The following is a 70,585-nucleotide window of genomic DNA, read 5'->3' on the forward strand; positions in this document are numbered from 1 at the left end:
AAGATGCCCCAAGGACTCCTCGTTGTTTTTGCTGAGACAGACGAATGCAGCTACCACTCTGAAACCAGAAAGAAAAGAGAGTACACTGGGTCTCATTTATAGCCAGAGGGCTCAGATCAGCCAAACCCTGATCCCCTCCCATTCCCACCCCCTGCACCTACTGCCATGTACGCATTTATTAGCCTTCCCCACGCTACATTCCCTGGCCGTCCCGGGACCTGCAGCAGCCCTGAAAGGGGATTCTGCACACACTGTCCAGAACACAAGGACTCCCAGAGCTCAGCACAATAGGGCTGTTTCAGCACCGCGCCTGTAGAGACTCCAGCCTGAGACGCACACAACCTGCTCTCTCTCCCCTTCCCTTTTGTGTTCCTCTCCACCCCCGGCTCTTTGCCTCCTGTCGCCTCTCCCTCTCGCAGCTTGTCCCCGGATTCTGAGACCAGCTACGCCACACCAGCCCAGCGGCAAGATGAGCTGGCCCATCCAGCTCTGTCCAGCTGGAGAAAGACCAGCCAGGGAGAGGGATCAGACCAGCCAGGTGACACCGAGCCAGAGCCCAGAGAAGAGCCGCCCTGAGGGACTCAGCACCATCTGGGACTGAGCAGCCAGCCCAGATCTTCAGAATGGCCACAAAGGCTGGTTTCAGAGTAACAGCCGTGTTAGTCTGTATTCACAAAAAGAAAAGGAGGACTTGTGGCACCTTAGAGACTAACCAATTTATTTGAGCATAAGCTTTCGTGAGCTACAGCTCACTTCATCGGATGCACCACTTTTACGCCCCTGCCACTTCTCCCCCTTGCGTCTGTTTGTCCAAAGCAGGGAGAGTGACCGTCCATCACATCAACCCTTTCCTCCCCCAACATCCTCCCAAGAAAGGCTGTCTGACAAAAATAAGAGACACTGACCAACACCCTCTCTCGGAAAAGGGGACTCTGGTAGGGTTTGGCTAAGTTAGGTCTGTACAATCGCTCTGTTTCCCTTCCAAAAAGGGCTTTATGTCTCGGGCCACTTCTTTTTCTTTTATGCAGCCTGCTCAAGACATTTGCAAACTTTGGCATGAATTGTGCTGCCACGGAGCTAAGCAGGCCGAGGTCTCTGACCTCCAGACTTGTTTAACTCTTTACTATTGTACAGTGACAGGGTCACGTTAACACTCTGGAGGCTCTGGGCCCCCTTATTCCATCAAACTTAACACAACAGGCCCCAACTCTTAATACACCGAGTTAGAGTCTCAGCCAGTGGAAATGGACGTAACCCCAAAGAGCTGATTTGCACCAGCAGAGGATCTGTCTTGTTCTCACTGCCCTGGCAGGACACGATTTTTAACTGTTGGTGACAAACTGATCAACACAGAAGAATCGGCTCTAACAGCAGGAAGTGGGCCGGGAGGGCTTGGTGTAAACACAGTCCTGAGATGAATACAAGGTGAAGGTAGCACTTCCTGCCCCCCAACGGAAGGGCTGTGCCTGCAGCCGAAAAACCCCACAGAGTTGTTTGTGTCTTTTGATGAGGCACACCTCTCTGTGGTTAGAGTTTCTCCTCCCAACTGAAGCAGAAGATGCTTGCTGTTCTAGTAGGTAAGACACTGGTCTAGGGTCTAGGTGCTCTGGGTTTTATCCCTGGCTCAGGTCTCAGGTGGTGCGTGGCCTCGGTCAAGTCACTTCACCTCGCTCCATGCCTCAGTTTCCCCTCCTGTAAATTGGTTGGGGCAGGGCATCTCTCTTACTGCAAGTTCAGACAGCACTCAGCACAATATGGTCCTCTAGATGCTACTAACGGTGATTTTTCCACTCTCCACTTCACCAGAGAGATTTGGCAACCCCCTTAGTACATGAGACCATTGTCTGCTCAGAGCACAGATCTTAAGGTTAACGACTCGGCCTTGTCCCTGGCCCAGTAAGTACCTGCTGCAGCTGCTGGTGGGTTCCACATCCACGCAGAGGCATTCCCCACTCCAACAATTCCATAACAAGAAGTTCATGGCATCCACCAGAATCCAGACATGGTGAACAGAGAGATTCCCACCCCAATTGTCACAAGAGCGGAGCAGGCAGGGGGCAGTGGGTCAGGAGGGCTGAGGTGCATTACCAGAGCCATGTGTGGGGGGAGCCCAGGAGCAGAGTCAGAGGACCGGTGTGGGGCGGGATCGGGGTGTGCCAGCCCAGGACTGGGCTACCAGGCGTTGCTGTAGCGAAGGATTGACACTTAACTGAGCTTCCCGTTTGGATTTCCATGGTCACCCATAGGGCTGTGCAGTACCCTGACCGTTTACTGCCTCGTGAGCACCTCCCCCTGGCCAGAAGCCACTCTACAGCACTCTGCCTCAATGGCCATCCCACCTCTTCAGGGCTCCTCTAAGAACCCTCCAGGCCCCAGCCCCTCCACAAACCCACGCAGCCTGGACCCCAGGTCAGCTGAGCCCAGCCCCCTCCTCCCTGACAGCCTGTCTGTCTGCTTCCCAGTACCTTCTGTCTGAAGTTTGGCCTTCGCCACAGAGCCTTTCCCATCTTTCCCCTGCTTCCTGGGCACAGTCGCTCCCCAGCCTGGAGAGCGTTCTCTCAGCACTGTCGCCATTCCCGCCAGGCTCAATCATGCTCCCTCAACGACCGCCCCGCTTCCTGCTGCCTCACCCACCTTAAAACAGACTCTTCCTCCCAGTCCCTACAGATGGGCTCCGCCAGCCGCCCTCCAGTTCCTGAGTCTCTGATCTTCCTCCCACATCAAATCCCCACATCTCCTACCTGCTGCTCCGCCTCTGTCCGTTCCCTGATTTGGGGGGAAACTCTCCAAGTCTGAAGCCCAGACCCTGCCTAAATCCAGCCCTGGCAACGTGTGTGTTCCCTTAGGGATCTAGGCTTATGAACAGGATGGGTCAGACCCAACAACCTCCACTTCTGCTGTGAAACCACCAGCTACTGACCGCTGTGGTTATGAGTAGCAATCAGGGGCAGCCGTCAGCAATCCCCGTGGCAAGCGGGCGATCAGCACACGTGGAGGAACCGCGCTGAGTGGCCAGCACTTTGCAGCAGGCTGAGTTCTTATCTCCAAAATGCAGCCGGAGTTTTATCTAAGGGCTCCCCTTGTATCTCTGTTGTGGGTCAGATACGGCCTCTCGGCACAAACCTCACTCTCAGTCCCTTCTCTTGAAGCTGTTCTACTCTCCCTAAATAGTTAGTCATTGGAACAGGGACTTGAACGTGGGTCTCCCCTGTTTTAACGGCGGGCTGTAACCACTAGGCTATAGAGTCATCTGTGCTCTTTTTCCCTGGCCCAACAGAACAGCTTCAACCAGCGAGATTGAGCCAACCTGTAGTCCAGTGGCTAGGACATGCTCCTACAACATGGAAGACCCCACATCAGACAGAGAGAAGAATTGAACCAGGGTCTCCCTCAGCCCCGGTGAGTTCCCTACCTGCTGGGCTAAAGGCTATAAAAAGGCAGTGCCCTCCCCACTAGGATATTTGGTCAAAATGCCCAAAATCCAAACAAACCATTTTGCGTCTGCACAAAACGCTCTGTTTCAGCCTGACATGGCATTTCTCCAACTTTGCGATTCACTGAAAAATTTGTTTTCGGTTCAACCCAAAACAAAAACTTTTATGTTATTTTTCAGAGTTGCCAGCGAACCAAAAAATCCATTATTCCCCCAGTCCTAGCCAAGACCCGTCTCAGGATCAGGATGACAAAGGCCTAACGGTGTCACAGTGAGTCCCAGGAGATGGTGAGAATAGCAGCCATGAGGGTTTCATTTGCTCCTTCCATTCTCCTGTCTCCCAGCCAGCCAGCTCTCTCAGTCTCCAAAGTTTTTTTTTAAAGGACCCCAGAAGGGAGTGAGGGGTGGAACAACCAATCGCCTCGTTATTTCGTCCACCATTTAGGCCTAATTTCCAACACACCAATTGTGGTTCATTGATTGGTCCCACATACCTCTTGTTCCCCAGCCATGGTCTTAGCCCAGTCCTTCAGTTAGACCAGTCGGCCTTTTTGTTTGGTCTAACTTAGTCTTTCTGTCACCCTTCTCCCATCAACTCTTGCAACCGTGGATTGGAACACTTTATAACCTTCTCCCAACTTTCCCAGGCCAGCTCCCAATCGGGGTGAGTCTGCTCGGCCCCAATTATTACAACACTCCCCAGCCCCAACTCACGCCACAGCCAGAGCCTCCCAGGCCCTTGCCTCAGGACACAGCTGTGTTCTTGAAATGCCAAACAGAAGCAGTTCCTCTGACCACCCTGAGTTACAGCTCCTACAAGCTTCTGCCATGGCCTCTCAGTGCTGAAAGAAGGATGCTCCATGAGCTCCTCTCCCACCTATAACTCTCTGAGCCCTTCATAGAAAGCCCCTGACCCCCCTTCTCAGCAGGGTCTGATAATGGAAGAAGGCTGGCTGGCTCCAGGCATTGAAAGGGGCAGATCAGCCTGTTAGAGGGCCCTATATAATGGCTGGACCATGTGCACAGACACAGCGGTGTGTATAGTTCCCTATACTTTCCAATTGACTTACATTCCCTTCCAGGCCATGGGATAGAAGACAGGAAAGAAAGGTGCCAATTTCCTACATCATCTGCTACCTTGGAGACCTGTGCTGCTTTCCTGATGTTGCCTCTGCTCTGTGTGTGTGCGCCCCCCTTAGGGGTGTTGTATGAAGCTACAGGGATAAAACAAGGCCCCTAATTCCTCCCCAGGGCAAGGAACTAACAGGCTTTCCGCTCTTAAATATCATCATTAGAGGAAGAGGCTCTTCTCCCTGGGGACAAACACACCCTTGTGTGAGCAGAGATTAGGGGGGGCATCATTAGCCTGCCAAGAGATATGCAAAATGTGCTCTTTAAAGATTTAAATCCTCTGAGTTAAGAGTCCCCTGACTGGTCCCCTGGAGGACATGAGGGTCTCTAGCAGGGGGGTTCAGGATTCTGTCTGTACCTGTGGATGTGAGAATGGCCATACTGGGTCACACCAATGGCCCAAGTAGCCCAGAATTCTGTCTCCAAGAGTGGCCACTGCCAGAGGCTTCAGAGGGAATGAGCAGGACAGGGCAATTACTGAGTTAGCCATCCCCAGCCATCCGGTCCCAGCTTCTGGCAATCAGAGGTTTAGTGACCTCCCAGAGCGTAGGGTTGCCTCCCTGACCATCTTGGCAACAAAACTGAGTCCCTGAGCCACACACTCAGCTGATGTCAAATGCCGCTATGGCCCCATTGACCCCCCACAGAGAATACGGCACAAAACCGAACCAGGGATAATTCCAGAGACCCTTCCCTCAAAGGGTCTGACACTGAACCTAGAGCAGAGCTCTAGGCAAGTGGGCTCTTTAGACAACTTCCCTGTCTGCTAAGACTTGAGGTCCTCTTCTTACCTAGGGTCTGAGCCAGCTCCTGTTGGGATCTATGGGTATGGGCTGAATCAAGCCCCTGCAGACCAGGCACTGAGCAAGCAGCGCCAGCTAACTGTTCTCCTGCTGAAGGTGTTTGCAGTGGGAAGGAGGTAACAGAGCCTCTTCTGGTAGCTCCTGCTTCGGATTGCTGCTCTTGTTGGGCAGATGCCAGGGATGGACTCAGCGGCGTCCGGGGTGGAGCGCAGAGGGGAGAAGCATCTTCTCTTCCTCCATGTCCCACTGACGCCATCAACCTCGGGACATTAAGGCCAAGATTTCCAAGGAAGATTAATGACTTTGGGAGCCCAGTTGGAAGGGTCTGATTTTCACAGACTGCCGAGCAGTTACCTGCTGAAAATCGGGCCCCTTCACGGCGTCTCCACAGAAACTCTCGGCCTAAGCGAGGCCTTAAGTCTCTCCTCTTCCAATACCGCGCTTGTGACGATAGCATCCGAGCCAAGCGGTGCACGAGCTTTATGTGGGCTCTCCGCAGAGAGAGAAGTATCCCCCCCCCTCCCCCCACCCCCGACGAAATGGCAAAGGCCTGTGTGGTTTTCGGTTACAGACTGGGCAGCCGTTAGCGCCTTCTGCCCAATGGAAAAATGTATGACAGCAGAAAGGACACTCTCAGGCGGCTGGTGTTCTTGACCGTTATCTCCAGGAAGGCACAGAACCCGTCACAACTGAAAGGAGATACAGATCCTCTCCCACACCACCCGCCACCTTCTCGTGCTCTTCACATGAATGGTTACGGCTATTGCTGGCTCCAGCCGTCACGCGAGGTCCGTGACACGAACAGATGGTTCTCAGAGGGAGAGGAGCGGAGCGGGGTTTCCCACGACGCAGGACTTTGCAGTGGTGCAGGCCACATCGTTTATTAACAGCCTGCACCAGAGGGTTAATAATGAGATGGCCACACCGGGTGTTGCCACAGAACGAGTGAGATTAACCCAGAGTAAGGGGGAGCATGAGGAATTCCTTCAGGACTTGGCTACCTGACGGGAGATGAAACTCAACATAGACACACGCAAGGGAACAATTTAAACTACTCAGTCATAGGTCTTAATAAATAATAATAATAATAATAATAATAATGCCACCTCCTAGCTCTTGTCTAGCACATCCCAGCCATAAATCTCCAAGTGCTTTACAAAGGAGGTGAATATTATTATCCCCATTGTACAGATGGGGAAACTGAGGCACAGAGCAGGGCTGTGACTTGCCCAAAGTCACCCAGCCAGGTCAGTGGCAGAGCCACGAACAGAACCAGGGTCTCCTGGGTCCCAGACCAGTGCTGCACCCACTGCAAGTTCCAAATGGGTTACAACAGTGACAACCACCCTCTTGGTCAACGCGTTAGGCTTGAACTCGGCACCTACAGTGCTAAACACACAAGCTGCTACAGCGTGAGCTGAAGACCCCACATGCAGCAAATGGGGGCTGACAGGGCATGAGACTCACACTTAACCCCATGTCTCTGCCCATATCCAGCCCATTTTTAATCCCCTGCTCCTGGGAATAGAGGACACGGCCGGCCCAGCGTTTGGGAACGACTCCTGCTCACTGCAGAGGGCTGGTCCCAGTGCGTAGCCTTTACTTGCACCCACATGTAATCTCTGCTGACACCAGCACTGCATCATCCCAGGGCGACCTTGGGGAAGTAACGTCCGCTTCCCAGGCCTCAGTTTCTCCATCTGTAAGATGGGGATAACGGTACTGGCCTGCCTTTTTAAGTGCCTTGATCTGTGCATGTGAGACGTGCTATAGACATAGGATAGGAATGGTACAGAAGGACCGAGGCCTCTCCACTCCAATCTAACCAGCCTACTGGGGCCTGTTCTACAGAGCACATTTCCATCTGTCCATTGCTAGCCCCAGAAGATGCCCTGCTGGCCGGGTGACAGCCACCCTCTTCGCCAGCACACCACAGACCTCCGGAGCTAAAAGCACCAGCTGCCGCAGCTTGAGCTAGAAAGCCACGGCTCCGCCAGTGGATCGGGCACCATATGACACCTATAACACACTCACTGGGGAGGTTACACCTGCACCCAATCACTGGGCAGTTTGCAAACGTTGTCTTCCTTGTCTCACACTGTGTAGGCCCCATGCTTTCCATGCCCCACAGGAAAACCCCATGCCCAGTGTTGAGCGATGGGGGGGCATTTATCATGAGCACAGTGCATGCTGGGGCATCAGCTCTGAGATCCTGGGGAAGGTGCTTTATGGAGCCAGGTTTGTGTTTGTTTTAAGCAGGGCCCTTTAACACAGCGACTGCTCTCTCCTCACTGGCTGCCCCACTGGGAACAGGAGATGCATTGTCCTGCACCCCCCCAGAAGTGGTCAACTTGGTGATCGGGCCAGCTTCCGAGCATCTGAAGCAAGTGACCAGAGGCCAGTGGAGAGGAGATAGCAGATAGACGCACAAGGATCTGATTGTGCCCGGATCATTTAGATCAGCCCAGCACAGGCGGTTTCCTGGTTTCCGAGTTTCATTGGTCTGAGGCTATAAAACCAGCCATGGGACAGCAGGAGGCTCAGATTGGCGCCCAGCCTGGAAGAGGACCCAAGGAGCTGTGAACTCAGAGATGGAGCAGCCCCAATGTCTCCTGCTCCTGCTTTCCCTGTCCTACCCCTTGGCCCATGCTGGTGAGTAGAGGAAGCCATGGGCTAGGGTGACTATCCAGGGTCTATGCACAAGGTGAGGAAGGAGCCATCCCCTCACCTCCTGATCAGGAGTCCGTGTGTCTTTCAGGTGCTTTGTGGAATCAGATTGTTGGGGGGCATGAAGCCAAGCCCCATTCCAGACCCTACATGGCAGCCCTGAAGGTTTCGGGTGATTTCGGCTGCGGGGGGTTTCTGGTGGCCCCGGATTGGGTGATGACTGCCGCTCACTGCATGGGGTAGGTACCGTCGCCGGGTTTGTCCTTCTCACACTGATTGACAGAATAAATTTTAAAGCAGGATTCGTCTGCAGTCTGTGTGAAGCCAGATGTCTCTGCATCCTTGCCCCCATTGCTCGGGGAGGGGAGAGGGGCTGTGCCAGGGAAAGTGACCCACGCTGTCTCCTGCCCATTTCAGGGATATCACCGTGATCCTGGGAGCTCACGATATCCATAAGCCAGAGGAGTCTCAGCAGGTGCTGGGGGTTGAGACTTACTACAACCACCCTGAATACAACGACATCTTGATAGCTAATGACATCTTGCCGCTAAAGGTAAGTGACTTGTCTGCAGCGGGGGGAGGTCCCCCTGACAGCTGCTTCGGGGGAGCGGGGGGGCTGAGGGGCTAAGTGCGGATGGCTCAGAACAGAGAGAGAATTTTACGTCTTGCGCTGTGGGGAGAAGTCAAAGCTCACTTTTCAAACTGGGCTTTATTATTTTGAGATGGTCCAGCCAGAGAAAGGAAACCGTGGGCAGATCCTGCAACCTCAACTTTCCTGGAGTTCCCTGGGGGTCAGGAGCACTCAGCCCTGCTCAGAATAGATCACCCAGTGTCAGCCTCACTGTCCCACATCCCCTGCAAGCTGCTTGTTCTCCAGTATTGCCTCCCTCCTGTCCCCTAGGCTGCTTAGCGTAAGTGCTCAGGGCCTGATGCTGTAGGTTGCTGAACACTGGCTCTGAGGATGCTCAGTCTCTCCCATCACCTGGCCAGGTGGGGCCACTGGACATCTTCTCCCTGAACCATTTTCACCCCTGCCTCCAGATTCCATTGACTACTGCTTGGGGCTTAATACTTCTTCTCTTCCTCCCACCCAGCTGACGGCGAAGGCCAAGCTGAATAAATACGTCCAGGTCATCCCTCTGCCCAAGACCAGCAGCGACGTCCCCACCAACACCAAGTGCAGCATGGCAGGATGGGGCTACATTGACAAAGAGAGGGTCACCAACCGGCTCTTTGAGACCAACGTCACCATCTACAGCCGCAGGAAATGCCTCAGCATCTACCCCAACCTCAACGATGGCATGCTATGTGCCGGCAGCTTCCACCACCTCAAGGACTCCAGCCAGGTCAGTACTGGAATCACCAGCAACCGGGCGGAAGTGCAGGCACCAGGACCTCAGCTCCTGGGCTGGGACTGCCAGGCAAGCTACTTAGGTTCCACTCTACGAGGAAAAAGAACAGGAGGACTTGTGGCACCTTAGAGACTAACCAATTTATCTGAGCATAAGCTTTCGTGAGCTACAGCTCACTTCATCGGATGCATACTGATGAAGTGAGCTGTAGCTCACGAAAGCTTATGCTCAAATAAATTGGTTAGTCTCTAAGGTGCTACAAGTCCTCCTTTTCTTTTTGAGAATACAGACTAACACGGCTGTTACTCTGAACTCTAAGAGGAGGGACTTTCATGGATGCAAATCTCCTGCCAGCTCATGTGTCTCCTGTAAGGGTTTCCCCCATGTGGTTTCTTGCTAGGGTGATCAGCTGTCCCGATTTTATAAGGACAGTCCCGATTTTTGGGTAGCTCTCTTATATAGGCTCCTATTACCCCCCACCCCCATCCCGATTTTTCACATTTGCTGTCTGGTCACCCTATTTCTTGCTACCCAGGCTGACACAAACCCTGCATTCAGCTCCTGGAGGAGGGTTTGCTGCTGAGCCCGGAGATCTGTGGAAGCATATGGCCCAACACCGACGGGTTCCTTCGTGAGTCCCATCTACAGGAAAGCTGGGCAAAATTTTTCAACCCCCATTTTTATTTTTTTTTTTTTTGGCAAAATCATGCAGATTTAGGTCAACCGAAACATTGCACAAAATTGTATTAAATTCACGCAATGGTTTCGGTGAAAAAAACAACTCCCTCCCTGCCCCCCCAAATTTCTGAACAAAATTGAAACACCTTTTCAAAACAGAACGTTTTGATTTTTCGATTCAAAACGCCTCGCCCTTCAGAAATTCCTCTCCGTTTTCCTTGAAAAAGCTCGACACCCCAAGGACATGGTTCATTTCGCCAAGACCCTTTTCCCCCTTGCTGCTGTTTGGAACTGGCGCGAGCTGAAAACGCCATCATTTGCCCAGACCGCTTTGGGCCGTGCTGGCGGGTACGGTCACAGGGGGGGCGATCGCCGCCAGGTGTACATGTAGCCGAACTGGCTTTAATTTAGCTGACTCGGGTACCACAGCGGTGAAGCCGCGGCAGGACGGGCTAGCCCTGGGAGCACTGACCCAGGGTTCTGGGTGGGTTTGGACACCCTACACTGGTGCAACTGCAATGTCGCAGTAATGCTGACTTGGGAACATCATTCGTGAGCCTCAGTCTTACCCAGTGATTGCAGTACCTGTGACATGGGGCTACCACTTGGGTTTGCACAGAGCACCCAACCCAACCCTGGATTAAGTTGGCCCTGTGTCTGGAGGGCCTCTGAAGTCTCTCCTCTTCTCTGTTTGGCAGGGGGATTCCGGGGGGCCTCTGAACTGCAACGGGGTGGCACAGGGAATCGTTTCCTTTGGCTACAGCTTCCCTCCTGCCGTCTACACCCGTATTGCCAACTACCTTCCGTGGATCAGAAAGATCATGGACTAGAGGACCGGAGAGGGAGATGCTCCAGCTTCTCCTCCAGCATCTTCTGCCTTGGAGACCCGTGCTGCTTTCCCTTATACTGCATCCGCTAGCTTTTTCTCCCTTCCTGGTGTTGTATGAAACCGTAGGGGACAAGACTCTCTCTGGGTGCCTCTATGGCCTTGTTACTGTAGCTCTGAAGGCCTGCATGCCCAGCAGGTCCCTTGTCACCTGGGTTCTGTTGGTTCAGGAGAGGAATGTCAAGTTTTCAGCCCCCTGAGTGAATATTCTCTTGACTGGTCCCCTGAAGAAGCAGAGGCTCAATAGGAGCCAGGGGCTTTGCTGTTCTGAGGGTCTTCAGGATTCCTTCTGTCCCAGTTGACTTAAATAGGGCACAGCTGCCCAGTCTCCGGCATGTGCCTAGACCATCAGAGCAGAGCCAGAGATAATTCTAGAGCAGGGGGCACTGAAGAGGGTTGAAATCGACCCAAGGAGGTGGTTTTGGACCACCTGGAGGGGAAGGCTCTGATCTGTGCTCGCTCCCTCCTGGGCGTTCCCTGGTTTGTTTCCCTGGTTCAGTCCCAGGCTGAGGTTGGGCTTCACTTGGGTTTACAGAGGAGTTTCTCTCCCTGGCAATTTCAGCTGGTGCCACATTGTCAGAGCCGAAGCAGAGAGAAATCCGGAGGCTGGAAAGGGTCCAGCAAAAGCATGCAGCAGCAGGAATCTGAATCCTGGCCAGTCCCCAACTCCCCAACGCTATGTTCTCACACCCCCTTCACCCCGGTCACTGCTCCATTCCTCCTCTGTCGCTCGCTGCGATGCTGGGCATGTAACAAGCCTGAAAAAATAAACGCCAATCTGCATTTCACAGCGTCTCATTCTCCAGCTTCACAACGTCCCTTTTCAGTGGGTTTCTGATCATTCTCCAGATAAACACAAAGGGCCAAATTCTGCTCCCAGTTGCAATGGGGTAGGCCCTTTGATTTCAGTGGGTTGCATGGGTGTAAATGAGCACTTCAGCCCAAAGGAGAACAGCCCTCTTTCCACTTCCCAGGCCACAGGGGGAAGTGCCCCAGGAGAACTGAAAAAGACCCATGTGGTTTTCTGGTTCCGGACTATGCAGCCTTTAATATCTCCTGTCTAGAGGGAACTTTGCAAATGAGAAGGGCACAGTCTGTAAGTGTTCCTGGTCCTTATTGCTGGGAATGTGTAACCCCCCGATTATGTGATATATGCCATCATGTGCCAGCAATGCTCCTCTGCCATGTACATTGGCCAAACCGGACAGTCTCTATGCAAAAGAATAAATGGACACAAATCTGACATCAGGAATTATAACATTCAAAACCCAGTAGGAGAACACTTCAATCTCCCTGGTCACTCGATAACAGACCGAAAAGTGGCAATTTTTCAACAAAAAAACTTCAAAAACAGACTCCAACGTGAAACTGAAGAACTGGAATTAATTTGCAAACTGGACACCACCAAATTAGGCCTGAATAAAGACTGGGAGTGGTTGGGTCATTACAAAACCTAATTTCGCCCATACTAATTTCCCCCTACTGTTACTCACACCTTCTTGTCAACTGTTTGAAATGGGCCACTCTCATTACCACTACAAAAGTGATTTTTCCTCCCTTGGTATCCTACTGTTAATTGAATTGTCTCGTTAGACTGACCTCCCATTTGGTAAGACAACTCCCATCTTTTCATGTGCTGTGATTTCATGTGCTGCTACTGGATTTCCCGCTCCCTGCATCTGATGAAGTGGCTTTTAGCCCACGAAAGCTTATGCCCAAATAAATTTGTTAGTCTCTAAGGTGCCACAAGGACTCCACATTGTTTTTGCTGATACAGACTAACACGGCTACCACTCTGAAACCTGCCGCCTGATTAGCTTTGCCATTCAGTTTAGATACAGACCCTCTCACATACTGCCCGCTGCCTCCTTGTGCTTTTCTTGTGGCCCTGGGTTTGTCACTGATCGCTGCTAGAAAAAGCTCGAGAGGAGGAAAACTCCCACTGCCGGAGCAGAGTTAGGCCAGTGCTGAGCAGGTCCAGCTTTACCAACTTGCATGATTTCATTGCATATCATGACATCTTTGTGTTTTCCTTTCTCAGCTTCCATTTCGTAAAAAAGTTTCTAGCCCAGCGCTAACCATGGGGGATAGGAAGAAGCTTCACTGGGGAAATTTATCTAAAAACTGGGTTTCTTACGCTTTATTCTGAAGCAGCTGGTTCTAGCCACAGTTAGAGACAAGACAGTGGACTAGGAACTTGGGGTATGATCTGGACCCCGTTACCCACCCCCACCCCCATCTGAGCCCCTCACTATCTACCACATGGTCAGTTAGAGGCACTCGTGTGCCACAGAGTGAAACTCATCCCTTTCTAACTGGGTTTAAAGCTGTCAGTCAAACATAGGAGTGGCGAGAAGGCACATGGCTTCTGATCACAGTCTAAATAGCAGATTTCAGAGGGGTAGCCGTGTTAGTCTGTATCAGCAAAAACAATGAGACACCATGGAAAAATCAACATGTAGACATGACAACTTTATCACAACCATCGCTGATAACTTTATCTCCAAACCCCAACGTTTAAGACTCTCAGGCTCCACCCAAGTCACCCATCTCCGTCACAATCATCAGCAAAATCCACAGCTAGTGTAGATCAGCCTAGGTCCCTTGGCTTCAGTAAAGCTAAGCAGACTTATACCAGCTGGGGATCTGGCTCCCTGTGTCTCCAGAACCCTAATGGAAGTAGGTTGATAAAGGAGGGAGATTTGGTAAAGAAAGCTTTGAAGGGGAGCAGGGAAAGTTGCTTTTAAGATTTTAAACCCCCCCTGCACAGATGCCGTGTGGATGGTTTGAGATGCTATATAAATTTAGTGGGGAACAATGCTTAAGGATGGTCTTTCTGTTTTTTTCGTGTAAAACAAACAAGTTACACTGACAAACAACAGCCAACCATTCAGAAACGATGAGCCAGGCTCCAAAAAATATTCACAAGATTGAATTAAAAATCCACGTGTTTGCATTTGCTGGATCAGGGAGGAGTCATTTCGGGTCAACCTGAATGATTTTTTAAGAATTTTTCTCAAAAAAAAATTGGGTCAAACAAAACGTTTTGATGTTGAGAGGTATTTTCAGGTGTTTGCATATTGTGATAAAATTGAAATAAAACTCTAACAGTCATTTTGACTTCCCCCCAAATCGAAAAAACGTGTTTTGACATTTTCGAACTGAAGAACACTTGGACTTTTTCGGGCTTCTGTTGGCCAAAACAATTCACTGAAATGGGCACACATTTGCAAAAATCTTTCAGTGTCACCAAATCAATCTTGTTTGGGGGAAAAAGAAAACACAAAACCAAACCAATCTGAAACCTTCTGTCTGAAACATTCTACTGTAGAGCATCATCCTTCAAAGGCTTGTAACTCATCTCTGCCCTCCCTTACTTCCTCCACATTAGGAGCACAGTGCACCCACAAAGTGGTCCCACTTTGACTTAAAGAGCTGGGAGTGGCAGGGAGATTCTCTCTGGTGGGAGATCACCAGACCAAGGCCAGGTGTTGGAGGAAGGATTTGCCTTTTCATCTGGTTTTATCTGAAAACGCTTTATAGTGCTTAACTCCAGAATTATTAAAGTATTTATAACTATTGATTCATAGTTCCTAAGGCCAGAAGGGATCACTGTGATCATCTAGTCTGACCTCCTGTATGGCACAGACCCAAGAACTGCCCCAAAATAAGCCCTAGAGCAGATCTGTTTGAAGCAGATTTAAAAGTTGTCTGTGAAGGAGAATCCACTTCCCACCCCGACACTAGGTAAATTGTTCCAGTGGCTAATTGCTCTCACTGTGAAAAAATTATTCCTTATTTCCAGTCTGAATGTGTCTAGCTTCACCTTCCTGCCACTGGATTGTGTTGGACCTCTCCCTGCTAGACTGAAGAGCCCATGATTAAATATTTGTTCCCTGTGTAGGCACTGATAAACTGTGATCCAGTCACCCCTTACTCTTCCCTTGGTTGAGCTAAATAGATGGAGCTCCTTGAGTCTATCACTATCAGGCATGTTTTCCAATCCTTTAATCATTCTTGTGGCTCTTCTCTGAACCCTCTCCAATGCATCAACACCCTTCTTCAATTATGGGCACAAGAACCAAATACAAGATTCCAGCAGCAGTCGCAGCAGTGCCAAATTCAGAGGTAAAATAACCCCTGAACTCCTACTCGAGAATCCCCTGTCCATGCATCCTACGGTTGCATTAGCCCTTCTGGACACAGGCTGACTGGGAGCTCATGTTCAGCACGCCCCAACGTAGTCTTTTGCAGAGCCATTGCTTTCCAGGCTAGAGCTCCCCCCTCCTGTAAGTATGGCCGACAGTCTTTGCTCCCAGATGGACACATTTAGCCATATTAAAAACCACATTGGTTGCTTGCACCCAGTTTACCAGCCAACCTAGATCACTCTGAATCAGCCACCTGTCCCTCCTGGGCCTTTACAACTCCCCCAATTTTTGTGCCGTCTGCAAACGTTATCAGTGATCGTTTTATGCTGGCTTCCATGTCACTGATGTTAAATAGCACAGGGCCAAGAACCAATCCCTGCGGGACTCCAGTGGAAACAGACCCAGGTCAATGACACACCCAGCACAGGTTAATTACAGCAGCATAGTGCTTTGCCTGTTGTAGCCTGCAAGGGTTTTACAAATGCTAATTAACCCTCAGATGAATACCCTTAACTCTCATTTTGCAGCCAGGGAAACTGAGGCACGGAGGGGCTGTGATGTGTCCAAAGCCACACAGTGAGTCAGCAGCAGAGTCAGGAATAAAACCCAGGCGTTCTGATGCCCAAACTCTCAGACGCAGGCCCGATTCCCAAGTGCATTAAGGACCCGTTAGTTACTCTGGCAGTGTAAGGGGAACATGTGCTCACTTTAAGGCCCTTTGCAATCAGCTCACAGACGTTCATTATCTATAAATCCCTAGGCTGGTTAATAGGTTTCCTTTGGTTTATGGCTGCAGCAGTTTTTCTAGGCAGCTAGCAGGTGGGTGTCAGGACCAGCTGCCACACGGTTACAGAGCAGGCCAGAAAAGGAAAAGCAATTGCGGATTGATTTGCTTTTGCCAATTTCAGGAACCTGACAGTCACCTTAGGAGCCCACAATATCCACAAGCAAGAGGACTGCCAGCAAACGTTTGTGGTTCAAAGCTATCACCCGCACCCCGACTACAAAGAATGCCCTCGAGCCAATGACATCCTTTTGCTGAAGGTAACAGATTTGTTGGGCTAATATTCACTTCCAGGTTCATACCTCTGGGCACCATGTGAGGATTGGCGCTTGGCCGTGGTCAGGGGTAATTTATGCCAGAAGGGAGCTGAAGACACAATGTGCAGAGCTGGTTCTGCCCTTTCCCCAGAGTTTGGATCAGGGGTGCCAGTTTAGGTCCATCATCTGGGCTCTGCTGTTGGGATGGAGGGCACAGACCCCCGCCCTGTAGAGCATGACTTGGATGAAGATTTGTATTGTGGTAGTACCTACCGGCCCAAGACACAGACCCCCAACCCAGTTGCGCTAGGCCCTGTACAATAACCGAACAAAAAGATGGGCCCTGGCCCAAAGAGCTTAGTCCAAGACAAGAGACAGATGAACAGGGGAGGACAAGAAAACAAAGAAGACGGTATTTACTCGGTCAGCATTCTGGGCAGCTGTATTGTCGAGGTTTGTGTAAGCATCATGCCAAAGGAGAGTTTGAGGAGGTGTTGGAAGGGGAGCGATGAGGTGGCTTTGGGGAAGCTTATGGGGCACTCCTCCCATGCGAGATGGGCAGCAGGGGAGAAAGCACAAAGGGGCTTATCTGAGAGCATAACAAATGGGCAATGGAGGCTGGTCTCATGGATGGTCGGAGGCGGGAGTCAAGCTCTTGATTGCGCGAGAGAGGATAGGGCGCCGGGTGGGAACAGGCCAGGAGGGGCCTGGAAAGTAGTTTGGTTTGATGTGATGGAGAAGGGAGAAGCAGGAGAGGCAGTCTGGCCTTCGGCTCTCTTAGAAACATGCAGTGACAGAGCCTTTGGTGGGCAATATTTAAAACCATTAACACATTTCTGGATCTCCCCCACCTCCACCCCCACAGCTGAAGGGGAAAGCCAGACTAAACAAATATGTCAATGTCATTCGCCTGCCCAAAGCCAGCAGAGATGTCACCCCACGGAGCCAGTGCAGCGTAGCTGGATGGGGCCATATCGACCATGGAAAAACCACCGACAAGCTCTTTGAGACCGACGTCACCATCCGGCCAGCAAAGGAATGCCGCTCTTTGAACCCCGGGAAAACTAATCATATAATCTGCGCAGGGAGCAAACACTGGATCAAGGACTGCAGCCAGGTCAGTAGCAGCCACGTCTAGGGGAGGATGGCATGGGAGGCAGGCCAGAGGGCTACAAAGAGGTACATGGTAGCAGCCTAACCTTGGAAGATCATGATCTGTAAATTATCTGAGTTACTATTGCTAGTTTAAAACAACATTCTGGCCAGGACAGATGCCTGTCCCTTTGTCTTGGTTATTTTGTCTCTCCTACCAACTTCTGTTCTCCTCCTCTGTCTCTCTGTAACCTCTTCTTCTGTAGGTCCCTCTCCATTTCTTCCTGGCCCTACCTAGCCCGTTATTCCCCATTTTGCAGTTAATTTCTACTTCCTAAGTGAAGTCCTTTGTCTTTATTACATCTAATTGTGTTGACTTCAGGCCAGTTCTCCAATTTATCAAGATTATTTTGAATTCTAATGTTCTCCAGAGTGTTGGAAGCCCTCCCAGCTTGATGTCATCTGCAAATCTTATAAACATCCGCTCCACTCCAAGTCATTAATGAAATGCTTGACTAGTGACAGATCCCACTAGATACATCCTCCCAGTTTGACTGCAAACCATTGATCACTACTCTCTGAATAGGTTTCAGAGTAACAGCCGTGTTAGTCTGTATTTGCAAAAAGAAAAGGAGGACTTGTGGCACCTTAGAGACTAACCAATTTATTTGAGCATAAGCTTTCGTGAGCTACAGCTCACTTCATCAGATGCATACTGTGGAAAATACAGAAGATGTTTGTTTTTATACACACAAATCATGAAAAAATGGGTGTTTATCACTACAAAAGGTTTTCTCTCCCCCCAGCCCACTCTCCTGCTGGTAATAGCTTATGGAAAGTGATCACTCTCCTTACAATGTGTATGATAATCAAGGTGGGCCATTTCCAACACAAATCCAGGTTTTCTTCCCCCCCCCCACAAACAAACCCACTCTCCTGTCTATCCCCCAGTTGTGCACCCACCTTTTAGTAATTTCATCTAGACTACATTTCCCTAGTTTGCTTATAAGAACGTCACGTGGGACTGTGTCAAAAGCCTTACTAAAATTAAGATTTCTCCTCTACTGAGCTTCTCCCCATCCACTAGGCCAGTAACTTCATCAAAGAAGGAAATTTGACTGGTTTGACATGATGTCTTCTTTACAATTTCATGGGGGCTAATACTTATAATGCTTACAAACTAATTGTTTAAAAGTTTGTTCTCATATCAGAGTTAGGCTGACTGGTCTATAATTCCCCAGGTCCTCTTTGTTCCCCTTTTTGAAGAGAGGTACTATGTTTGCTTTTCTCCAGTCCTCTGGGACCTCACCCACCCTCCATAAGTTTTTGAAGATAATTGCTTCAACTAGTTCCTTAAGAACCCAATCATGAATTTTGTCAGGCCCTGCTAACTTTAATACATCTAATGTATCTAAATATTTCTTAACCTGGCTTTCCCCTTTTCTGGCTTGTGTTCCTTCCCCCTTGTTAATATTAATTGTGTTAAGTATCTGGCCACAATTAACCTTTTTTATGTAGACTGTAGTAAAGTAGGCATTATACCCCTTCTTGATGATGTCTGTTTTTAGCTCTCCTTCCTTACTAAGCAGTGGGCCTGCACTTACTTTCATCTTTCTCTTGCTCCTAATATATTTATAGAACCTCTTCTTATTGCCTTTTATGACTCTTGCCCCATCTGTAACTCATTCTGAGCCTTAACCTTTCTGATTTTATCCCTACAAGCTTGTGCTGTTCTTTTATTCTCATGCTGATTCCATCCGTGGCATCAATATTGGGAGTGCTAATGTAGACATGGTTGCCCATGGCCATCAGCATTCTTAACCCCATGGGCCTGATTCTCCCTTGTCCTGCACCTGCTGTCTCAGGTACTTTGGCTCTCATGACTATGGTATCCGAGTACCTTGCACTCTTTGTGTTTATTCTCAACCCCTGGGAAGATGGCGGCATTGTATGGCAGATCCCCATCGTATGGAAGGGGAACTGAGCACAGAGAGGTTAAAAGTCTTGCCCAAGGTCACACAGATGGAGCAAGGACTTGAAGCCAGGTCTCTCAGTTGCTAGGCCAGTGACTGAGCCACTGAGCCAGCCCTCCTGCCTGCCACCACTTTACTCTAACTTTGGGCTGGTGTCAATGACACCACAAGGTGCAGGGCATGGGAGACAATAGGGCCTCCCTCCACCCGCTCTCCCCGCCCCCTCCCCCCCTCGTAAGCCAGCTCTGAGCAGATCTATATGACAAAGGTTAAACAAACGGCATTGGCCTGTCTACACTAGTGCTCCCAGTGGGACAGCTGCATTGGCAGTTGCAGTATATGTGGTGGGTGGGGAATATTAGCATAGAGGACCAGACCAGTGGGTATAAGGGAGTTTATGCCGTCACGCACATTTCTGAATTTGGGCTGATGTTCCCAGTTCTGGAAGGAGTTCGTGCCCCGCCCCAGTGAGCCAGGATTGATGCCGGCACTCATGCATAGCCCCTGCTCTGATCGCTGCTTCATTCCTTCCTTGTTCCTGCATTGCCGGATTGTCACGAGCATGAAAAATAAACTCTTCCCTGTATTTCAGAGAGTCCCTCTCTGCTACGAGCCTTATTGCCTGGGGCTTTCCGGACATCGCTCTGAGAACGTGAGACTGAGAAAAGCTGAGGGGTTATTTCCAGAACCGTGAATCACTTGGGGTCTCCTTTACAGCTAGAAAGTTTGGGGCTTAGTCCACACTGCCAGCATCTGTAAGTGGGCTAGGAGCACGAAAAGAATGACACTGCCAATGGGCAGTGAGGTTGGCACAACGGTGTAGATGTAACTATGCCAACAGCTGAATGCTTCTGGTGCCAGAGCTAATGTGGTTCAAAGAGGCGGAGGCAGAAAGTTTCTTCGCCAGCATAACACAGCATCTACACTAGGGGGCTCTGCCAGCTTAGCTAGACCGGCAAAGCAGGGACAGTGTAGACAAGCCCTGGCTCAGGGAAACCCTAATCCTCTCCCTCCTTCCCCCATAATCTGTCTCTCCTCCTGTTCCCCAAACCCATGCAGAACTTAGGCTTCTCGGGTCAGGGATTTGGTTTTTATCTCCGGATCTCATTCAGCAGCGAGGACGTAGGTGATGCTGAAAAAATAGTAACCTGACCTCTTCCGGCAGAAGCCAGGCGTTAGGGGTAAGAGACTGCGTCTTCCCCTAAGAACTTACGTAAGGAATGTTACAGATGTCGGGAGGAGGCACAGAGGGGCTGGTCCAATGTGAAAGGGGGAGAATGTGACAGAACTGGAAATTGAACCCAGTTCGAGTGCCAGTCCAGGGCTTTCCCCACAAGATCAGCCTTCTTCTGTGTCTGAGACACACCCCCTCCCATTCAGGCAGAGTTCGGGACCACACACTTGGGGTGAAACCCTTTTCCTATTGAATTCAAAGGGAGTTTTGTTATTGACGTCTGGAGCCCTGCAAATCTGCGGACATCCGCGGCCCATTTGTGCAAATTGGATGCAGATAAAAATTTGGTATCCGCTCAGGGCTCTATTGATGTCAGTGGAGCCAGGATGCCCTTATAAGCTTTTTCTGTCCTCAAAACACCGCTCGTTGCATCAGTGATTCAGTGCCTCACTTATTACCTGGCCAATAATGATCCAGGCCCCAGCTCGTCTCCAGGCCAGGCTGACAGTGTAGAACTCGGAGCAAGGGCAGCTCTGTTGACAAAGAAGTGTCCCCGCCCAGTTAGCTAAATATCCCTGATAAAAGAAGCCGGGGTTTCCCCACTCGCAAGTGCAAACAGACACCACCACAGAAAACTGCACCCGGGTTCATATGCACCTTCGCTGAAGGTTCTTCCAAACTGGCTTCTCATTTTGGGTGCCCAGGTTAGGACACGTTGGGCCTGGTTTTCAAGCAGGCTGGTCACTCAACTCTCGGGGGAGAAGCAGCTGCTCAGCCCCAGGGGTCCAACACAGATGGCCATTCCCCAAATCCAAGGACCAAAAGTCAGTGGGGCTCTTTTTGGAAATGACAGCCACGTGAATCAACAGCACCCGCACTTTTAACTCCAAGTCGGAAAAGCAATGGAAAGGCATTTTCCAGCTGTCCCGGTTACCCAGTATACGGTCTCCCAGGTGTCCCCATTAAAGGGACTGGAAAAATCTAGTAAACACATGACATGAAATCAATTCCTGACTGCCTGTGTAAGAGGTGCAAGGCTGTAGTTAAGTTCCAAAACTAGAAGGGGAGGCATATGCCCAGGGATCAAACCCTCTGATCCCAAGTTATTTTAGCACTTGCGAACTTTGATTGGGAATCCCTAGCTCTTATCTAGCATTTTGCAACAGAAGATTTGAAAGCACTTTACAAAGGAGGGATGCACCATTATCCCCATTGTACAGACAGGGAAACTGAGGCATGGGGAGGTGCCATAATTTGCCCAGGTTCACCCAGCAGGCCAGAGGCAGAACCAGAAACAGAACTCTGGTTTCTTTAATCCCAGTTCAGTATTTATCCACCAGGCCACACGGCCTCTTTTCAATCACAGATCACTTCACTGCACTTAGTCGGGGCACTAAGAAACAACCAGAATAAATTTATCTCAACATGATCCACCAACTAGCTGCTTCATAGATTTTAAGACCAGAACAAACTATAATAAGATCATTTAGTCTGATCTCACCACCACAGAGTTTCACCCAGTTACCCCTGTATTGAGCCAGACATATGTTGGACTAAAGAATAACTTCCAAGAAGGCATCCAGTCTTGATCTGTAGACATCCAGGGATGGAGAATCCACCACTGCCCTGTGGAGTTTGGTTTGATGGTTAAATGCCCTCACCGGTAGAAGTAAGCCACCACATTGTTAACTACAGTCACCAATTGCCAAATGCTCCATATGTCCCCATCATTTTGCAAATGGGGAAACTGAGGCCCAGACAACATGACGTATGAACTAGACAGTGGTTCTCAAACCAGGGGTCATGTCCCCTCCAGGGGTTGTGAGGTTATTACATGGCGGGGTCACGAGCTGTCCACCTCCACCCCCAAACCCCGCTTTGCCTCCAGCATTTAGAATAGTGTTTAATATTTAAAAACGTGGTTTTAATGTATAAAGGGGGGGTCACACTCAGAGGCTTGCTGTCTGAACGGGGTCACCAATACAAATCTTTGAGAACCTCTGAACTAGGAGGCTCTTTAAGGAGGTGCTGTAGTGTGGTTTGCAGATACCAGAAGGAAGAGAACTGCAGACAAACATAAGAGAATTGATGGGGGGGGGTTACATAATTTCCCCCCACCTCCATGAAGATTGTTTCATAAATTGGCCTTCACAACAGTTCCTGTTCAGTTCACCCCTCCGCTCTGGCTGAATGCCCATGAGCAGAGGCTCACGCTGGGTCTCCTGTCTGGGGAGATGGTTTTGCGGACGGTGGGACCGGACACCTGCCCCAGCTCCCTCTGGAGAAGTTCCCACTCCTTCTCCAGGAGGTGGTTGTCCTCCCGCCAGAAGAGAGACTCGCTCACGTCGCCACTCATGCCTTCCTCTGAACATCAGAACACGAGGTGCCGTTCACCACGATGCCTTGGTAGGCTAGAGACTCCTGGGAGCAAGAGAGATTCCACACACACACACACACACGGCAGCTCCCTGGCAGAGTCCAACCCGGCAGCTGTGGCTTCTCTTCTCCCGCTGAACTGGAGTTGCTACCTATTTCCCCTGCAGAAAAGCAGAGGAGGCCAACGACTGAATGAGCCACGGTGGTCTAACTCCCCTCTCATCCTTATAGGTGACCCCGTAGGTCAGAGGGGCAGGACTTTGGCTGGACAGTGCTGGGGAAGGCTACCCCAGGGCTGTGGATAAACAGGGAAGTTTGGTCTCTGGGACTCTCAATCCAGCACATATTCCTAGGGCCAAATCCCCATGAAAAAACCCCTGACAATAAAAACAAAGCTGGGCCCAGCGTCCCGGCAAGAAGCAGCCCCACCACCAGCACGAAGGGATGGAGAAAATAGCCCTTGAAGAAGCCACAAGCCATCATAGGAGCCAATCCCCCGTCAGTGCTGGGCTTTGGGCCCATCTCCCACAGAAAGGGGTAAAACTGACCCCTAGAGAAAGCCCGAGAGGATGCTCTGCAGGCAGCTCGGCAGGGATTCTGGCAGGATGCCGTGAGAAAGGCGGCTCCACAGACCTCTGAGCCGAGGCAGAACCAAGGGAGACCGTTCCCCACACGCGCTCCCAGCCCCAGGCCTGCGCCCGTCCAAACACAGCATCAGGGGAACGTTCCAAGTGTGCTTTACGAGCAGCAGCCGCCAACGTCCGTTGTCCCGACCCCCAGCTGGTTCGTCCCCTTGTGACCTGGCAACGCCAAGCACCGTGATGTCGCTGCCGGGCGCGGACCTGGCCTGAGCCCTTCCCATCACAGCAGGTTGATGTCGTCCAAATAGCCAACCAAGACCACATCCCTGACGTCCTTGAAGACCTTGCGGATGTTCTGCGTATCCGTGGCACAGGTGTAGTGGCGGTAGAGGCATCTGGATTTGGAGGCCAACTTGGAGGGTCTCTGCCCTGCGTCACGGTGGACAGCTGAGCATCGCTTGTACGTGTCCACGTACATCTCCAGAATGAACTTCTTCGCCGCCTCCGCATCCCGCTTGGGTCCTGACGTAGAACAAGAACAGACCTCAGCAGGGCTTTGGCACTGAAAGCCAGGCTGGCTCCAGCACACGGGGCAGAACGGGAAGTCACGGTCGTGGCGGTCACGGCATTCTCTGTACGAGTGACTGTGGACGGGGCAGTCCCCCTTTGGTCTATGGCAACAAAACCTTGATTATTCATTTTAAGCCAGTGCCGGGCAACCCCCCCAGTCAAAGAGCAGCATCCCATTGTGCTAGTTGCTGAGCCAATAAATAGCAAAGACAACAGCCTGTGCCCCAGAGAGCCTACAGAGCTGTCCCTGATTGGGAACCCTCCCCACACATGCAGAGTTAGTGAGAGAGGTTTACGTGTTACCAGCTGGAGCCTGGGCTATTTTGGACCAGAGTAAGGGCAGAGGATACACGCAGGGTCATCCCCCCCGACCCTGCCCCGTTTCTCTGCATGCCAATAAAGCAAGTAACCCAGTAACAAAGCAGCGGTGGATGGAATTATGGTCTCTGCGATGGCTTGAGTGCGGGAGGACCACTGGGGAGAAGTTCGCTTGTGGCTCTTTCTGTAACAGACAATGGGAGCGATCTGCTCCAGAGCTGCTCTCTACGAGCACGTGCTCTGCTTCTGGAGAGCCCCCAGGTGTCGGTCTTCATGCGGCACGGCACCTCGAGGCGGGAGTTACCTGGGAAGCTGGGGAAGTAAGCAGCCAGGTCCGAGTGGGTGATCTTGTCCTCCAGGAGGTCAGTTTTGTTTAAGAAGAGGATCACGGAGGCGCTCTGGAACCAGGGCAGCTCCAGGATGGTTCTGAACAGGGCCAGGCTCTCCCTCATCCGATTCTGCACCCGGGGGTGGGAGACACAGATGACACCCATCAGCCCTCTCCTCAGCCCCCTTTGCTCCCAGAATGCCCTATGTGAGTCAAAGAGGACTCAGGCAAGGAACACAGTAGCCCAGATGCAGGGAAGGAGGCAGTCCCTTGAGCCAGACATCTGAGTAGAGAACGGAGCCCCTCCAGACATGCTTGCTAGTGAGATATATACCCCCAGGTCTTGTGGCAGGGAAGGTTACTGGTTTAATCGCCCCCCCACCCCGGCACATCTCCTTAGGACTCCTTACCTCCTCGCTATTCTCCTCCAGGCACTGGTCGTACTCACTGAGGGAAGCCAGGTAAATCAGGGCAATAACGTTTTCGAAACAGTGTATCCACTTCTTGCGCTCCGACTTCTGCCCACCCACATCCACGATCCTACAGGGAGCCGGGAGTACAGGGGCGTCAGAGAGGCACTGACTCCTAGTATGTATGCAGCATTTACAGGACTCCCTTTGCCCCAGAAGGCGTGTCAAAGCTGGGTGTAGCAACAGCGACAAGCAGCCAGCTCTGGGGTGGAGGATAGCAACTCCACAGCACACAGCAACACCAGGGGTGGGATTCACCTGCCTGAAGCTGGAGTGGGTAGGAGGCATGACTGTGAGGAAGGCAGACTAGAGATACATCCCGGGCTCTTGGTCTTGGACTATCAGGTTCTGTTACCATCCAGCTCGATTGGAACCAGGAGCTCCTAACCTAGCTGCTTACATGACGCCTCACTTGCACATAGAGGACATGGCCTGGATTGGATCCGTGCTGGAACAGCAGCAAAGACAGGGCAGGGAACCCCATGCAGGTCTGACTGCTTTGCAGCAGCTTCACCTTAAGATCATCTTCTGCATCGAGAAGCGGTATTCACTGATGCCGGTCGTCGGCATGCGGCTCCTCAGGACATCCTGCGCTGTTGGGACATAACAGTCGTCCGCGATACGCTCCAGGCTGGACAGAAAACTGCAAAACAGCCAGGAAACGAGGAGGAAGTCAGTCCCTTGGGCATCTCATCCGAGAGGACCTCAAAGCACTTTACAGAACACTCAGCCCTACAGTAAGGCAGCGATCGTGTCCCCATTTCCGCAGATGGGAGGGGAAGCGAAGACAGACGTGGAGAGAGGCAGGGCAGGGAAGAGAACACCCGCGTCCTGACTCCCAGCCCTGTGCTCTAACCACACAACCATTACCCCGTCCTATTAAGGCGTAACAGTCTGGGCAGAGCTTGCGGCAGCCTGGAGCCATTTATCACTGATGGGCAAAACCCAGAGAATGTCAGTTCAGAGAAGCACCCTAACATTTCAGGTGCTTTGGTCAAGGAGTTAGGCTGGAAGACACCTGGGAGGATCCGGCATCTGGGTGGACTCAGGAGACTTATGATTCGTTGCTACTTCAGGCCATGGACCAAGCACAAAACCAAAAACGAGTGTGTTTAAATATCTAAAGAAAAATTTAAAATACATTAACATATAATAGGGTTTATTGAGTGTATTACCACAGCATCCAGAGCGCCCAGCAGACACGAAGACCCTGCTGCGCAAGGTGCTGTACATACACATCGTAAGAGACAGCCTCTGCCCTGAATATCTTACAGGCTAAAATAGACAGGATAGGTGGAAGAGGAGACAGACACAGAGAGGAGCAGTAAATTGCTCAAGGTCATAGAGCAGGTCAGGCTGAGAATAACCCAGGTCTCCTGACTCCCAGCCCAGTGCCCTACGCAGCAGGTCACACCGCCTCTCCCACAAAACCCCTTTTCGTCCCAGAAACCTCGACCGCAAGGCAAATTGAAACCCTGGGAAAGCTGTTTGATGTGTCACCCAGCAGGAGCAGCAGTGGTCTCACACGCTCGTTACAGCCTGCAGGGGTGACTCACTACAGGGCTGAGTCCAGTAAGTGATATTCCCTCCGTCTCTCGTAGCAGGTCCGGATCCCCGCGTCCCTCCATAGGCTTTCAATGGCGTTTGTGTATGGCCTGTTCAAGGCCGCCACCTTCGAAGCATCTACCCCCATGACCAGCTTGGCGTTTTCCTAGAAGCAGGAGAAATGGGGGGGATGGGGAGGGGGGAAAGTTACATAAAGGGGGAGCAGCTGCTTTCTTGGAAACTTCCAGAAAAAACTTCTCTCCCCTCTCTGCAAGGACAAATCAGAACAGCGCAGGCCTGGGGGTTATATTAACAAAGGGAGTACAGCCTAGTGCACTGACCAGGAGACAAGGGGCCAGGACTCCTGGGTTCTAGTCAGGGCCCTGCCTCTGATTCGCTTTCTAGCCCTAGCCACGTAACCTAGGGCTCAGTTTTCCATCCACACGCACAGACTGCATTACTGTAGGATCTGAGCATCTCCCGGTCCTTAATGCATTTATCCTCACCGGTCCCCTGGGGAGGGAAGGCAGTGCTAGTATTCCCATTTCACAGAGGAGAAACTGAGGCACGGGGCAGCCAAGTGACCTGCTCCGGCTCGCGCAGGAAGTCAGTAAGCAGAAAAATTCCTTTCTAGTCTCCTCAGCCTTGGGGGACCATGCATCTCTCTTCCCTGGACAAGGAGCCATTGCTCCTGCCATGGAGTGAAGAGGGGCCGCTCGCTCAACCTCCAGCTCTTGACAGAACCACTCTGGAATACACTGGCCTGTTGTGACACCTCCCTTTGCTTTGCACCAACTGCCCTTGGCTCTCCTGTGCGGACTGGCCGGGCTCCTCCCTGGACAAAAACAGGGGGGTGTTGCTGCATTCTACTAGGCTCCAGCTTTCCAGGTAGGTGGGGCTCAGATCCTCAGCTGATGTCAATCAGCACCACTCCATTATCTGCAACGGCGCTAAGTCGATTTACACCCAGGCTGGCTCGGGGCATCCCGCTGCTTCCAATCCCCATCCAGCAGCTGACTGGCAGGGTTCTCCCTGTCTGGGCCGCCCTCCGTACTTACCACGTTCTCTGGCCGGGCGTAAGGGATCTGCAGAGTCTCCATGGCTCCAATCATGGCCTGCATGGAGGCAAAGACGTTCTGATACACCAGCTTGGCAAAGTCTTTGCGATCCTCTTCTGAATAGCCCGCCCCGTGGATTATCCGCAGCTGTTTGATGAATGTGCTCTTCCCGCTTTCCCCAGTGCCTGTTGGCCTCAGACAGGAGAGAGACCTTAGACTTCCTCGGGGAGATGGGGTCATGAACCTGGTGGGGAACCTGAGGGTCACCCACAATCAAGAGTCAAGGGGCAAGTACTTCATAGCCACTCCCTGGCCCCACAGACAGACTGTTTGACCATGCCGAATCTGGGAGGTTGCAACAGGAAATGGTCTGCGACATAGAATATCAAGGTTGGAAGGGACCTCAGGAGGTCATCTAGTCCAACCCCCTGCTCAAAGCAGGATCAATCCCCAATTTTTGCCCCAGATCCCGAAATGGCCCCCTCAAGGATTGAACTCACAACTCTGGGTTTAGCAGGCCAATGCTCACACCACCGAGCTATTCCTCCCCCTGGGATATGCCTCCATCAAGGAGGGGGAGAGGGAGATCACATGTCCTCCCCCTCCCCCCCAATTTTAACTATCCTATTGCTGTCTCTCCATGAGGCTGCAGGAGAAGTGCATTTCCTGTCGGGTGAGCCTCTCAATTCTTTTCCACGTGGAAAAGCCACAGCAGAGAGGACACGGGTTGAAGGGGTTCTGAAGCCTGAGCTCTCCTACCAGCCCTGGAGATGCCTGGAGACTTCAGATTCTGGGACTGTCGGGTCAATTCTTCCTTTCGCCAGCACTAAAGAGCGCACCACCTGGGAATGCCAGCTGACTCTGTCCCATTAACAAGGGATCTGAGACCAAGGCTAGTATATCTAGCCCTTGGTTCCATAGGCTGGAAGGGGCCTCCTGGCCACCAGTCCAGTCCCCTGCTAATCCCAGGTCACCCCATCATAGAATCTCATTCAGAGACCCATCAAGCTCTGTCTTGAAGCTAATTAGGTTGTTTGCCCCCACTACTCCCCTGGGGAGGTTGTTGCAGAACCTTCCTCCCCCGATGGTTAGAAACCTTCTTCTCATCGCCAGCCTAAGTTGATTCATGGCCAGTTTACCCCATTTGTCCTTCTGCTAATATTCTCCTTTAGCTGAAATATCTCCCTGGCTTTTACACACACATACCCGCCCACGACGTATTTAGGGAGAGCAATCAGATCCCCACTCAGCCTTTGTTTTGCTGGTTAAACGAGCCAAGCTCTCATCTCCTCTCATAAGACAGGGCATCCAGTCTCCTGACCATCCTGGTAGCCTTCCTCTGAACCTGTTCCAGTTTGAACTCCTCTTTCCTGAGCAGCAGGGACTGGTGGAGGCCGTACGCTCCCCTTGGAGCAAGCCTGGTATTCATCTGCAACAACTCTCCCATACAACGGCAAAAGCAGTTTCTCCAATGCAGGCTGGATGAGGGTTGGAGAGTAGGAGTGAAGGAAACCTTTGGACAACAGAGATTTGGGGGAGACCCGCCGTCCTTCCTCCCCTTTGGCTACAATGCATAAATCCCTCATTATGGCTCCCCTCCCCCATGTTCTCCGCCAAACTGTCATCCTGTGTAAACAAAGCTGCGTGGGCCACAGAGTAACTCACCTAGTAAAAGTAGCTTCAGCTCCATCCTGTCTCGCTTTTTCTGGTCTCTCAGTATTTTGTTGATTTCTTTATCTAACACAACAGCAGCTTTATCTTCTTCCGACAGGAAATAAGGGCACTTCTGACAACAGCAGAAACACCAAGCCATGGTGTGGGAAAGATCTGATCCCGATGGGGAAAGCAGAGAGAAATGCCACACTTTATAGCACAGAGAAGTAACGCTGCCTCCCAATATAGAGGAATCCTGGTGGGAGCAAGGCAGAATGTACCCACCACGGTGCCCTTTTAAACTGGGCTCGGGAATGCTTGGTGAGCCCTTAATCACACATGCTCCAACCTCTGGGGCTGGGGTCTCTGCACTCAGCTTCTCTGAGAACTGCGGTAGCAAAGGTTTCTGGTGGGGGGATTACTTATCCCCCGAGACCGGACATTAATTCAATTCATGCACGCCTCTTTTCCTGCCATTTCTGGCAAAGATACATCTCTACACCGCTTCGTCCCCCCCCACCCCGAAGAAAACCATAATGTTCGACAGCTCTGCAAAAGTTAGCTGCAGAGTGGCTGGTTTCTGGTGACAAAGGGAAAGCAGAACGTCTCGTCGTGGCAGGTGTTTCAAATTTCATCAGAAAAACAAACCCAACCAGAAAGGACGGGGTCGGGGGGGTGGAATCTCTGTTCCAAGAAGCGTTCAAATGATCTTGATTTAAAATTCCCCCAGGATGAGGATTAAAATATCCTTCTCAAACCGAAATTCAGCCTCTCTGAAACATGCCTTGGCTCGTCAGTCCTTAGACAAATCCAGTTTCCAAGACAGAGATATTTAGGTTGCCTCTTGCTTAAACCATAAGGGAGCTCTCTGTGTCAGGAACAGCGATGCATAAGAAACCCTCCCATTCTGAGAAACTCACCACCTACCCCACCCTCCTTCTCAGGCCTGGGCAACAGGTCTGGACTAACCCAGAGAAGTACTGAAACTCCCACACCCTGCTCACATAAGACAGCTGGGGGGGGGGGGGGAATCCCCTATGCGCAAACAGCTCTCTCCTTCCCCCCTGTACATCACAGATCCTCCTGCCCAAAGAGGGGAGCGGAACGGAATCTCAGACATCTAAAGCGTTGAGTTCTTCAGATGACAGGCCACCCCGCCCATGTGGTGAGCATTCTCTTCTGCACTGTGACAACCGCCTTTCAATTTCTACCACATGTTCCATCCCCACTCATTGGCGGATAGAGCACAAACATTTTGCAGAAAGATCATTCTTTGCATTGCACAGCACCTTACACCTAAGGCTCTCAGAGTGCTGCTGAAACATCAGCAAATTAAGCCTCTCAACTGCCCTGTTTGAAGTGGTTGAGGGTAAGTGACTTGCCCATAAATCCCACAGGCAGTCCACGGCAGAACCAGCAACAGAACTAGGAATCCAGTCACTGTCCCTCACTCTAGGCACTTAGGGCTAATTGCGTTACCCTTACACATGCTGAGAACTATCGGACGCTGCAAGTATCCCTAACAGAATCAATGGGACTAGAGACAGAGTAAGGTACCACTTGATTTGAGTAAGAATGGTAACAGCAGCCCATAAAACAGCCATCCCTTGGCTTCTACTAGCTGCGAGAGCCCATGAAATCACTGGTGATGATTCATGCATGCCTGTGGAGGGCCAGACTAGTTTGGGTTCTACTTGTTCACAATGGAAGTGAAACACACTCGGTGGGGAATTAAATGAGAAGCGAGTCAAGAAACTGTTGAAAACTTGAAATGAAAAAAATACAAAATGCAAGCGTCTTGAAGTTACAAGTTCAGATTATACGCGTGGGAACTTCCTGCCTGTAAACAGGACTGGTTTGACTGGTCTGCCTTCTACATAACCCCAAGACAAGCACGGGCAGTCAGAGGGAGAGCTTTCAATCCCCCCTTGCACACCAGTGAGGTTCTTCAACACTGAACCAGAGAAGTGAGAAGGGATTAAGTCTGCATTAACCCATGAGAGTGAACATTCAGTGCTGATAGTTTGCAGGAGGTTTGTAACTGGGGACACCTGCCCGCTTGGAATCGACACGCTCAGTTTGGGTTTTATTTTTCCAGGCGCACGTCTAAGCATCCTGGATTTGCTGAGAACCGGAAAGAAGATTCATTACAAAAGCCTGTCCTATTTCCAATACCAGTGGAAATATTTTTTTTTTTTTAAAGGAAGAAATCAGACCCATATTGGGACCCTCCGTTGAAGGACTTGTCGTCATGGGATCTCCAGGCCAAAATTTTGGCAAAGATTCAAACAAGCATCCACAGAAGGAGTGTTTCTCTTATTCAGCCCCTATCACAATTAAAACTCCTCTTTACTCTGCACTGCATCAGCCTATAACTGACAGTTGCAGTGATTTGTGAGAAAAACCAGCTGCCCAGAAGGAAAGGATTAAAGTTTCGGCCTTCAGGGATGCCAGAAATGTGACAGGATGTCTGGACTGCTGATGCACCAAGCATGATTCATGCCCAAGCAACGAGGATGGGCTGGAGGCAGTCAGGCAGGTGAGGAAACAAGGGTATGGCTACAAGACGGTGCTACGCTGCCAAGTGGAGGCTTCCTGCAGGGGTGCAAACCCTTCCGTAAATGTAAGAGGTGGTGGCTGGGTCAGTGGAAAAATTTGTCTGTTAAGGTAGCTGTGGCTGGGGAGGGGACACGGGCTGGGGGGTGTTAGGTTGACCTAAGTACATTGCACAGGGTGCAAAAAATGTTCACAGCTAGGTTGTGATGTAGCTAGGTCGTGATGTAGCTAGGTCGACCTGAATTGTAGGTATAGGGCAGAGTAAGAGGAGTCTCTATAGAAACAAAAGGATGACCATAAGAACTGTCTCTCTCTTATCCATTTGGTTTCATAGCTTGTTAATTCTTGAATTTTACCACACTAGTGTTCTGTCAGCATATAGAGAGAGGAGACCGTCAAGTTTACAACAGGGAAAATCCAGCACAAGTAGATTGTTATGAAACACTAGAATTATCGAAGGACAGTTACAGAAAAGGGGCCAGATTTACAAAGATGGTGAAAAAGACCACCAGGTGCTAAGGGAGTTGGGTGTCTATAAACCTTTGTAAATCGGACCCACAGCTGCAACCCGCTTCCCTTCTGAAGCCTCATTTTAACGCCTCTCTGTTATTTTGGGTGTGGAACATTCATTTGAGCTGAAAGGTGCCAGATTTCAAGGGAAAAAAAAACCCACAACATTCTCCTTCGTCTTCAGAGTTAAAGTTTCAAAGAGTATTTGTCAATTGACTTTTTCAAGTTACAAGGTAGTGATAATGAATCCGATCTGAAATTTTACTTTTGTCTACCGTTCATCTCCCCATCGTGTAAGAACAGCCTTTACGATCCTTATTATGTGTGTCGTAGTGGCGATTAGGAGCCCCAACCAGGGACCAGGACCTCACGGTGCGAGACACTGTATGCATGCCCAATGGAAATGTAGTCCCTGCCTCAAGACATTTACCATCTAAAGTAATTTCAAGTTTTTCACATGTTTCAAACTCCTTAGAGAGCATTGGGAGCCAGCCTGATGGGCAGAAAATAGGCTGTAATCAAAGTGATTAGTGGGTTTTGCCGAGGACAGTGCTGGGCCCAATCCTGCTTTCACAGACTTCAACAAGGATATTTTTTTGAAATTGGCTTCAATGGGAGCAGGATTGGGCTGGAGAGTTTGTGAGCACCTGCTGCCCTCTTTTGGCCAGTAGCAGCTTCTGTTCTTCCAAACAGTCTTTCTAAAACGGACACTTCAATTAGTATACATGTGTCTGAAGTGCTTTCCTAATGGAAGACTGAGTAAGGGAGCTGCTCAGTTGAGACAGGCACTCCTATGTGTTAAGGTTTCTTTAAAACCTTCAATCTCAGTTTTTAACAGAGAACTGCAAAGCAAAAACTGAGTTAAACCCAGATTTCTAAACAGGCTGTTAAGAGGTATTATTCAGAAAAGACCAGTAAGCCGGCTCAGATAGATTGGAAACTCTTGGGTAACAAGTGCCTTTTTGTTTTCTGTTTACATGGCACCTAGTACAATTAGGTCTTAGTCTATAATGGGGGCTCCTAAGTATTACCACAATACAAATAATTTCTAGCCAGGCTGTTTGTAAGTTGCAACTTGTTCTGCTGAAAACTTCCATCTCCTCCTGTATCTCTTAACCTCAATGAGGCTCCTCATGTGAGGTAACAGGACCGTTTACACGGAGAGAGGTTTCCAGGATTAGGTCACAGCCTTGTGTTATTTTCTTCCTTGGAAATTCACTTGGTGCTGAAGATGGTATATGTAGCATGAACTGTTTGAAGGTAGCAAATGCATGAGGGACAGTACAGGTTTCCCTGAGACAGCGGCTATTTGCAGGTGTAAACTCTTCAGGGCAAGGAATGTGACCTCCTGCCAACTGTGGTAGATAACTTAAGTGAAGCGGTGCCAAAAGGGATTTTCATAGAAGAAAAGTTAAACAATTTTTAAAATGTTATGGTTAGTGGGGTATTGAGCACAGAAGTTCTCCCCACCACAGACCCCCTCCATTTTCATTTTTACTTTGCAGTTCTGTTAAGAAGGGTTCCCCAGGCTTTCCTAAAATACAGTGAAATGGCCCTTCCAAAATAATGCATAGAAGGGAGGGAGGGTTGGAACACTAGACTTCATAGTTTTAAACCTTTGCTTCTATTAATAGTAGTAATTAGGGCTGTCAAGTGATTAAAAAAATTGATCATGATTAATTGTACTGTTAAACAATAGAATACCATTTGGATGTTTTCTACATTTTCAAATATATTGATTTCATTTACAACAAAGAACAATGTACAGTACTCACTTTATTTTTATTATAAATATTTGTGCTGTAAAAACAAAAGAAACAGTATTTTTCAATTCACCACATACAAGTACTGTAGTGCAATCTCTTTATGATGAAAGTTGAACTTACAAATGTAGAATTATGTACAAAAAACTGCATTCAAAAATAAAATATAAAACCTTAGAGCCTACAAGTCCACTCAGTCCTACTTCTTGTTCAGCCAATCGTTCAGACAAACAAGTCAGTTTACATTTGCAGGAGATAATGCTGCCCGCTTCTCATTTACAATGCCATCTGAAAGTGAGAACAGGCGTTCGCATGGCACTGTTTTAGCCGGCGTCGCAAGATATTTACATGCCAGATGCACTAAAGATCCATATGTCCCTTCATGCTTCAACCCCTATTCCAGAGGACATGGGTCTATGCTGATAAGGGATTCTGCTCAATAACAATCCAAAGCATAGCAGACTGACACGTTAATTATCCACCAGCGGATGCCACCAGCAGAAGGTTGATTTTCTTTTTTGATGGTTCAGATTCTGTAGTTTCCACATCAGAGTGTTGCTCTTTTACGACTTCTGAAAGCATGCTCCACACCCCGTCCCTCTCAGATTTTGGAAGGCACTTCAGATTCTTAAACTTTGGGTCGAGTGCTGTAGCTATCTTTAGAAATCTCACATCGGTACCTTCTCTGTGTTGTCAAATCTGCAGTGAAAGTGTTCTTAAAACGAACATGGGCTGGTCATCATCTGAGACTGCTGTAACATGAAATATATGGCAGAATGCGGATAAAACAGAGCAGGAGACATATTATTCTTCCCCAAGGAGTTCAGTCAAAATTTAATGACTTTTTTTTTTTAACGAGCATCATTAGCATGGAAGCATGAAGGGGCATATGACTGTTTAGTATATCTGGCACGTAAATACCTGGCAATGCCAGCTACAAAAGTGCCATGTGAATGCCTGTTCTCACTTTCAGGAGACATTATAAATAAGAAGCCGGAAGCATTATCTCCCGTAAATGTAAACAAACTTGTTTCTCTTAGCGAGTGGCTGAACAAGAAGTAGGACTGAGTGGACATGTAGGCTCTAAAGTTTTACATTGTTTGTTTTCGAGTGCAGTTATGTAACAAAAAAATCTAAATTTGTAAAGTTGCACTTTCACGATAAAGAGATTGGACTATGGTACTTGTATGAGGTGAATTGAAAAATACTATTTCTTTTATCATTTTTACAGTGCAAATATTTGTAGTAAAAATATAAAGTAAGCATTGTATGCCTTGTATTCTGTGTTGTAACTGAAATCTATTTGAAAATGTAGAAAAACATCCAAAATATTTAATAAATTTCAGTTGGTATTCTGTTATTTAACAGTGCAATTAAAACTGTGATTAATCACGATTAATTTATTTTTAGTTAATTGCATGAGTTTACTGCAATTAAATCAACAGTGCAAGTGGTAATGTCATCGTGGCACCTAGGAGTTGCACTCAATGACCAGGATCCCATCGCACTAGGCACTGTACAAACAGAACAGTCGCTGTCCCAAAGGGCACTTTTGTCTAACTCTGTTAATTGGAAGAAATATTCCATAACCATGTTTTAAAGGCCTGTCTCTGCCTGTGACCAATTGCCTTAAGTGCAAGAGATCAGTCCGGGTCTTCAAAAGCCTACCGTTCCAAGTGCTCATGATCGTGATGCATCATTCTTGATATCAGGAATTCAGGGTGATGCTGTAGCTGCCCGAGTGCTACTAGTGACATCTGGTGGGCACAGAGGAAATGCACTCAATAGCCTTGGCCAATACATCTCCCAAGAGCAAGTAGCAAGAAATCAATCCACCACGTTTGGTTTATATTTAGTGGATTGTCATCCAGCTGCAAAAAGGCAGCGCATGACCCAGACAGGGAACTCTGGGAAATGCATTTCACTCAACATGCATAGAACATTTAGCGCTCAACACACCAGACAAGAAGATAAAGGTGGGCTAAACATACAACAATTGTCTTGCCATGACCACTCTTCTTCAGTTAATAAGCAGCCATGAAATTACAGATCCTAGCACACAACACTCCATGTTTATATGAGCAACCAGTTCACAATGGAGCAGTGCATGCCAGGCCTTGTAGTCTGAGAGCTTCACCTGTACAATTCTTCTGTCAACGAACGCGGTCTATACTGGGGATTAGGTTGGCATGACTACATCTCTTGGGAAGGGTGGATTTTCACACCCCTGACAGATGTAGCTAAACCGATGTAAGGTTTCAGTGGAGACCAGCCCTTACTCAAGATTACGAAAATCCAGGAATACAGGTAACTCCCTCTTTCCCGCAGAGAAAATGTGCTACAGAAAGTCAGAACGTTCAAGAGGCTCCTTCATCCATAAGAGGCAGCTCCAACCTGCTAGAGAAGTTACTTAGCCAGCTGGGGGTGGGAGGTGAAGGAGAGTAGCAAACAAACACCACATCACCAGAACCGGTTTTAGGAACAAAATTTATTCCAATTTCAAACAGAGAATTTATTTCAGGAGAAAGATATGAAAATCAAATTTCCATCAGGTATTTCTGTAATAAGGGTCAGCGCCCAGGAGCCAGAGTAGGACTGTTCCAAGAAATGGTCACACTCCTAGACTGGAAAAGAGTCTGGAGCCTGAATGGACCCTGGCACTGGGCAGCTTATTCAGAAACTCCTTTCCCCTCCCCCCTTCCCTCCCCCCCCACCCCAACACGCACAACAATACATGCATTTCAAATGACAAGGTTTAAAAACAGCATTTTATATAGTATCTTTTTAAATAGGATGTTTAAATTGTTTAAATCAGGATCCTATAATATACAAGTATAACCAAATAATTTCCACCACATTGGCACTTGTAAAGAGTCTCTGGCACTACTAAAGAAGGGGCATTGGCACAAACCATACTTTTAAAACTGGGTGCTGCATTACAGACTTTACCTCTGCTGGACTCGAACAACCTGGGTTTGTATAGTACAATACGATGGTCAGCACACTCCAAAAGCACATTTTAAAAAAATTACCAAGTAATAAAACACGTGAGGAAAAAAAACCCCATAGCTGAAGGAAATGCCAACGTCACTAGGAAGCAACAACAGCAGACCAAAGAATCCGATTCCAGGAGAAAGGGAAACAGGCAGTAGGGCTGGAACAGGGAGGGGCAGTTGCTCACCATATGATTGATCCTTGTGGAATGATGCAAGGAAATGGGCCGCCAATGGAAGGAAAATCAGGACGATCTTCTCCCCACCTCCTTCCCCCATGGGTCTCTCCACTGTAAAGTTTAGGATGACTTGGAGTAGGCCTATTTCTTCAGGACAAAAGAAAGTGCACTATGAATTGAGCTTGGCCAAGAGGCTGTTTCCTCAGCCTAAGATTTGGGATTCTTACACATGAATCTCAACAGACTTCTGTCTTGAGCTTCAATCCCTTGCTCATTACCAGCCCTATCACCGAAGAGGATGAAATCGGCAAGTTTGGTTTTTGATTTGGCACTTTTACTACAGCAGGCATCTGTTGTGGGGTCTGCCCCCAGAGATGCAGAGCAGAGGCTGGTTCTGCAAGAATGTTTCACGATCTAAGATGAAGGCAGACAGGACATCTCTCACCACGCAGGGCTGGCTAATTCCACTGCCTTCTCTTCTATGCTACAACCCACAGACACCTTTGGATTTTGTGCACAACTCTGACCTGTTCCTTCTCTAGGTCAGAGGAGACTTCAGAAACAAGTTGTGGGACAGCCCTGACATGTGATATCCCCACCCAATTACCCTCAAGCCCAACTGGTGACCATGCCAATAGCTATGCCAAACAATGGATCAGGAGGGTAAACAGCATGTGTTCCAATCTTTACTAAAGCCCAAAATCCTTCCAGAAATCACAGATAGACAAATTCACTCTGTTCCACACAACGAATGACACAAGATCCTTCCTTCTGTGCCAGGTCAACATCTCTTCGCTTGGCAGGTAGAGGGACAATACCCACACAGATTCAAGTGATTCAAGTGGGAAGTGCCACCATCATTAACCTTGGAAAGGAACCTCTGGGACATTTGTTTCAAGAATCTGAATCTCTTAGCGCCAGGTCCACTGACAGCAATTGGATGCAGTGCAAACCACTCACAAGATCAGGGAAGCAGGAGGACTGGCACACTGTATGTTCCAGAAGAATGGCATTTAGAATAGACCCAAGACAATTAGAAAATCCTCTTCATAGAACACTTTTGACAAAAAGGATCATTTTGGCATAAAGAAAGACAAAAACACAGTAAAATTGGTGCAAAGCTGTCTGGCATACAAGAGAATCCCTCCCTTGTTTCTCCTAAACATTAGGCAGGATCAGGAATGTAGTGATTCTACGAGCAGTTGCTGCCCTACTCTCAGCCAGACCCGGGTTCTCTACTTGTTGGTCCCAAGGCTATTATTCCAACACCAGCTCTCTGATATGGCCAGGCATCTCCTCCAAGAGCTTTCTTTCTTCTGTAGTGCTCTGTGAAATACAGCAGTCTTCCCTCTCCTATTCTGGAAAACACGAGGGAGCCCTAAAACAGAACGACTGCAAAGTAATGTGAACTCCAGATTTAGTGTTACACGTCAAAGGCATCTGGGGCAGTTTGATCTCATTACATTTTGTGCAAAACACCGATGTAGTGCTCAGTCTACAAATGAGAACCGTGCAGTTGGGAGATTGGGGCCTTTGTTAGCCTTAAGCAACCAACAGCAGTCTACATGCAACTGAAGCCATGTCTGGTTTATCCAGAGAATTTGGACCCAATGCTACTCGTTGGAATTGTAATAGAACCATTAGTGTTGCCCGTATTTCACATATGTCCAGATGCCACTGCTTCTTTCTCACTGCTTGCTTTGCCATTGCAGTCTTCCTCTAGGCAGTTACAGGAGGCGGCAGAGCTTTGGTTTGCTCACTCACCTGAGGTTCTGGAAGCCTATAAAACGAGATAGACGGGCTTGAAGTTCTCAGCTGAGTGGAATTCAATATGGCACCTAGAATCCATTCGGAATAACACCTGTATCAACAAACCCAGCTGCCTTCCCCTGTACTAGCCTGCTATCCATCCCACTGCAGGAGTCTCACTTCAGCAACACACTCTAAAAGTGACTGCTGTACTCTCAATTATCAGGCACCCTGCACCTCTGGAGCAAATATCTGTGCAAGTGCTCCAAAGAGAATCCATGCTTCTCTAAAGAAAAACCATGGCAGCATCTGTCTCAGGGAGAGCACGGACAGGAAAAACAGTAATAGAACTCCCCAACCCCTCCTAAAACTTTTCACAATCTTTTCAAGCAGTAAGAATCCTCCTCACACCCCAGAGTCCATGTCACCCAACTCTGGTCCTTTCTAGGAAATCTGCGAGCCAGGCAGGAATGAAGCACTCTTACAAATGCACACAGCTGGCACAAAACATGATGAGGGCTTCCTTGCTGTTCACAGCATGCAAGAGAACCAGAGGCGTGGCATGTGACCCCTCAGGTCTTCAATCCGGCAAAATTTGGTGCTTAAATGCCACAAAATTACTCTGTGAGCTTCTGATCTTCACGACATAGAGAAGTCGCTCTCTTGGTGCCGTACACTCCACTCGGAGTGAAAGTTTCTTTCCATACATTGAGCCTACTTTTAAAAATAATAATACAGCCAGGCACTTCTCCCCAGGCTCAGCAGCTATTGCTCCAAGAGCTCCCATCATTTAAAGTCCATGAACAAAATACAGCAATATGTAGCAAACCATGTATAGAACATCAATAATTTAAAAAAAAAAAAAAAAATCATCACAGTCTCCATACCTTTTATAATGGATACGAAAAAAAAGTAACCAAGACTAAACCGTACAAAGAATGGGAAAGTGATGGCTTTTTTGTTGTTGTGGGTTTTTTGCTATAGATGGAGAGCAATCGTTCCTCCCCAACATTTCATCACAGTGAACCATGGGGTGTGTCCTTGGGGAGGGCAGAGTGGGAACAAAAAGCAAGCAGGATTAACAATTACACCAGAGGCACCCTATGGCACAAGGCAAAGGGACCAGTAGCATTCCACACTCCCACAGTCCAGTGAATTTACAATCTTGGCCGGAAAAGTTATAGATCTCTATATATATACCACGGGAATGAAGAGGAAAATAAAAGCGGCTAAGCGACAAAGTAAAGCCCAAGATGAGGCTGCCTGGGCTGTAGGCAAAAATTAAGAGGTGAACAAGGTGCCGAAGAGTGAGGTGTATCCCCCCCATTAACTGTGAAATAAAAGCAATTTGTTAAAAATATGAAATCAACTACTCTGTGGACAGAGACATGAGACTCCAGGATAACACTGAGCAAATTCGCCACTCCACAGATCAGACAATTTGCAATCATTACATCATTAAAAATTAAGATTTTTTTTCCTGTAATTTTTAAATTTTTCTTTTTTTGTCTTTTCTTCACAAGGAGGCCTCCACGGGGGCGAGGGGCAGAGCAGGTCAGACCAGGTTGTACTCCTTCAGGTTGAGCTGTAGGATGGTGTCCTTGACGGCAGCAAAGACAAAACGGATGTTTTCCGTGTCTGTGGCACATGTGAAGTGAGAGTAGATGATTTTGTCGCTGTCTGGGTTTAAATCCACAAACATCTTGAGGATGAACTCCCGGGCTGCCTGAGCATCCCTCTGCGGGCCTGCAGCAAACAAAGGCAACAGTAAACAGCACTGCGTACAGTCCATTACCTGGTTTGAAACCCCAGAATTGCTAGTTTGCTTTCTCTCTCTCCCCCTCACCCGAAGGGTAGGGGGTTATGTGACCAAAGGGGAGAAGAAAAAATTTAGCCCCCTCGGTCAAGGAATCCGGAACATCTTATGCCTAATACTAACTGGTCAAAACCTAGTAGGTGCTTTTTAAGCTTGAGAATACCAAGCTCCAACAAGCTCTGACTCTGTGCTCTATGAAACACAGAATTTGACACAGCCTCCCAGAAGAACAGGCCATCTGGACCAGCATCCTGAAATGGCATGTAAATGAATCTCATCCTCCTGTAACATACCTAGTCAACTGTAAAATAATGCAGACCTTGGACTGTAGATTTCTTCCTGACCCCGTAGTAATCACCTCGTGCCCTGAAGCTCAAAATCTAGTTCCCATTATTTCTGCATGCCGAACAAAATCAGATTTGAAGAAAGAAACACCCCTAAGACAACCAACTGTAGCGTTTCCAATCTGACCAGCCAGTTTATAGAGCTACGAGCTGCAGTCAGTGTTCACTTTATGCCACTAGCAGCTACTTAGACAGACATCTGGTGATGCTCTATCGTCTATTTGAAGTGCTTGGTATTCACATATTGTTTCCATAGCATGGACCACACCTTGAGAGAGTATCATCGACCACCTCCCATTCGCAATCACACAGCATCCTTTGGCAGCTACAGCAATTGCTTATATGGAAAAGTAATATTCGGAAAGCATTTCACATACTTTTCTGCTACATTCTACTGTGATTTAGCAGCTGAAGATAAGCCAGCACCATGTGACCGATGAATTCACCATGGACCACCAATGATCTCCAGACTAGTGTGAGAACCTTGAAGACAGTGGCTCTCAAACTTTTGTACCGGTGACCCCTTTCACGTAGCAAGCCTCTGAGTGTGACCCCCCCCTTATAAATTAAAAACTTTTATATATTTAACACCATTATAAATGCTGGAGGCAAAGTGGGGTTTAGGGTGGAGGCTGACAGCTCATGACCCCCCCCATGTAATAACCTCATGACCCCCCACCCCCGAGGGGTCCTGACGCCCAGTTTGAGAACCCCTGCTCTACATTTACCACAAGTAAAGACTTCAGAGATGTCTGTACTTTCTGACACCAGGGGGCAGGAGACTCCAGGGCTGGAAAGAAGACTAATTAGGACCTGTTTAGTTACAAGCCCATAATGAGGCGAGCAGCTTGCTTGGAAGACGGAACAGATAGAAATTTCTTTGGGGGAAAGGGGATTCTCCAACTGCCGCCAGTGAACTATGGCCAAAAAACAAACAAAAAAGGTGGCTCTCCCTTTATCCTGACAGCAGTTTTCAGCTGCCTCCAAGGGCTAAGAGTTGGGAGGAGAGGGTTTAGGAAAAAAATCTTGTCTGACCTTATTCTCCTGTCTCCCATATACCTTCAATCCCATACAGATTTGGTATCATCCAATTTAGCGGGAGACTGATCTGCAGATCAGAGATTACAGAAAACACTGTTTATGCTGAAGAGCTTAACCCCAAATGGGAGCTTCCCTACATCATCCAAAATTGAGAATAGCAGACTGACAGGGATTTTACCCTGCCTGAAGCTTTTCAACACCAACATCAAAAAAGACTTGGATGATTTGACCAGTCCATAAATTAGCCTATGTGAAGGGGCTACACCCTGCTCTGGCAGAAGAAGGGGTTTGATGGTCTAATTGGTGTTTTCCATCTCTCCTACCACTAAATTCTTGCATGTCTAGAAGTAAGTTGTACACCTGTATGTATATTTCAGGTATGCAAATTAATACTCTGAAATCAAAATAATCGTAGCTCAACTGAGATCCATGCACAGATCTACGGGAAGCAGTGTTTCTGGTGACACTTGGTGGCAGCTTTAATTGTTGATCTATGAAAAGTTTGCAGCTGTTTTTTCAGTCAGAATCCACAAGTTACATGAAGATCAAGATATTCAAATTTACTCGCCACTTTTGCTCTTTATGAAAAGTATTTCTACCCAATGAAAGGTCTGTCTCCTCCCAACGCCACTCGATCCTACAACAAATTCAGCGCTGAATCTGTAACATACTCATTTTATAGCATCAAGATTTCACTGTAAATCAAACAGAAGAAAGCAGCAAACAGAAGCCCACTCACACATGAATTAAATACCTAATTAAAAATCTCACAGGTTTTTTGTTGTTGGTTTCTCCCCCCTCCCCTTATTTAAAAGGTTCATTCTAGTTTGAAAGAGCCTCTTTAAAAATCACTTACCATCAAACTCTGGGAAATAGTCAACAAGGTGGGAGTACAGGATCTTGTCTTCCAACAAATCTTTCTTGTTGAGGAAGAGGATAACAGAAGAATTCTGAAACCATGGGTAGGTGATAATGGTCCGAAAAAGGGCTTTACTCTCTTCCATCCGGTTCTGATGCAAGAAATAAACCACATCAACACACCAAAAACCCTCATTTGTGAAAACCTGGCCATCTCTAATCCTAGACACATGAACTCATCCACATCACCCCAGATATCTCAGATGTCCTGTATTGAACACCTTTGTCCCATTTCAGTTTTGGTCCAGTGGAGTGTGTACGTAGGAAACAAGTGCAACATCTGTGACTGACTTGAATTTAATTTGGCTGGTTTTAATTACTTGCCAATGTGCTATCTTATTTGCCCAAGTCATTTTATGCTTTTCATTACCATGTGATAGATCTGGGATCAACTTCTGGTCATGAAGATTTGTTCCCAACAAAGGTATGTGTTGGTTCATGAGAAGGAATGCCTGCTGCTGCTTAACAGATGCTCTTCCAGCTGTTCAAGGCACTATAATGACGTAGGCAAAGAGATTAGCCATTATTTGGCAAGATAGTTGCAATGATACAAGGTATCTAGGGTGGGAAATTTAAGATGGGAGAGAAAAAAGGAACATGTGCAAGAGCTTGAGGGCTTTTCATCAGGGTCGCAGAGAACCTAAGATGTGGGACACCCACTGACATGAGAATATTTCTGTAGAATTTGAGTGCACTGTGCATTTCAAATCTATCTTGTACCCTGTTTCCAGAAGTGTCATGACCCATTTAGCCCCAGGTTCTCTCTTTGTAGTGGGAAAAGCTGAAGGCCAAAAACAAGTTACTACTAATTCAAGTTCCAGTTCTCTTGGCACCAAGCAATTCAGTACCAACCTCCAAGAAAATCAGAACGACCCTCCCCACTTTCCCCTCGTCATTAGGGCCTACTCTTGCTCAGGCTTACCTCATTATCAGATTCCACTAGAACTTGGTCATATTCACTAAGGGCTACTAAAAACATGATGGAGGTCACATTTTCAAAGCAATGGATCCACTTCCTTCGTTCTGACCTCTGACCCCCAACATCCACCATTCTAAGGAAGAGAAAGACATACAATCTATCAAAGCAATAGGCTGTCAAGGATCAATAAGAGCTTCTTCGCCTGCACCCAAAACACTAGGATATGAACGAGAGAAACAACTTTCTCCCCCCCAAAGTGAAGCAGGCATCATGATACAGTAACATGTCCTCTACGAGCAGTTGTGCTCAGACAGCGTAACAGGAAGTTCTCGGAATGCTAATTCCACAGCCACCTCCACGTTTGACCCATTTCTTTTTCTTGGGAGACTGACCGCAAATACAAGCATCCTCATTCCTGTTTGCATCCTGGCCTCGTTCACTAAGCAGAGCTTCTGGAACCAGGCTCATCCATCACCCTGAACTATGGAGACTGAAAAGAAACTATGGCAAATCCATTTGAATCCTGTTCTACCAAATGCCAAAGCTATTTACATTTTGATATTAAGGCTTTATATTAAAACTTCTGATTGTGAGAGAAAGTTTGAGGTTAAGGACTTCCTTTGGCTATTGGGCTTTCCCCAGGACATTATGCTGAATGGAGTTATGCTAATCCACAGGCAAAGCATGAAACCCAGTCAACCACACATTCACACCATATGCCTAAGAAAAGCCATCAGGATACTGGGTCCGTAATTTGAACCACTATATTTCACCTGCATCTCACTTCTATTGCATCTTTTATAAACGGATCTCCAAAAAAAAATTATAAAACAAAGCCACCTAAGTCCAGTCCAGTGCCTATATCTCAGTGGAGCATTATTCCCATTTCACAGATGGGGAATAACAAATCAGAGGTGGTGACTTGTACTGCAGCAAAGCTAAGAACTGAACCCCAAGTCCAGGTTTCTAGTCCCTTTTTCTACCACATGTTCACTCTTCCCCCTCCTAGAACATTACATGTTATGACAGCACGGACCAGATAAGTATTTAGATAGAATAAAGGAGAATGCCTGTTACAAAGTAGCAAATATGTTAAACAGTACATAGAGAGGCATGATATTTGGAGATCGTATAAAGGCATAGTTAAACCTATAGATACACATATGATGCAGAAGTGAGTCAAATCCTGATGGTACAAGCTATTCATAGGAGAGCACCTTCGGAAGACACACTGGAGAATACACAAAGGAATCAGTACAGAGAAAGCAGGATCTCTCATTAGAGTTAAAGACACGTGGATCAAAGAACCTAAACACTGCATGAAGATAGAAGAATTTCTTGCCAGGAGTTATGTTTCAAACCAGTGTTGCCAGAAGAGGGCTTAGTTTTTCTCTTGGTGGATTAAGCTACCAACAGTTTGTCCAATGGGCTGGTGAGCTGTTATGTACTCATCAGGTGCCAGCATGTTGCTCCTCCTGTGATGTGTTAACAATTCCAGCTGTACATCCACCTCAGGCTCTCTAGATAGAATCAGCAAGTATAGTTCCAAACTATGCCATTTAACCAACACCCTCCTCAATTCCCAGAAGCTATTGGTTTCAACTCCTCTCACTCAGATGCCCTTAATCAACTTAAAAATCACAATAAATCTTCCCCCCGCCGTATTTCCCAAACGCACGCTAAAGTCCTCCATACCTAAGAACATGGGTACTCTTGATCAGTAGTTTAAAAAGCCAAGAGTAGTCCTCCCCCAGTTCAGTCCCACTTGAGAGAACAGTTATAGCATGGGCTACAATGTCAGTACCTGAAGATAATATTCTCTAGGTCGAAGGGGTATTCTATTATTCCGGTTGTAGGAACTCTAACCCGTAGCACATCTTGCTGGGTTGGTAGATATCCTGGGGTTGCGATTCGATCCACGTCACTAAGGTAGCTGCGAGAGGCATATGAAGGGGGAAAAAAAGCACCTTAGACTGTAGGTCACCCTCATGGGGGTTTCAACACATTATAGCCATATGTTCCTTTCTCCCCCACACGTTAAGGAGACCAAAAGAAATCTGACTGCTTGCAGCATCACTAGGATAATTTAAAATGGGATAGTACCAAGTACTGGAAAACATACTTCAGGGAACAACCTTTCACTGAATCCCAAGGAGACCTAATAGGTTTCTCCACATGTAAATTTCATGACTGTCTCCTATCAATTGACAGCAATTCCCCAGAATCCCTTCTGATGTAGTAACTGCCATGTGTCACACCTCACACCCTTCTGGTTATAAAAAAAACTGTATGACCCAACACAATGCCATCTTCCAGAGTCTCTATGCACTCAGATATTCTGCAACAGCTCCAAATGTCAAATCCTGATCCCCCTCAACCGTAGCTCCGTAAGGCTAAGTCAACGGGGGAAAGTGGCATTTCTGCTGTGTAGGAACCAGGAACAGGGTACAGAGATGGTCTGGGTGGGCACTGCATAGCCATCTGTACATCCTGGGACCGAGGTGTGAACAGCTCCATTTATCACCCAACAGAAATCGTGGGAAGTGGCTGGTGGTGTTACAAGAGTATATGGATCTTCCAGACATTCCAGTACTAAAAAAAACAAACAAACAAAAAAAAAACCAAACACACTTATCCCATCCCATCCCCTGATCCCATCTCCGGCCAGAGCTCTTTGTGTCGAACAACTGAAGCCACAAAAACCAGAATCAAAAAAGCAAGGTGACAACAGTTATTTGGAACCAGAGTTACTGAAAAGGCAGGGAGGCATATGCTTACAGTTCAAACTCAGAAGCATACACCCACATTTCCTAGACTACCCCACCAGACTAAATCATTAGCAGATAGATATACCTATATCATGGGGTGAAGTAATAGGAAGAAAGAGGATAGTCTACAAAAACTAAAAGACAGCAGGGCCAGTTTGCAACGTGATAACCATATTCAGGCATCTGTAGACATCAGCTAAGTTTTAGGAAGCTTTTGTTTAGCCAACATGGCCCTGATATCCAGCAGTGTGCCAGAGTGCTTATGTACTTACTACTTAGCTGAGTCGGAGAGCTGATATTCTCGCCTCCTGTCGTAACACTCTTGGATTCCAGGGTCAGTCCACAAGGTTTTAATTGCACTTACATATGGCTGCTCAAAGGTTGAGACTTTTTCTACGTCTACTTCCCGAATCAGCAGTGCATTGGTCTGAGGATAGAAGGTGAAAGGCAAGTGAGCATACATTAAACCTAGATCCTCTTGCAAGGGCTCCAGGAATGCTGTATCTTGAATGCTGGTCAAGCTGCTTACATCAGCTGCAACAGGACAGTAATGGGCAGACTAGACATCTAAAAATTATCTGTTCAATTTGTACTTAGATATCCAACAGAAGATCTAAGTACAAATTGAAAAAGGAAAAACAACTATTTTATATTCTCAGTAGCAGGCACATCTGTGAAAGCTCCTGGAAGCATCATGTGATCCTTAACAGAAATGATTTAAACAGAAATGGCAACAGATTCTCTGAACTTAACTTACCAAGTTGTGCTGGAGCATAAGTCACCTACTGTTTAGAAAATACCAAAACCCAAGCACAGATCTCAGAGTGTGGAGTCCCGGACTGCCTGACGGGGAGTGCAGTCAGTTTTATTACTAGAACATAGCTGTCTCGTGTTTCATTTTAAAGCTTTAATTGATTTTAGCCTATATTTTAAGAGAGTGTGGGAGACCTTACTGCAGTCCGTTATAATCAAGGCCTCTTCTTTCATGGAGGAGGAAAAAGATAATCAGAACAAAACTGACACCACAAAGTGCAGCAGGACTGAAATCATCACTGCAGCAGGACTGAAATCATCACTGCAGCATGTAATATAACTACTACACACCAATACTGCAATTCCTAAGGGTTTTCTGGATGCAATGAGAAGCAATGTCTGTTCACCCTCACTATACTTGTCTTCAGAGAGAGACTTTAATCTAGTTTGCTTTTCTATGTACATTAAGCATTAGTGGAAGGTGACAGATTATAGCCCCAGAGTCCTTTAACCACACCCCAGAGAAAACACGGGTAATGCAAGCATCCTCATACCATGCCCATGCTTCAGCATGGACCCAGATAGACTCTCTCTAAAGGCCAAAGGGGAGTTCAGCCTTCAAGAACCATTCAATCCTTGGCCTCTCTGTTGAGAATGCTAATAAGAGGGCCAGGTTAGAGGCAGCTGTGATGTGGATACCTGGTCATTAAGAACTCATCTGAGCCCTTCGACTTTTTCCATTTACTACTCAGTAGTGATATCTTCAAGTCTAGACTGACTTGGGCCTCAATTTGGACCAATGATCTAGAGAAGAAAGGTGCCACACCCTATTACTAATCTCCTCGGGCCTCCCAGTCCCTATGTGGCTATTAAAAAAGTTAAAATACAGCAACATACAATAAGCCTGGTATAACCTTCATACAGTTTCATTTTGAAAAATAAATCCACTAAGTGTTGTGACAACAGAGCATGTGAACATCTAAGTTTTTGACACTCACACACTTAAAGGCATCTGCATTCATACACCTTAAAGCCAGCTGAACTAATTTAAACCATATTTAGCCCAAAAGTTTACAAAATCTTGTAAACCAAGCTTCATCCCAGAATAAATTTTTGAGTTGAGTTACAAATCCTTAAAGAAAGGTTAATAAAAGGAAAATTGACAGATCTCCATCTGCCGCTGTTAGTAGGTGTCACTCTAATCGTGCAATCTTCTGGGCTCTCAGCAGCTCCCTTATGCACCTTCTGGCGCTCTGTAATGACACCGGTCATGCAGAGGAAGGCCCGGCACACTCAAAATGCTTTGGTCCTTCTGAGGTGGGTGCAGATCAGTTCGCACCCCTCGAAATTTTTATGTGGGACAACACACACGTCTAGCCAAATGAAAACTGTTATACTCCCTGTTGACACCCTATTAATAAAGGCACAGAGCGGCATAGTACCACAGAAGCAGTGAGGGATACAACTGCCATACGGGGCCAACTACCAGGAAGTTTGAACAGGTAGCGGATATAGTACAAAAGGCAGCACAAATACAGGGCACGAACCTACAGCCGTGCCCTAAAAAAACCCTCAGACAAACATGAACTGGTGAAGCAAATCCACCAAGCGACGAAACGATGGCTTGATGGAGCTCTGCACTTTGGCTCACCTTATTCTGTTCGTACTTGTATAGGATCTTCAGGGTCTCCATGGCCCTGATCATGGACTGCATGGCAGTGAAGATGTTTTGGTACACCAGCTTGGTGAAGCCCCTTTTGTCCTCTTCAGAGTAGCCTGAGCCATGAATTATCCTCATCTGTTTGATAAATGTGCTCTTCCCGCTTTCCCCAGTGCCTGCAAATGAAGAAACGAAAGGAAAAGTCAACAGAGATCACAAATGAGGTGTGGTACAGAGGGAGTGAAGCTATTATTGCATCCTACTCCACTGCACCTATTAATGGACCCAAGCGGATCTACTCCATTGATTATTACTTCTCCAGTTCCTTTTTGGAAGTCTATATAGTGGCCCTGGTGGGCCCATCCAATGTCAACTATAAGCCTAACTGAGCATGATAGAAAGAGCACTTGTTCTTTTTGACAGGCTAAAAGCAATTCTGGTACACACACCAAATCTTACATTACAGACACTCCCACACATCCTGCCTCAAAAAGCCCTGTCCGTCCGGCACACCTGACCTATTCCCATACAATCCAGCTTGATGCTATAATCACAGCTCCAGCTAAACTCCCTGATATATTCCTAAATCAGTACATTATACAAACTGGGATGCCAATGGGTGTGGGGGAAGGCTGTTAGATCATGAAAGCTCCAGTAGAATTCTCATTATTTTAGTACAATCACTCTTTCCCAACCCAATCTAGACACCTCCTTACTCGATATGAACTCAATATATTAGAAAGAGCAGCTCTGAAAGGAAGAAGGGATCAAAAAACTACCTTCACCATACATTTTTCTTCTCAGTGGCCTGAAACCACTGTCTGATAGTGAAATATTTAAAAAAAAAAAAAAAAACAATCACCACCACCACCACGTGAAGTGGTAATCCTTTCTGGATTATTTTAAGAAGTTTGGATGAGAAACAACTTGTGAAGGGGACGAGGAAAGGAAATCTCAAATCTCTACTGCCAAGCAGAGTTAAAAACACATACAGAGACCAGCAGGCCAAACAGCAGGAATTGGTAAATAAAAAGTCCAGACACCCCTGAGATGCAGCAAGATCAGAACTAACAATCTCTATCCCTGCTGAAATGAACAAAGTCATCCTTTATCAGTTAGGGGCTAAGTAAGAGGGACACAACTGGTATCAAGCAGATAGGTGGCTTATGTTAATTTTGGCAAGAGGACTCCTAAAGTTTTAGGAAAAGTTACTCTTTTGCCTAAAAGCTTTTACCGACTACTGTTCCAAGTAATACTGAAGTTTACTTTAACCCACAGATCTGAGAGTCTTCCTTGTTTCTTCTGTTTGTTACACTGTGGCATTCAACAGTACTTGGCCTAGTCAGTCTCCCCAGTTTGTGCGAGTCTCTTGCACAGCAACAGTGAAGACTCTGCAGACTCTGTTGTAGGTGCAATACCTTAAACTACAGACTTTAAAATCAGCTAGATGTCACGTGAGTGTTGCTTCAACACCGCCAAGCACTAACCGCTAACATCTCCAATAAAAGAAAAGGGATGGCAAGAATGTGCTCCGAATCCAAAAAGGCAGTGCTGCAAGTACAATGCAAACCACACACCACTCATCACATGGTACAAGCCTCCCTCACGACACTGGTTTAATACCAGTTTGGGAAGGCAAGGTAGAGTTGCACTGGTTGGATGTTTCGTACATCCCCAACTCTTACCAAGCCTGCATTCTGTACCTGCAGTCAGGTGGGCAGATCAACATTCCTGCCATTAGGGGCTCAGGAAGATGGAAGCTACGTCAGGTGACAGTCCAATGATGAAAATAAAAAGCAGGAAAGGGACAACGTGAAAACTTTCTTATCTTGCAGGGTAAGTGTGAGGGAGAAAGGTTGGCAAAGAAAGGCTTCACACAGCCCTGCCACAATCAAGACCCAACTAGCGTTGGGGGATAATGGGTTTGGCCAGTGCCCTCTTCTGTATGTATTCATTTATATGGCTACTGATCAGCTATAAGGATCAACCATATATGCCTTCCACAGACCGTCCCCCCATAGCCATCTTACACAGTCTGCAGCTAATTCCTTCACAGAGCAATAGCTCAACTGTACATTGTCCATTCTCCAGAAATATGTTCAATCATTCTACAGAATGCTCTTGTGGAAGTTTCCCCATATTTGCAGTTGATGTGCATTTAACTAAAAGCTGACTCAATATGGAGCTTTGCTGATTATATTGGCCCGTGTATTACAGACTATCCGGATAATGAACCCAGGCGCATGCTCATCGTGAGAAGTATTAGGAAGGTGACAAATCCTTCAACTCTCCAGATTCAGGGACACAATCTATGGAAAATGCCTGGCTTCAGCAACGTGAACAATCAGATCTCCAACTAGAAATCAGGGGGGTTCTATGTATTAAGACAGAGGCTAATTTATCACAAATGCACATAATTACTCCCTTTGAGTAGATTCTGAAGTTCCTATGTCTATACTGCAGGGCAATAAACAAATACCCAAGCAGAAAAAAACCCAAAACCAAACACCAAACCAGAAAGAGCAAGAAAAGACTAAAGAGCCTAGCAGAATTTTTAATGTCTCAGTTTACTGAACATTAAAATAAACGTTAAGGAGTCCGGTAGCACCTTAAAGACTAACAGATTTATTTGGGTATAAGCTTTTGTGAGTAAAAAAACCCACTTCAGATGCATCAATAAATAAAACAAATGTTGTTACTGCCACTAACTAGCTATCTTGGTCTCCTCTAAAAAGTTATACCACAAAGAGAAAAAAAAAAAAATCAGAAAGTGAAATCTTTGCGGTTGAGTACACTGTGGTGAGAACACTTCCTCGTGCTTTTACCACAGTAACCAACAAAGAGTTGAGGCGCCTCAAAGCACTTTGATGATGCAACTGTAATACAAACTTCAGCACCAGATCACTAACTTAGGTTCACTTATTCTAGCATACAAGAGATCAAATGCACAACCCCTGACCTTCCATTTTTAAATACGTGCCTCCTGCTTGGCTTCGGTCCCTCAACAATATACACACCATCACTGTGATGGGACTCTGAAACCACCAGTGAGGATAGTCTCCTGTCTTCATAAGGACATAATAACCTTCTTTATATGACAATGTTGAGATAAGGGAATAATCTGAGCTCACCATTCCTTCAGTCAACCCATAAAAGCCACCTAGTTTATAATAAGTGTTGCTGATGACAAATGCATTTGAAAACGAACTCGTGTTGGGTCAATGGCACCCACTGCTTACTTTCATATTATTCTGGGACCCAAGTAACTTTACACAGGAAACAATCTCATTTTCTTCATTAAAAAGATTAACGTATGCCCAGTATCGGTGGGCAGTAACTGAAGCACTGAAATAGCACTATTTATTAGCAGCCCAACTCGTAACAGCACTTCTATTTTTCACTCAGTAATTCTGGTTCAAGCTTCAACATAAACCAACTGTCACCACACTGGACAGCGAAGCAGTGTGGAAGAAATTACCTCTGCTTACCCTACATTCTTATTGATACTCTACTGTTTATATGATTTCTCTTAAAATATATCCTGCCCTCCCCAAAATTCTTAACCAAGAAAATGCCTCTCTCTAACTAACATGATCTGCATTTATGCTACACCATACACACCAAAGGATTCTGAACCACACACAGGACTACGAACCACATACAGGAAATTAACTTTACCCACCGCTAGAACTACCCCCTTTAGGGGCTAACATGACTGCTGCTTAGTACTATGTAACAGTTTAGGAGAGGCAGTGAAGAGTACCATATCCTATTGAAAGTGAAAATGAATATAAGGAGGCAGAATGCAGTTATTAGGGCTAACACTGTTATTCTTAGGCCTTGTCTAAACTATGGATGTCTCCCCCCAAATCCTAACTAGTTTTTTTAAAAGTTTAGCTGAACTGATTTTAAAAAACAGGTTGGAGCCAGTTGTAGACCAGGGTCCAGGCAGCTCGAGGTTTTGTTTTTTTAAAATTTTTAATGAATCAGTTTTCAAACTAGTTGAGTCAAGGAATGGTTCAGACCTCCTGGAGCTTACTCTAACCATGGTACAACCAGTTTTAAAACTGGTTCACATTAACGGTTTTTAAAGCCAATTAGATTTGGGGGAAGGAAAGTTCCCTAATATAGACTCAGCCTTAAGAAAATTGACAAGTGATCAGAAACCTGGTTTTACATTTCACCTGGACAGCAGCACCTCCATCATGCTTTTAACATGCTGCTGGGATACTGTACTATTAATGGCTAGGAAGAAAGTACATCATTTACTCAATCAGTAACACCACTATGCATCAACCTAGATATGCCTATTCAGTCATTCCTGGCCAGACCCAGCCTCGCTTAGCTTTGTAAAGCTGATGCAGACATAACCACATGTGGATTTCGAACTGGACCACCTTACATCTTCAAACAACCCTGACTGGCATGCCAGTTCAGTACACATATCAAATTAACAGCCTTATTTAATCAGACCTGCTTCCCATTTTGATTTGAAATCACAGATACAATAGATGAACAAGGCCCATGACAGAATGTATAAAAGAGCAGCAATAACTTAGTGTTTTCATAGGCCTCATGGGTTAAGAGTAGCTTATGGGCTACCTGCACCCCAGCATCACATTTCCTGCTAAAATTAAAGTCCGTAATCTATTATTTTTTGAAAACTTATGATGGCAACTCTCCAAAAACCATGTAGAAGAACTGATTCCCTATCCACGAGGAACCTCAGTACTATGATACACCTTAGTATGCTGATGGAGATATGAACACAGACAACATTTTGTTTACATACTTAAATGACACTCTCACCCCACCAGTGTGGTATCTGAACAGGTATGTCCTTATTCTAGTACAGTGGAGCCCCACTCCTAGAGCAACTCCTGACTACTTTCCTTTCCTGGGCTAATCCTGCTCCATTCTTATTACTCCACTTGACTTCAGATTTACTGTGCCTTATCTTTATTTCTCCAAGCCCTCCCTCCAGGTTGGCTTAGAGATCTCTGTGCCCTACTAGAGGAGAGAATGGGAGGGAAAGAATGGTACCCAAGGACCTGGGGGGCTATAGCTGGATAAGTTCCCCGCATTTAACAACGGAGGGAGAAGACCATAGACACCACCAGACTAGGTGGAGAGGATTCCTTCATGAAGAGATGTTAATGAAAGACTCAGAAGTCTGCCAACAATATATAATTACATCAGTTTTAGTAATGAAAATTCGCAAACACAAATAAAGCAGTAGGTCCAGCTCCCCTATAAAAGAGTTCTCCAAAAGGATTTTTTTAAGACTAAAAGTAATATCAATTTTGAAGTTTCTGCTTATGTCAAAAGCAATTTTAACACAAAATCCACTATGAAAGAAAACAAATAAACCAGTCAGCCCCCAGCTTCACTATTCAAATTACTCCAAATCTGGAATGAATAAGGAAGATTAAAAAGAAGGGCATGGTAACTTCTAAACAAATTTCCCATATTGTTTTTCCTCACAAGTTATTTTCTGGACAACGGCAAAGTGCCTGACAGTTGTCAACTCTGATAAGTACAAAAAGGTGTGCGGAGTTGGGGGTCTGACCAGCACAGATGTGCCTCCAGAGCATCACTAGAGGTTAACATGTGGGTTCTAAGATGGGGGAAGGAAGGATGGCTACTACTGAGTAGTTAGTATCCTGCCTAGCACAATAGGACCCCATTCTTTGTTGGGCCACAGGCACTAGTGTAATAAACATCTTTATTGTCAACAACAAATACACGTAGAGCTTAAAAGGGACATAGTTTTTAACCATGTGATTGGTGCGAAGAGTGCCTACTTTACCATATGCAGAGGAGGGCCCATATAGCTGCAAGGGATGCACTCACAGCTATAATCATTGGGGAAGAAGGCAACTGATGCAGGGGAGTGAAAGCCACATTCAGCGTGGGAATGACGGGACGAAGGGGCAGGAGATCCAGGGGATGGGGGGCGGGGGAGAGAAAAGAATGGGATCCAGAGCAGGGCAGGTGCTGGGGTCGGAGGACAGGGGAAGAAGAGGAGGGGATCCAAAGCAGGGCAGGTGCTCTGGGGGAGAACAAAAGGTGTTCCAGAGCAGAGCAGGTGCTCTGGGGACCAGGGAGGGTGCTGGGGGGGGGAGCAGGGCATCCAGAAAAGGAAGAGATCTAGGGCAGGGTGGGCGAGGGGGGATCCAGAGCGGAGGGGGGGGGATGAAGGGGGATCCAGAGCGGGGGGGTGGGGGTGGCACGGAAAGGATTCAGAGCGGGGGGGATCCAGGCAGGAGGGGGTGAAGGAGGGGATCCAGAGCAGGAGGGGGGAGAGATCCAGGGGGGGGGGCACAGAAAGGATCCGGGGGGAGGGGAGGGAACCAGGGCGGGGGGGCGGCGGGCACGGAAAAGATCCGGGGCGGGGGCGCCCGGCAAGGATCCGGGGCGGGGGGGGGGGGCGCGCGGGGCGGCGGCCGCGGGGGGGGGGGGGGAGCTCCTCACCCAGCAGCAGCAGCTTGAGCTCCCGGCGCGCGTCGCGCTTGTCCCTCCGCAGCTGCTTCTCGATCTCGGCGTTGATGCGCTTCGACTCCTTCACCTCGTCGCTCAGGCAACAGGCCATCATGGACTCCAGAGTCATGGCTCCGCCGCCGCCGCCGGGACCCCCGGCCCGGCCTCCTCAGCCCGGGACCCCCCCCGCGCGGCCCGGCCCGGCCTCCTCAGCCCGGGACCCGGCTTCCTCAGCCCGGGACCCGGCTTCCTCAGCCCGGGACCCGGCCTCGCCCCCGAGCCCGGGACCCCTCCGGCCAGGCCTAGCACCGCTCCCACCCCTCGGCGCGCTCCCCTCCGCCCGGCTGCACCGCCCGCTCCCTCCTTCCCCCTCAGCCCCGCCAAGCGAGCGACAAGCGCGCACAGCCTACCCCGCTGCCTCTGAAAACAAGGCCTAACTGACTGCGGCCGCCACCAATGGGAAGCGCTTCTTAGCCGGGAGGGGCGGGGCTAGTAACGGCCCGGGGGCGGGGCCCGCAGAGGGAGCAGGTTGCAAGTTTGGTTGGCCGAGCAGGAAGGGAGGGGTAGGGGGGAGCTGGACGCGCGTTCGGGAGCCGGGGCGTGGGGCCGCTGGGCATTGTGGGATGGTGGAGGACTGTGGGAAAGGGGGAGGCTAGGTGAGGGAATGAGTGGGAGGAGGTTGAGCCGCTCGGGCTGTGGGGTGGAGCAGGGCAAAGGGAGTAGAGAAGGTGGGGGCTTCCACCAGCTGGGGTTTATGGGGGAGCTGGGACTTGCTTCCACCAGATGGATTATAGGGGCGGGGGGGAGCTGGGACTTGCTTCCACCAACTGGATTAAGGGGGGGGGAGCTGGGACTTGCTTCCACCAGCTGGATTATGGGGGGGGAGGGGAGCTGGGACTTGCTTCCACCAGCTGGATTATGGGGGAGCTGGGACTTGCTTCCACCAACTGGATTATAGGGGCGGGGGGGGAGCTGGGACTTGCTTCCACCAGCTGGATTATAGGGGCGGGGGGGAGCTGGGACTTGCTTCCACCAGCTGGATTATGGGGCGGGGGGGAGCTGGGATTTGCTTCCACCAACTGGATTATAGGGGGGGGGGAGCTGGGACTTGCTTCCACCAGCTGGATTATAGGGGCGGGGGGGAGCTGGGACTTGCTTCCACCAACTGGATTATGGGGGGGCGGGAGCTGGGACTTGCTTCCACCAGCTGGGGCATGGGGGGTGGGGGGGAAGCAGGAGGGATGGCTAAGCGCCTAGCCCCGAGGTACCATCAGATCCTTGTGGGAAGGAAAGGGTTAATGTAGACTGACACATAGGGGGAAGCACTTCTTGCAGTAGCCAAGGAAAATGGGGGAGCTGTGTGGGAGCAGTGCTGACCGCGGCCAGGCCGAGGAAGGGGAGCGCTCCTTTATTTTGAACTCCTATGGAAAGGCTGCATGGTTTTCCCCACGGGAGGGAAGAAATAGCAGCAGTTAGCAGGACGGCCAGGCCTCACGCCTTTAGACTCCCGTGTGGCAGATGCGTTTGTAGGCTGACTTCAGAGCCTGCCCTTCCTGCGAGAGAGGCGTTTGTTGGGTGTGTTTCAGAGATCTGCTTCAGTCCATCCCAGTCGATGGTCCCAGGCTGATAGACCTAAGAAATATGGCTTGTCATGGAGGGATGGGAGTTGGGTGGTGAATGCGTGCCTAAAGACAGAGAGGGTTGTGGAGACTTCCTTGGCTCTGGTAGAGTGATCCACCCACTCCCTGGCTAACCGTCCCCACCGGAGATAAAATGTGTCATGGTAGCACCTGAGGTTTACCTGCTGCTTCACATAAAGATAAGTGATTTACAATGTAATTACATACAGGTGCATAAAAACCTAGATATATAGATACAATACTGTAGTTCATTCCTCCTCCATAAATTATTCAACTCAAGTGGGTGGGGTGGGGGTCAGTTACATATTTGGGGCATATGAAAAAAGACTGCAGTGGCATTACCATAAGCAGGCATGAGACTTGGGGAATACCGTTCCCCAGACTATCTCATTGAATGGAGAGACTGTCATCCGTCAGAAGGAGAGAGGGTCACTGCTACCCATTCCATTTTCCTTCCTTCCCTCCCTGCAAGATTGTCCCAATTTTAATGGAGGATGCCTTGTCCTGCAAGTCTTGTTTGGAAGATGTTAATAAGTCGCTAAGGGTACGTCTACATTGGAACAAAAACAAGCCCCTGGCAGCGAGTCTCAGAGTCCAGGTCTACAGACTCTGGCTCGTGCTATGGCACTAAAAATAGCTGTATGGATGTTCCCACTTGGGCTCCAAAACCCGGTGGGGTGATGGGCCTCAGAGCCAGGGTGGGAACATCTACACGGGTTTTTTTAGTGTCTTAGCAGAAGCCCTGCAAGCCCAGTCTGTAGACCTGGGCTCAGCGACTCACTGCTGCAAGGTTTTTTGGTTATCATTATTATTATTAATTCTTTTTACAATACAGATGTACCCCTCTGTAACTCCTGGGACTGATGTTACGAAGTTGGACCATGTCAGGGCATTGTCATTGCATCATGATGTGCCAGCATGCGACAAACTTTATGAGGGTGAGAGATGCATGAGCTTGTCTCATTGCACAAACTTACAGAAGTGGCAGACAGAGGTTAAGGGAGAGATTTGAGCTATGTCCTGCTTGTGATTACAGATCCTTCTCTCTGCTATCCCCACTTGATCTCAGGGCAGCATCCAATTCAGACAGTCACTGCACTTTTGGAGTGCTCCAGCCAAGGAAGCAGTGCCTCCAGCATGCTTCCTTCAGCGGTTGATATCTCCCCCCCATGCCCTCTTCTTCCTGTTAAAGAGCCCTTACAGCTTTGTCCTTGGTACTTTTCTCTGTCCCACAGAGACATCTCATAGGTAGCTTTCAACCTTGAACGTCACTCCTGTGCTAGTGACCCCCAACTCTACTGCTCCTCTTTATCAATCTCTGATCCCGCTCTGCCAGTCTTGATTGTCACCTTATGACTAGGTCATGTTACTGATAAATGCATCTGAAACAGTAGTGCATGTTTCTGGTTAAAAGTCATCTTGATTCCACATCTCTGATTTCGCTGTTGCTCTCCTGAACCTTGACTTCCTCCCCAGGGCTAGAAATCTTCGAGCTCTCCTAGATCTTGGGCTCTAATTGCCTTCCCTTCTAAGTCTCCCTATTTTCCCATCGTGGTTTTCTCAAGACCCTTCCTGTCTAGTCTGATCTCTTCTCTATTCTTGACCTCCTCTTTATCTCTTCCTGGCAGGGGACTCTTCACACGAGTCACACTTTTAGTACTGCTCCATCATTCTTTAACATGCTCTCCTTTCCTTCCAAGCCACTTCCTTTCTTTTCCACCTCACCTTGAAATTTTCCTTTTCTCTTTCACTCATACAGTGCGCCTCAGGGTGATAGATGCTGTGATACTCTCTGGGCACTAGCTCCCACCTACTACACATATTAATTGGGAACGAGAGAGACCAGGACCTGACAAGATCCACACACGCTGTTAAAAGCTACACTCTCCTGTTGTAAGTAGGGTTGGGCATTTATTCCACTTCATCTGGAACCCACAAGCCCCATTGATTTGCATAAATACTTTAATAAGAGGACTATTCCTGCTTAATCCTATTTTCCTCTCCCCATAACTAATGAATTAGACAGTTCAAACCTGTCACGCATCCCATGTGGTGAGGCAGAAATAGATGCCCACTCATCTTTTCGGGGGTGGGCGTTCCTTGCTCTGTTTTTCTTCCTCTGCCTTCATTCCTCCAGGCGTCTTTTGGTCGCTTCTGTTGCTCCTTCTGTAGTCATTTCTTTGCCTTACTTTCATTTCTCTTCTCCTGAACTTTATCCAACTTCCTATTCATTTTTCTTTCCTGCCCGTTCTTTGCTTCTTTCCTCCAAGGTGGGTTGTGCTGGTTTTTTGTCGTCCCTCCCCCCCACCCCGATGCTGATCATCTAATTGTCCTTCCCCTACTTGCTTACATTCAGAGTGCTGTTCCAAGGGTAAAATCCTGCTCCTGTCACTCTGGTGTAACCAGGCGCAATAAATACCCTTTTCCAACCGTTGCTCCCACAAAGGGTCTGATTCTAGTATCTTCCCACTGCTGATTATCATTCCCTTAACTGCCTGGTTCTAGCCATTACTACCCAAGGGTCTAGCCTCCAACATCTTCCTAGCTCTGAAATCTGCCCCGTTCCCACAGCCAAGCCCCAAACTGCCTGGCTCCAGTTGTTACCCCCTAGTGACCGATTGTTACTCTCCAGTCCTAGCTGTCACTTCCATAAATGCCCAGTTCCAACTGTTGATAGTCCCTCGTTCAAACCGTCATGCCCATGACAGGCTGGTTCCATTGTGCACCTCATTCCAACCGTTCCTCCAATATCTGTCCCATTCTGATTACCATGACTCAGCTTCCAACGGCCGTTCCCATAACTCCCCGTTTCCGACGGTCCCTCGTTGGTCTTGGCAGCCACAGCCTTTCTTGATACATCCACACTGCAGCTGGGACTGAACCATTCAGCCCAGCAGACAGACTCGTGCTAGGGCCGCTCAAGGCACCACGGTAAAAGTGGCCATGTGGATGTTGCACCGTTAACAGTTGCTCTGGTCGCAGTGTGCCGGGCAGGCTTGGACTTGGGTGGCTTACCCAAGGCCACAGTGCCCACGCTATTGTTTTTAGCATGCTAGCCAGCATGAGGCTCACTCCCATCTGCAGTGTAGACATTCCCTCTGTCCCCGGCGTTCCCTCTTCCCCGCGCATAGGGAGATCATCTCAAACCTCCTCGGGCCAGAGAGGCGAAGAATACGCCTTGGTCTACATTTAAAAATTAGGTTGACGTAATTATGTTGGTCATGGGGGTGAAAAATCCGCCCCCCTCCCCTTGACTGACATGGCTGCGCCAACCTACCCACCCCCCCCCAGTGTAGACGCAGCTATGTCAGTGGAAGAATGCTTCCGTCGCTATAGCAACCGTCGTTAGGAGAGGTGCTGTTCCTACAGAAAGGGGAAACTGCCATTTTGGAAAATGGAAGAACGGCTGTGTCTATGCAATGCAGTTCTGCTGCCATAGCTACGGTGCGAGAGTCTCTGTTGTGTGCTGTGGGCTGAGTTAAGGTGAAAGCAGTGTCTGGTGCACAGTTCTGGTTTTGCAGCCAGGAGCACTTCCACGGGGCAGAAATGCCCTAGGACTCCCTAGTCACAGGCAGGGGGTGGCTAAAAGGTTCTGGAGCTGGCTTTTGACCTGTGCACTTCACCTGCCTGTTGGAAGTCAATGCAGAGTTCACTGCGTGGCCTTAGCGTGGGCTGAAGGCGTAACAAGGAGGCAGGAAGGTCCGAGTTCTACTCCTGCCTCCCTCTGTGACCTTGGCCAAGTCACAATCTCATTACATTCTCCCCCTGCTATAAAACTGGGGACAGGGGAAATATTTTTTTCTCCAGGGGTGTTGGGAGACTTGGCTATGTAGTTAATGTTTCTACATTGCTTTGAAGTTGTGAAGTACAATGTAAGTTCTAAGACTGATTAAAATTATTATCTCCTATGCGCAGGTCTGAAATCCGAAGTTCAGGAGATAGCGAACACAAAAGGAACTTCCACCACCCCAACCCTGGTAAGAAAAGGGGGGGGAATCAAATTTACCCTTGTCCTATGTCCTCTTGGGGCCCTTTGCTTGTCTCTCACTGATAGGCATCTGCTTCAATGGTTCCTGCTCGACTATAAACTGTTAAAACAATAGAAGCACACATTCTTCAAGCAATTATATTCCTCCCACTTTCTCTTTTGCTTTCGCTGTCCTAATGCAGCATGGTCTTGTCAATAAGGCACTGAACAAGGAGCCTGAAGACCCGGACTTTGTTCCCTGATCTGCTGGCTGACCTTGAGCAAGTCAGTGCCCCCCTCTGTGCCTCAGTTTCCCCTCTCACCCTTGGTCTGTCTAGTCTGGTTTGATTGTAAGCTGTTTTGGGATATGGTACAACACCTAGCACTATGGCACCCCAATCTGGGGCATCTAAGCAATATAATACAAATAACAATTGTGCTGCTGTCTTTTAATTTATTTATCTTCTCTGTTTTCTATGTCCCGCTCACCTCATCCTCTACGACTACTTTCTAGCCCTTCCTGCTTCACTTTCCTCTCTTCACTCTAGAATTTATCTTCCTTCTGGCTTCCTTTCTAATCATCTTCCCAGACTCTTTAATTTATCTGACTCTCTCTCTCTCTCCCATCTCAAGGTCCTGTCTTGCCCCTGTTGGCCCTAACGGCCACTATCAGCAAGAGCTACCAACTATGCACCTCCTTCACTTCAGCCTTTCTGCCTCCTGCTGGATGCTCTCTAAAAATACCACCTTCTGTTTGCCAACTCTGTTAGCCCATGCAGTGGGGCCCCCTCAAAGCTGTTCTGTTTGGCCCACGTGTGATTTCCCAGCGTTTTGTTTGTGGGGTGACTCTTTCTCAAGTGCGCGGTGTGAAAGGTGCCCCCTGCAAATACATGGGAATGTGCTGCTCATACACATGATCTCGAACGTGCGGGCAAATTCAGAGCAATAGCAGTTGTCATCACAGCCCATATCCTTAGTAGCTAATTAGCATGGAGGCCCAGAACAGCATCTGTCTTCCCTCACAGAAAGTGAATGCCCATGCCCCGAAAGACAGCCAGTGATTTGCAGTTGCCAACCCCTTGTAAGAGATCCTTGCTCACACTTTCACTGGGACCATCAAGATGTTGACATGCCTTTCTGGTTAACTGGGCAGTCTGGCTACTGTCACCTTTCTCAACCCTCCTCCATTTTTGAGCCTTGCTTTGTGTGTCTGAGCAGTTGAGATTTGTAGTCCCGGCTCTGAAGAGCTACTGGGTCTCTTGCTCCTTTGGGGAAGGAACCGAGCTTATTTTTGGCCTCTCAGAAAACAATAAATAACACCATGTTTTAGAAATTTGCTGTTTGTATCTTGCTGCAGCTGTCTGCCTGAGACTGGCATGGAAAACGTCTCACTGTTTAAAGCTAAAGTCAGACTTTCAAAGCATTACAGCTGCTTTCAACTGGAAACATTTTTCTCCTTAAACAGGGAGTGAATGTGATCTAGTGGTTCGGGCACAGAAATCCTAATTCCGCAAACCACTTAATCACGGCTTAAATCAGTGGAATTTAAGCATGTTCTTAAAGTTAAGCAGCTGCTTAAGTGGTCTGTTGAATCAGGGCAGGGCTGGGAGTCAGGACTCCTGGTTCTATCCATAGCTTGATCACTGACTTGTAGCTTGGGCAAATACGTCCCTGAGCCATTGTAAAATGAGCACATTAAAGCTATGCCTTATGCGTAACTTGCTTTGAGATCTACAGATGAAAAATGCTCTATAACTGAGGAATGCTTGATATCTTTTTTAAAACTATCTTTTAAACAACGCATCTGTTCCGTAAAATGGAAGAGCCAGTTGAAATTATAATCCCGTCTAGCTATTTTGAACTACAGTGTGTGTTTTCACTCCTCAGTGTCTAACCAGGAACTGGAGCTGAGGTAGAATATAATTATCCGAGTTCAGATGCAGCCAGGATGCCAGAGTTAACTCTTACCAAAAAGCGCCATGGGATCATTAAAAGCCACAAGTAGCCCGGGCCTCCATTTAACGTCTGGTCTGATAAGCAGAAGCACCCTTTTGGCTAGATGTAATGGGGAAACCGACTGAAAGTTGGAAAGGAGACCACAAGGAATACTCAGAAAGGCCAGAACGAGCAGGAAAGGAGAGAGAGGGAGGAGGGAATAAGGAATAAAAGGAGAGTTGGCCTGCAAAGTGAGAGAGGGAGGGGGAATAGAAAATAGAGACAGCTGGTATGTTATGATCACAAAGCTCTTGCCAGGAGCAACCTATCAGGGGAAAATTCAGCCTTTTGGCAGAACTACAGCAGCTAACTTGAATGTCTGTTTTAAGTGTCTTCGTTTAAGTGAAATCCCTTCTTCCAGACAGCCTAGAAAAGAACCCTATGCTCACTGTTTTACAGCAGTGCCTGAAGGTCCCGTTCAAGACCGGGATCGCTCTGTACAAACACGGAATAAGAGACCGTCTCTGCCCTGAAGCGCTTACAATCTAAGTAGACAAAGGGTGGGGAAGAGGCACAGACTGTACATTTACAGTGGAAAAAAGCCCCAAAACAACCCTGCCACAGAGAGTCTCAGAGCCTGGGTCTGCAGACTTGGGCTTGCAGGGCTAAAAATAGCCGTGTGGACATTCCTGTTTGGGCTGGGAGCTTGGGCTCTGAAACTTGGGGAGCAGGGTGGTGAGGATAAGACTTGCTGCCATGTAGATGTACCCAGACAGGGGAAGGGACTTGCTTGAAGTCCGTCAGCCGGTCAGCGGCAGAATTGGGACTTGAACAAGGTCTCCTGACTCTCAGTCCAGCACCCTCCTGCCTCTGGCCGGCCCCAGGTCTCCAAGGCACCCAGGTAACACTGCTGGCTAATAGTGATCAGGTGGAGCATTGTGGGGATGCAGGAGCCAGTCCTTGAATGCAGGCTGAAGGAAGGGGGGGCCATTTGGGTGAAGCAGTGCTCTTGGGGGTGGGCGGTAGAGGGTGGATAATAAACGGGGGGTGGGGGCTAGGAAAGCAAAGCGGGGTCGTGTTCTGGACCCTGTACCGAAGGCTGCTAAGGGCTTGTTGGAGCTGAAGGAGAGGGAGAGGAAAGGCAGGTCCAGGGCTTGGGGCTCCCCATAGAGAATTCGTCTGTTTCCTTCGGCTCCCTGCTCTGCCTCTGAGGTTGCTGGTCCCTCTTGCTGCGCTGGCTGGTTTTCAGCAGAGGGCAGTGTTGCAGTGCGTCTGGCTGACACCGAGCGCCGGCTCCTCGGGTCCATCACAGGGAGAAACTCGTTCTAGGAAGGGAAATAAAATGGCCTTTCTGCTGCCCCAGCCTCTTGTCTCACAAGGCTGCTGACCTGCTGTTCTTCCAGCTGGTGCACACCCACCAAGCCTCCCAGGCAGATCAGTATCCTTAGCCCTGCATCCAGAGGATAAACTGAGGCACCGAGAGATGGAAGTCAGTGGCAGGGCTGAGAGCTAGCTGGGAAGAGGACCCAGGAGTCCTGAGTGCTCTGATCACTAGGCAATGCTCTCTGCATCTTGTGCCTTGTCCTGCTGGGGCTATCAGCAATGGGAGGTGGGATGCTGCGAATTGTTAGCTGATGTGACTATTAGCCAGACATGGCTCATGGGAGCCTCAGGTGCAAAAGTGGCAGCTTGATTCCAGCATTGTGTTGCTCCTAAAAATACAAGTCGGCTTAGAGCAGGGCTTAAAAAAAGAAGTAAGGCATACGGGGAGCCAGGCTATCCTCCAGGGCCCCATGGCAAAGGCTGCAGAGGGTTTGAGAGTGAACAGGGAACTACTGCCTGGTTTAGCCTCATTTCTGCACTCTGCCTCCCTTCTGAGGGGACGTGGACATCCTGTCTGGGACCCCAGGGCCTGCTCCCTTCAGGGTCCGGAGCTGTCACTGGACTGAGGGGATGTGGACACCCTGTCTGGGACCCCGGGGCCTGGTCCCTTCAGGATATGTAGCTGTCACAGAGCTAACAAGAAACTGGCCCCTCTTTGCATGGTAGATTTTATCCTGCAGTTTTTCCATAACTACCCACTATGTGGTTCTTGCGCCTTCTTCTGAAGTAGCTGGTGCTAGCCACTGCCAGAGACCAGATACTGGGCGAGAGGGACCTTGGGTCTGATCCAGTCTGGCCGTTCCTAAGGGCCAGATCCTCAAAGGTGTTTTGATTTCAGTGCGTCGCCTAAATACCTTTGAGGATCTAGGCCTAAGTTCCTGTGGTTCGCTGGCCATTCTTGAGGGATGTCTCCTCACATCATGACTGGATTCAGAGTAGCAGCCGTGTTAATCTGTATCCGCAAAAAGAACAGGAGTCCTTGTGGCACCTTGGAGACTAACCAATTTATTTGAGCATAAGCTTTCGTGGGCTACAGCTCACTTCATCGGATGCATGCAGTGGAAAATACAGTAGGATGATTTTATATACACAGAGAACATGAAACAATGGGTGTTACCATGCACACCATAACGAGAGTGATCGGTTAAGCTGAGCTATTACCAGCAGGAGAGAGACCTTGTCTGGAGGTGCACGTCTCTGGAGGGCAGAGAGCAACGTCAGGATAATCCCAGTGTTACGCTTGGGCCCAGGGAACTGCATTGGCCTGCACCCTTTGCAACGTGCAACGACAGGGAAGACGGGCTGGTGACACGACTTCGAACTCCAAGACCAAAGGTTGTCAGCCTTTGCCAGCAAAATCCCTGCGGCCACATGCTGTTGGGCCCCTGTTACAGGGCTGCCCAGGACATGTACCTATAGCTGTGCCCCCAGGCCCCTGCCGCTGTCATCAGCCTAATCACTGATTAGGCTGTGACTGACTCACCTGGCAGCAGGGAGCCGGAACAGCGCATCAAAAGCGCACGGCGCGGCTCTCGGAGGTAAGATACCTTTTGAATTCCGCACAGCAGCTGAGCTGCTTGCTGCGCTTTGTGCCAGGATGCAAGGGTGTCATTCTAGGGGCAAATCTCTCTTCTCCTTGATCCAGGCACCACGCTGCTCGCCCATTTCCATTTAAAATAACACGTTTTGAAAAGCCCCTCCCGAGTGTTTCTGATGCTTCAGCCCCAGCTTTTTTGCAGCTCCTGGGTCTGAGCATCTCCGTCACACCAAGTCTTCCAGGGGAATCGTTATAAACGCTACCGTGGGCTGTGATCAGGCCTTAACCAGAGAGCAGGAGGAGACAGGGTTTGGGATCAATGGAAACAGCCTCCGGCGTAGAGCCACGCTGAGACATTTCAGCAGCCTCAGGGACGTCCTTTCATCCCACCCGTAGCACAGCTGAAACGCAAGGCCCAAGGAGGGACGTTAATGCAAAGTGAATGTTGACAGCCTGAAAGCTGCTCCTGCCCCATCCCGAGCTGAGCTCCCTCAACCCAGCTACAGACGTGGAATATTTCCGTATAAGCCAAAGACAGTCTTTCAGGTCTCTAGCAGAAGGTACAAACCCGAATTGCATGATGGAGAGGGGAAACCAGGGGGCTGAAAAAGCAATGGAAAAATGAAATCCTGTATTTGTGGGAATGTGTTTGAAAGGAGACATCTTTTAAAAAACTCATATTTGTTTATGGAAAATGCGGACAACTGCTTCAAAAGTTTTTGTCGGGTTGATGTTGCTTTTGGAAGGGGTCGGGTGGTGGTTGTTTTTTGGGAGCTTTTTTGCAAAAAACAAAACAAAACAAAAACAAAAAAAACTTCCACCAACGTCAATGATGTTTTTTGTGGGAAACTTTCATTCTTGAGAAAAGTTGATTTATTAATTCATTTTTACCCAAACCACCTCATTCAGAAAATTTCAGCCAGCCGTCGAGGGAAGATGTGTTCTCTCGCTAGCGGTTACAGCAGAGGCCGCTTGAGGTCAAGTAAAGGAGTCAAGTTCAAAGTCTCAGTCCTCATCTTCAGTGGCCTGGACTCAGGGTATCTAAAAGAGCCTTAGAGTTCTGGGCTGAAGATCTTGGTTGATAGCTCCACTCAGGCATCATGGGACTTTCTGGAATAAGGGTAAAGCTCGTCTGAGCAGGGGCCAAAGCTTTCTCAGGGGCCAGCCTGAGCCTGTGCAACCAGGTCCCCACCTTCCGAGTGCGAAGCAGCACTGAGAGGCGAAATGATTTGCCCAACGCAACACAGCGAGTCAGTGGCAGATCTGGGAGCAGAATCCAGGGATCCCGATGCCCTGCATGGGGGATAATTTGATGGCTCGGTGCCTGGTGCATTCCAGGGCTGCACTGTGGCCTCTTTGATCTGGATTGACCTTCCCTGCCAGCCATTCACTTCTCTCCTCTGTCGCCTCCACTGTCCTGCCCTTTTCCCTTCCATTCTGCCTCCCCTCTGAGCTGTTTTTCTCTCCCATCCTCGGCCAGCATTCTGTGCATTTCTGTGGGCTCAGGAGGCACCATTCCCGACACGGTGTTCTATACCAAGGGGGACTATATATAGGCGACAATTACAGCTTTCAAAGGGCATGTGTTGCGTTCGAGTTCAACCCTCAGCCTTTCCTGAGCAGCCGTTTATAGCAGCAGACTAAAGAGCCGTCAATTTCAAATGCATGCACCAATCAATTTGCAGCAATATTTAGTGCGCATAGGCAGGCAAGCATTTTTCCGGTCCCTCGCGGCCATGCAAGCATTGACACACAGGCAGAGGTAACTGCTGCAGCCATAGAAATTAAAGCCTTGTGCCACCTTGCAGGGTTTGCTACCAGATGGCAGGGCGGGTAGGGGCCCGAGCATCCGGACTCCTGGGTTCTACTCCCAACTCCGCCACTGAGCGCTTGGCCACACACACAAGTTGTGCCGAATGGGACAGGATTGTGGAGCATAAATACCTTCAAGGGGAGAAAATTCAGGGACTAAAGGATTTATTAATCTATCAGAGAAAAGCAGAAGAACCAATGGCCAGAAATTGGGCTCAGTACTTGGAGAAATTCCATGACTTGTGTCATCCAGGAAGTCAGACGAGATGATGTAATGGTCCCTTCCGGCCTTAAATCTATGAATGAATGAACTATACCGGGATAGTTAAAGTGATGCAACCCTCCTCGCATGGGCCGCAGTCATACCAGCATAAAGGAGCCGTATGCTAGTATAGCTATTCCTTTATGGGAAAGGGCATCAGCTGTATTGGTCTAGGACACCTTTATAACTGATATCGTTCCACCAGCACAAAAACTGTGTGTAGACCAGTCCTAACTGACTATGTAATGGTGGGCAGGCCACCTCCCTGCTCTGTGCCTCAGTTTCCCCGTCTGTAAAATAAACGCCACCCAGCAGCATCATGGGGCTTAATTAATATTTGCAAAGAGCTTGAAATCTCAGCTCTGGAGGCACAAAGTATCTGTATTGTTACGATGCAGCGTTACTGTAGGTGCCAAACGACAATAAATGTTTTGCAATTATTTTTTTAAAGGTTTCTCAGTTACTGCATCATAGCAAAATGTAACAAGAAGGCTCCAGCTCTCTGAAAATAGAGGCAAGTATGCAGATCAAATACACTGAGACAGACAGAATGCGACATCAATTGTTGGATTAAAATTTTAAACCCTACGCTTTGTGTCTGGTTTTGGAGTATTATAAATAACGGTCTTACATTTATGTTGTTCCTTTCATCCCAAAGGATCCCAAAGCACATAATTAGACTGCACTCACATGGCATGCAGATTTCAAAATAAAGGAATTTACACTAGGATTGGAAATAAAAATCTCAAGGCACAATCAATCCATCCTCATGCTTCAAGGCTTAAGAGGAGCATTAGCTGAGGTCAGGAAGAAATGTTCATTCCTCCTTAATGGATAGTGCTGCTAAACTAACCAGGTGCTGTGAGAGGATTGTGGACTTAATGCTTTGCTTTTCACCTATGGATCTCGGAGAACTTTGTAAACATTAGCCTCACAGCCATCCTGCATGGTAGGTCTCATTAGTTCTCTAGTTCCACCCATAAGCTCCATGCAGGAGATACTGGGTGAAATCCTCTGGCCTGTGTAATAGAGGAATTCAGACTGGCTGCTCATAATGGTCCTGCTGACAATCTGTGAGTCATAACCCCCATTTTACAGATGGAGCAATGGAAGCACAGACAGGGGAAATGATTTGCCCAAGGTCATTCCTCCCTCCGATGGCTCCCTATTCTCTATCGTGTCAGAAATAAGCTTGTGTCTTCACTGTCAAGGCTCTTTTTGGCCAATCCCCACCCTACCAGTTATTGCTCATTCAGTAAGGCCGACTCCTGCCTCTGCTCAGCCCGGGATGTCAACCTCCATTCCCCCCCCTCTTGTGACATTGTGACATCGCCCTCCAGTGTTCTCCCACACTGCGATCAGCAGGGGAGCTCCTGTAAACACATGCCAGACTAACCCCTTATCCTCTTGCAAATCCCTCCTTAAAGCTCTCCTTTACCGTGGGGGTTACTAAAGCTGTAACAATGGGGAGGGTACTGGCATGTCTTCTCATTTCCTTTGTGCTCCTCCATCTGTCTGTATCCACCTGCTGTCTCTCCTCTTATGCTGAGGCTGTAAGCCGTTTGGGGCAGGGCCCATATTTTTGTTCAGTGTTTGTACAGGGCCACGCACTGATCCCTGCCTCGGGCTCTCAGGCGCCACCCTACAAATCCTAAATGAGCAGCAGAGCTGGGAATGGAACCCAGGAGTCCTGCCTCCTCCTTCACTCATTATGAGAGCACGCTGCCTCCCCCCCCCCCCCCCCGCTGAGTTGATTCCAAGATCAGACCTGTCTGGATTGTCTCTGTTTAATGTGCAGAGCAGTTTAAGTGGCTGCTTCTGGGAATTAATCATGGCAGGCAGCATATCTGCGGTCAAAGGTTCCAACTGATTGAGCCTTCCCACCAGTCTTATCTCTTGAGCCTCTCTCTATTTCCTGGGAAGCCCCTCAAAGATGCTACTGATGTCTAGGGAAGGGGCTTTGTTTGGGGCCCGCTGGCTGGGCCACACGTGGGCAGCCGCAGGGAAACCTCTGCCTCTTTTTTGTCCGGTTCATCAGGGTGTCTGGGCTGTAAAATCTCTCTGGGCTTTCTGCTAGGAGTGAGAAATGTTCCTTGCACCTTAGCCGGTAACAAGGTGATAATTACCCTCTAATCAGTCTGCAGAGCAAACACTGTACAGTGCAAAGCGGAGTGGGAAGGGAAATGCTGACACAAAGACTAATGGGTCCCAATTATTCCAAGTCAGTGATAAAGGGAAAGCGGGAAAGCAGGAAAGGAAAGGGGGGGGGGGAAGGGGCTGATCTGCAGAGAGGGCCTGTGCCAGCTGTGAACAGCTCTCT

General features: G+C 48.3%; 3 protein-coding genes across 4 annotated transcripts; 1 reads left to right on the forward strand and 2 right to left on the reverse strand.

Moving 5' to 3' along the window:
- The first annotated feature begins 7,958 nt into the window (after positions 1–7,958).
- LOC144280295 (mast cell protease 1A-like) lies at positions 7,959–11,567 on the forward strand. Its single transcript, XM_077842206.1, has 5 exons — positions 7,959–8,019; positions 8,126–8,273; positions 8,452–8,587; positions 9,129–9,380; positions 10,763–11,567. Exons 1-5 carry the CDS (start codon positions 7,959–7,961, stop codon positions 10,892–10,894), a joined length of 729 nt encoding a protein of 242 aa, XP_077698332.1. The 3' UTR covers positions 10,895–11,567.
- Positions 11,568–22,283: 10,716 nt separating this feature from the next.
- Positions 22,284–30,149, reverse strand: GNA15 (G protein subunit alpha 15). Of its 2 annotated transcripts, none has more exons than XM_077842121.1 (7): positions 29,293–30,149; positions 27,628–27,812; positions 26,581–26,735; positions 25,539–25,667; positions 24,965–25,094; positions 24,531–24,684; positions 22,284–23,860 (listed from the first exon to the last, which is right to left on the reverse strand). In XM_077842121.1, the coding sequence occupies exons 1-7, from the start codon at positions 29,438–29,440 to the stop codon at positions 23,619–23,621; spliced, it is 1,143 nt and encodes a 380-aa protein (XP_077698247.1). In that variant the 5' UTR covers positions 29,441–30,149; the 3' UTR covers positions 22,284–23,618. The 2 variants fall into 2 exon arrangements, with proteins under 2 accessions (XP_077698247.1, XP_077698248.1); XM_077842122.1 differs by having other exon boundaries at positions 27,628–27,871; positions 29,293–29,391.
- Positions 30,150–36,578: 6,429 nt separating this feature from the next.
- Positions 36,579–55,960, reverse strand: GNA11 (G protein subunit alpha 11). The gene is made up of 7 exons (XM_077805514.1): positions 55,724–55,960; positions 49,241–49,425; positions 47,109–47,263; positions 45,873–46,001; positions 44,072–44,201; positions 43,088–43,241; positions 36,579–40,776 (listed from the first exon to the last, which is right to left on the reverse strand). Exons 1-7 carry the CDS (start codon positions 55,857–55,859, stop codon positions 40,586–40,588), a joined length of 1,080 nt encoding a protein of 359 aa, XP_077661640.1. The 5' UTR covers positions 55,860–55,960; the 3' UTR covers positions 36,579–40,585.
- Positions 55,961–70,585: the final 14,625 nt, after the last annotated feature.

This window comes from Eretmochelys imbricata, chromosome 25 (assembly GCF_965152235.1).
Source record: "Eretmochelys imbricata isolate rEreImb1 chromosome 25, rEreImb1.hap1, whole genome shotgun sequence".
NCBI classification, from domain to species: domain Eukaryota; kingdom Metazoa; phylum Chordata; order Testudines; family Cheloniidae; genus Eretmochelys; species Eretmochelys imbricata.

Bases quoted from the DNA above. Each gene is read 5' to 3' on its own strand.
- LOC144280295 (XM_077842206.1), top strand. From the start codon at position 7,959: ATGGAGCAGCCCCAATGTCTCCTGCTCCTGCTTTCCCTGTCCTACCCC. The intron at 8,274-8,451 runs GTAGGTACCGTC...TGCCCATTTCAG, and splicing joins ACTGCCGCTCACTGCATGGG to GGATATCACCGTGATCCTGG. The intron at 8,588-9,128 runs GTAAGTGACTTG...CCTCCCACCCAG, and splicing joins ATGACATCTTGCCGCTAAAG to CTGACGGCGAAGGCCAAGCT.
- GNA11 (XM_077805514.1), bottom strand. From the start codon at position 55,859: ATGACTCTGGAGTCCATGATGGCCTGTTGCCTGAGCGACGAGGTGAAG. The intron at 44,202-45,872 runs GTACTGACATTG...TCTCTTCCTTAG, and splicing joins CTAGAGAATATTATCTTCAG to AATGGTGGATGTTGGGGGTC. The intron at 43,242-44,071 runs GTAAGCCTGAGC...TTCTTGCATCAG, and splicing joins TAGTGGAATCTGATAATGAG to AACCGGATGGAAGAGAGTAA.
- GNA15 (XM_077842121.1), bottom strand. From the start codon at position 29,440: ATGGCTTGGTGTTTCTGCTGTTGTCAGAAGTGCCCTTATTTCCTGTCG. The intron at 25,668-26,580 runs GTGAGTCACCCC...GCTGTTTTGCAG, and splicing joins TTACTGGACTCAGCCCTGTA to TTTTCTGTCCAGCCTGGAGC. The intron at 24,685-24,964 runs GTAAGGAGTCCT...CCCCGGGTGCAG, and splicing joins TGGAGGAGAATAGCGAGGAG to AATCGGATGAGGGAGAGCCT.